The following is a 71103-nucleotide window of genomic DNA, read 5'->3' on the forward strand; positions in this document are numbered from 1 at the left end:
TACCTCACCCCAGCCTCTCCCTCCCCTACCTCTGTCCTTTAGAGACTACAAGGACTGAGTTATTCTTAGTAAGTTTCATTCATCAAAGTATGACAAATGGTGTCCTGGGAGGAATGCCTGGGTGCCACAGGGAGCTGGAGGGTGGGGTACAAAGGTCCTGTCTGCAGGAGGAGCCCCAGTCTGAGGGAGACACAGCCTGCTCACAGGGAGTCCTAAGCTGAGGAATGCTCAGCCTGCCCATAGGAAGCCCATCTGAGGAAGTCATGGTGCCAACACCAGGGAGCCCCAATCCAAACGGGGAGACTCAGTCCCTGTTCTTAAGGCGTCTCAGTCTGAAGGAGGCTAGTCCAGGCCCCCGTGTTGGAGGATACCCCTCCGTCACCCCCCTTTTCCTGGCCTCGGTGGGACCCCAGTCTCAGGGAGAGATCCAGTTTCCTGCCCCCAGAACCTCCAGTTTCCTGGCAGAAAGCAGTGTCATCCCTGCCAGAGAGGAGTGGCTCAGACCTGAGGCACAAATTGTGACTCAAGATGGGAGAAGGGGGTACCAGAGGGACAGAACCATGGACAGCACCCCTGACACCACATGTGGGGTGCCTAAAGATGGAGAGGAGGGGCTCCCAGGGACAGAGACAATGGTCAAACTGCTGGGGGTGACCATGTTGCTGCCTGAGGTCCCAGCCCAGAGGCAGAAGGAAAGGTGACAGTGTCAGGGCTGTGGAAGCTGGGGATAAAGGGTGTGTGTCCTGTGTGGCCATAGGGAGGCCACCAGGGCCCACATGGTCTGTGGGCTTCCATTCCATTTCTGTACTGGCACTCATCAAAGATTCCGCCGGGCTCAGGCCATGTTGTGTTATGGACATGGGGAAAGCATTCCAGACAGAGGAGATGGAGCCTGCTTTGGATGAAGAAGGGGAAGGCAAAGCTGCCCCCTTGTGCCCTGGCCTTCAGCCTGGCTTCTGTGTCCTCAAGGCCTTCTCCCACTCAGCCTGGGAGGGACACCTGAGCCACCAGCTCCCCAGCCCTCTTGAGACAACAGGCTACATACAGCTGGTCAGCGGAAGCGCTCCAGGTCTGGGATAGGAGTATCATCTTTCTTTGCAGGAAGGTAATTTCCTGGCTATGGAAGGAGCCTGTGGCACTTGTCATAAAGCCACTGTTAACTGAGCTGATCAGGAGGTTGTGGTTGAGTAGCCTTCCCTGAGAGAGTTCCTTGTGCCTGGCCAGCGAAATGGGGACACTGTGGCCCTGCGGCTCCTCCCCACCCTTCCCGGGGCAGTTAACTTTCACATAGTCCTCAGTGTTCCCATCAACGAACAGGTCCCTGCTCCTTGTTCAGTCTTTTCCAGCAGACAGCAGGTCCCTGGACTCCCCAAGTCCTGAGTCCCTTCCCGATGGGCCTCATGACTCTCTCTTGGTACTAGGGGGCGAGTCCTGGAGGGCAGCAGCAGGTGGCTCCTGGTGATTGGGATGCGGGACAGGTGAGGGGGCAGGAACCAGGGCTCTGGGGCCAGGGAGGGGCGGCCTAATTCGGGCGCGCTGGCCCGGTGCGGTGCCGCGAGGCGGCGGTAATTAGAGCGCATTAGCCGTGCCCCTGCCATCCTGTCATTTCTCCGCGCGCCCCGGGTGTGTTGCAGCAGGTGAAGCGATGCCGGCCCGGCCGTGAGTCACACTCTCGGCAGCCCGGGTGGGGACGCAGGGGGCGGCAGAGGCCGCGGAGAAGGGACTCCCTTCGCGGGAGACGCCGGCGCCTTCCCGTAGCGAGGAGTCACCTGCCGGCGGGCTCCTAGCCGAGCGCCGCAGCCGGGTGGCAGGGGAGCAGGTGGCGGGCCTGCCCTCTCCCGCCTCCAGGGGGCGCTGCCCCGCCCTGCTCCTGCGGGACGCGTCGCGGGTGGGAGCCCAGCCAAGGGATCTGACCTTTGTCGCAGGTACACAGAGAAAGAGTGGTGCAGATGCAATGGGTGGACAGAGACCTTTCAATCCCAAGCGTCCCTGAGGATCAGAGGGGGCAGCGATAGGAGACAGAAGTCACACAGCCGAAGGGAGTGGGGGTGCAGTGCGCCGCGGGTTCCCGCCGAGTCCTGAAATCAGTTTTGGGGGAGCAGGGGGCGGGGAGGCTGCGGCTGGGAGGGGAGTTTATTTATTAGCCAGATTAGCCGGTATTAATGGGGGAGCGGTGGTGGCCGGCGGCGGTGGGGACATAGCTGGCATAGCGGCGGGGCCTCCCGCGGCGCGAGCTCTGGCGGCTTCAAAGGGGCTTAAAAAGGCCGGTGGTGGCACTGCCACGGCCCCGCGGGGGAGGGCGTGGGCGCGGCCGGCGGGGGAGAAGGCAGCCATTGTGCACGGGAGGATTAGGGATCTGGCCTGGAAGGAATTTTAAACTGCTGCCAGCCGAGCCCCAGGACTCTCCTCCCGCCCCACCCCTGCCCTCGCAGGCATGCGAAGGTGTTTACCTGCATGGGATTGCGGGGGGGGGGGGGGGGGTCCTCCTTCCTCTCAAACTGGAGGCACCTAGGGTTGCCAGAGTTGGAAAATAAAAACACAGGAGGTCCAGTTAAATGGTTTAGTGTAAGTATATCCCAAATATTGTATGGGATATACTTATACTAAAATATTTGCTATTTATCTGCTATTCAACTTAATTGGATTTTTGTAATTTTTTTTTCCTGTAATGCCTAATCTGTGTCAGGAAGCAAATTGAATGTCCCTGAAAATCCGAGATGTTATCTCAATTTTAGAGTTCCCAGAAGGCAGGGTTTGTGTCTCTGTTCACACTGGGATGCTGAGTTTTGCCCTTCCGAATGGAGGGAGCAAATGGAGGGAGCTCACACTGGGAGCTTCCTGAGGACAGGGGCTGATTTCCACCCAGTCGACTGAAGCCCCTAGGTCAGTGCCTATGTCTCTACTACACTGGAGTCCCCTGAGGCAGGCTCTGTGGCTTCCTCCTGGTCACCTCTATCTCCTGCCCCAGGCCAGTGAAGGCCTCTGCCCCACTAGTGTAGCTTCCTGCCCACAGGGGGCGCCAGGGGTCCAGAGGCCTGACAGATGGATGCATGAATCCTGTCTGTCTCTGTGACTCAGTGCTGCGGTTCTGCCACACTAATGTACCTTGGAATTTTGGGGGTGGGATGTGAACTCCCTGGACTGGCTCTGGCCCCTGCTCTGGTGGCTGAAGGCCATGTCGGCTTGGACTGGAAGGCGATGCCCAGTGTGTAGGAGATGGTCTCGGTGCTGGATGCCCACAGGTTGTCAGGAAGGGACCGTGTGCCCCTTGGTGCTGGGGGGCCCTGCCCACCTCCTCTCTCCCCAGCCCTCCTTCAGCCTCTTCAGGCCCCATGTCTGGCCTCACCTGCTTCTGCTGCTGTTCTTTCTGCCTCAGGCATGCTCTCTTCCCATCCTCAAGTTTCACAACTTGTTCTGGATGCTCTGGCCTTTGGCAGGGGTGTGGCTTGTGTCTGGGAGTCTTCTGGTGAAAAGAAACCCCATCTATTCCTTCCTTCCTCACCGACCTTGGCCACTGGGAGCCCATGAGAGAGTGAGTGTGGGGGAGGGGGGAGCTGGGCAGTTGGGGGAACAAGGACAGGAACCTCTGCTACCCCTCTGGCCCTGAAGCCCCCTCCTGAGGCCCCTTGGGCCTCAGGGCCTCTGAACTCTTTCTCTTGAAGCTGAGGGAAGCCCCGGAAAAGCCCTTTCCCACGGTCACAGCCTCAACAACTCCCGCCCCCTTCTCCATTGGCTGTGGCCACCCCAGCTCGCCCTCCGCAGGGTGCACCCACCCCATTGCTGAAGGGCCCCTCCTTGGGCTGAGTGCCTGCTGCCACCCGCCCGTGGCATCATCACCCCACTCCTCAGGCTGCCCAGTCATCAGGTCGGCAATTAGCTACTTCCTCCCAGCCACATGAGGCCACCAAACGTCACGGCCCCTCCTCCAACCGCCGGCGGCAGGAGTACTGGGGGTGCCCCCTACCCTTTGTAGTCAGTGCCAAGTCCTGGCTCGACACCCCCTCCCACATCCTACTGAGTGCCCGGGTAATGAGTTCTCATCTAGGCAGCCGGTAGCTGGTGCAGCTGCCTCCTCCCCGTCACCCCATCCCATTGCCTGGGTGGGGCAAAGCTGTCTCAAGGGCACCGGCGTCCAGCCTGGGCAGGGCTGTCTCTGGCCCAGTGGTAGGCAGTTTTCACCAGGCCCTCACCTGAGGCCAAAGAGTCTGGGAACTGAGAATGGTGGCAGTTGTCTGGGAATGGGGAGAGATGACAGTCACTCTACTAACATCTGATGTGCAGCGGGCAGGCTCTTCATGAGGACCCTTGGGGCTCACACACCTATGCCTAGCCACACACAGGTACCAGCTATGCACGGTATGGCCCTTGCAGCTCCACCCACAAGTGGGCCTGGTGGGTGAGTACACCCTTCTGGGGGTGCGCTCTCAGGTCAGCCACCAGTGCTCAAACCCATTGGCAAATTTAAAGGCAATATGCTCACTGCTACCCCAACGCTAAAGCCAGGAGGGTGGGAGGGGAAGAGAGGCACCCGAACACATGCCTCCCACCTCATGGGCCAGCAGGGGCTCCTCCTGGGAAGGGTGGGAGGAAGGCTGTACTTTAGGGGGAAGGTGTGGGGTGAGTAGGTGGGCTGAAGTGAAAGCAGTTGAACTCTGAGTTTGGGTTAGGAGTGGAGGACATAATTAAAAGGAAGAATCCAGCAAACTTTTTTGCTTGTTTTGCTTTGGCGGTCTTGGAGTTTGAGAACTCAAGGCCTCGTACTTGCTAGGCAGGCACCCTACCACTTGAGCCACTCTGCAGCCCATATCCAGCAAATGTAAACAGATGTGTGCTTAGGCAGCCACTTTACCCTCCCAGGCCTCCATGACAGCATCTGTGCAATGGGATCACAAGAATGCCATTTACACTTGGCCTTGAAGTTTCAATGAGACAACCCGTCCCAGACCAGAACCCAAGTTGACATTACTACTGGGACCCCCCCAATATCTTGTTGCTTTGTGGTGGGTTTGTCCAAGATTGCTGCCCTGGGAGAGGTGCCACACCTCATCTTGGGCCTTCCCTGTCATGTGTTCACCCCCAGTCTTTCTTTGATTCATGGGTCCAGTCCCGGCCAAGATGCAGGACACAGGTGAGAGGTGTGACAGAGCTTGGGGGTGTGGTTGGAAGCTACTCCGATTGGCTTGGGGGCAGGGCGGAGTCTGGCTACTGGTCTACCCCTGCCCCCTGCATGGCTGGCGCAACAGGTAGGGGAGATGGCTTCTAGCCCTGGGACGGATGAGTCAGCCACTGCCTCCCTGACCATCAAATGAGGTGCAGAGGGTGGGAGCATGGGTGGAGGGGCCTTCTAGGAACGTTCCTAGAAAGAACCTGGGAACAGGTTTGCTGTGGGAAGCCTTCACCTGGGCTTACCTGCCTGCACCCAGCTCAACAAACACTCTTGTCTTTGTCTCTCAGAGCTGGCATCCACCAGCTAGCCTCCAGATTCATGAGGGAGGGCCCCTGTTGGCCCCCTGGCTGATTCCAGCCCCTCTTCAACCTGCTACTGTAATCTTGTATTGCTACCCTTCACAACCTGTCCAGCAGGCCTCCACACTGTGGACCCAGGAGTACACAAGTCCACCGCCATATAAGAACAACCAGAGACTCCACACAGACGCTCTCACAAGCATAGGGCACGCTCTCATCCACCCTTAGGCTTGTGCACATGGCACACACCCACACAGATACGCACACTCACAAACATGCAGTGTGACCACTGTTGTGGCCATGCTGGAGTCTTCATCAAAGAACCCAGGCTGTGGCCTTATTTGGAAATAGGCTCTTTATAGATAAGCTCGTTTTCCTTCCTTCCTTCCTTCCTTCCTTCCTTCCTTCCTTCCTTCCTTCCTTCCCTCCTTCCTTCCTTCCTCTCCCCCTCTCTCTCCCTCTTCCCTCTCTGTCTCTCTCTCTCTCTCCCCTCCCCTTTCCTCCCTTCCCTTCTTCCTTCCTTTTTTTCTTCTGTTTTTTTGAAAAAGTGTCTTGCTATGTAGCCAGGTTGGCTCCTCCTGCCCCAGTCTCCCAAGTGTGGGGATTACAAGCATGTACCACCATGCCCACCTGATAGATTCTTTCTTTAACTTTAACTTGTAATAGATTCAAGTTAAAATTAGATCTTACTGAATTAGAAGGGGCCCTAAATCCAGTGACTAATGTCCTTGTAAGGAGAGAGAGATTTGGAGGGTCAGAGACATGGAGTAACTCAGAGAAGACAGTCATGTGAAGGAGAGGCAGAGACTGGAGTGATGTAGCCACAAGCCAAAGAATGCCAAGGACTGCCAGTAGCCACCAGGAGCCAAGAAGCATGGGATAGACTGCCTCAGCGCCCGCCATAAAATTCAGTCCTGCCAACACGTAGATCTCAGCCTTCTGGCCTCCTTAACCAGAAAAGAATGCATTGCTGTTGTTTTAAGCCGCGAGGATGTGGTAATATGTATGGCAACGCTAGGAAAAACACTCACATACACACAGGCACACACTCACATACAGGCACACAGATGCTCACACACTCACATGTAGACACACAGGCACACACACATTCACACAGGCGCACACATATACATACACACAGACACATACACTCACACACACTTGCACACACAGACACACTCATCCATACACACTCACAGACACATACACATACTCACACACAAGCATGTACACAGGCACACACACATACACTCATGCACACACAGACACACACTCACACACATGCATGCACACAGGAACATACACACATTCACACAGTGGCATACACCCTCACTCATACGCATGCACACACATACACACACATAGGCAGTGCACACAGAGACACACTCACACACAGGCACGCACACTCATACACATATGCATGTACACAGATCCACTCACACACATATGCATGCACACAGATCCACTCACGCACACATGCACATATGCATGCACACAGATCCACTCACGCACACACACGCACATATGTGTGCACACAGATCCACTCACATACACGCACACACATATGCATGCACACAGATCCACTCACGCACACTTGTGCACATATGCATGCACACAGATCCACTCATGCACACGCACACACATATGCATGCACACAGGCACACTCACACACACTAGTGCACATATGCATGCACACAGATCCACTCACACACACACACGCACATATGCATGCACACAGATCCACTCACGCACACGCACACACGTATGCATGCACACAGGCACACTCACACACACTCGTGCACATATGCATGCACACAGATCCACTCACGCACACACACGCACATATGCATGCACACAGATCCACTCATGCACACTCGTGCACATATGCATGCACACAGATCCACTCATGCACACTCGTGCACATATGCATGCACACAGATCCACTCACACGCACATATGCATGCACACAGATCCACTCATGCACACACACGCACATATGCATGCACACAGATCCACTCATGCACACGCACACACATATGCATGCACACAGATCCACTCACGCACACACACGCACATATGCATGCACACAGATCCACTCACGCACACACACGCACATATGCATGCACACAGATCCACTCATGCACACTCGTGCACATATGCATGCACACAGATCCACTCATGCACACTCGTGCACATATGCATGCACACAGATCCACTCACACGCACATATGCATGCACACAGATCCACTCATGCACACACACGCACATATGCATGCACACAGATCCACTCATGCACACGCACACACATATGCATGCACACAGATCCACTCACGCACACACACGCACATATGCATGCACACAGATCCACTCACGCACACACACGCACATATGCATGCACACAGATCCACTCATGCACACGCACACACATATGCATGCACACAGATCCACTCATGCACACACACGCACATATGCATGCACACAGATCCACTCATGCACACGCACACACATATGCGTGCACACAGGCACATACTCACATACATTCGCACACACAGAACTATGCTCACACCTCTTGGCACCATCCCATCCTCACTCACAGGAGCAGGTTTGAGTGAGTATGTACCCAGGCCCCACAAGGCCAGGCTTGAGGCTGTTGAGGTCCCCCATATCAGCAGACAGGAGTGGCAGGCATCTGGTGAGGAGGGACCTTGCTTCCTCCCCTGGAGTGAACCAGCCTGGCAGGGGTGGCTGCAGTGCCTACCTTGTCTCCATTTTGCACAGGTGTCTTAGACTTGGGGCCTCTCCTGTGGATGATGTTCCATGATATTTGTGGACTTTAAATGTCCAGCCTGGGAAGACCAGCAGTGCCAAGGCAGCCAGCTCTCCAGAGGGGGGTTTCCCAGGGGGCATGGGAGGCAAGCAGGACCCACTGCAACTTGCTTTCCCATCTGAAGACCAGATGCAATGGTTTTGTCTCATCTTGAAACAAAACGAAAACCAAAATTGGAAAGGGTAGCTACCTTTATTCAGTTTTTGTGATCCAACAGGAATACATCAAGCATCTTTGAGGTGTGTTGCCATATCACAACAGGAAGACTGAGGCTCTGAGGTGTTGTCAAAACCCCAAGGTCACGCAGGAAGCCTTCTCCATGGGGAAGGGGCTTGATGGTTCCTTCCTTGTGGGGATCCCTGAGGGAGGCTGTGTCCTGAGGACAGGGCTGTGTCTCCCTCAGACTGGGGCTTCCTGAGGATGGGGTTGTCTCCCCTTCCATAGGTGAGGGATTTATTTCTCCATAGCAGGGGCTTAGAGTAGGATCTGAACTTGAACCACCCTCCATAACATCCCCACTGTTCTCCTGCAGTGGAGGGGAGAGATTGCTGACCTGGTCACCCCTGCTCCTTCCCATCTAGACTGTTACCCCTGGCTGAGCCCAGGGCTGTCCTCAGACACCATTGGGGCTGGTGGTTCTGGAGACAGGGGGAATGTCAACTGTAGGAAGCTGCTCCCACCCTCTCCCACCATTCCTGGAGGGGCCACTGATTGTCAGGGATCATCCCAGAATCACAATGAGCGTGTGCTGCCTGGGCCCTACCCCTTCCCAGGACAATCAACTGAGAGAGGGCTCCACTGAAGGGTGTGTGCAGGGGCAGAGAGCATGGCGGCTGCCGGCAAAGCCTGGGACCAGGTGCTCCTTGCTCTGCACAGGTATCCCCAGCAGGAGCTGGGTCATATGATAGGGCGAGGTAGCAGCTGTAATAGGAGACATCCTTCTGGCCTGCCCTGTGACTATGTTCAGTTCTGTGTCCCTGGCCTCCAAGACCTTCCCTCCTTCTCTGCAGGCTAAAGAGTGTCCGTCCTCCAGAACCCCCATCCTAGGAAGGGGGGCAGGGACCTAATGAGGTCAGGGCCAGTGGGTGGGGGCGGAGGCAGATGCTTGGGCTCTGGGTGCTAATGGGCTGCAGAGGAGGAGTGCAAGGGCTTCAGCACCCTCACACTCAGCCACCCACACAGTCACCCAGGAATTAATCAGCCAGGGGCTCACAAGGGCACGAAGAACACACTCACTTGCAGCTGAGACACTTCCAGCCAACCTGGGTATGCCTTTGTCACCCTTATCTTCTCACTCAGGAGCTCACGTCTGCATACCTGGTCACGCATGTAGCACCCATGCTCTCCAGCTGTGCATGTACCCAGCACCACCCACCTGTTTTCCATCTGTCCTAAGCCCCAAGTCTACGCTGAGGCAGAGGGAACTCTGGGGCTTCAGAGGGGAATGTAGTTTGGGGTGCAGGACATTTGCACCCCCTGCCTAGATCAAGGGCTCAGACCCTGTGTTCTCCAGGCACCCACCAATGAATTCACCACCCTGGGGAGGAGCACAGGAGCCACTGCGCCTTCTCCCCAGGGTGAGGGCAAGGTATTAATAAATTTGCTTCGGACTGGAAAGGCCTGTGCAGAAGCCCAGCCTTGAGCCAATCAGAGCAGAACTTTCCAGGAATGTCAGCCCAAAGAAGCCATTCTGCGACTCCAGGATTATTTCCACTCCTGACTTCATCCCTTTGGTGTGTGTGGTCCCGGCCAGGCTCCACTGCTCTGCCCAGCAGGCCTGCTGTCACCTGGCAGTTGACGTCTTCCTTGGCTGCTGCCCAGAATGGGGCTGTGGAGCCGGGATTAGAACCGCTTCCTCTATCATCTAACTCTGTGTCCCCCCACCCCCCAAGTGAGGGGGGTGCAGATGGCCCTGCCCACTCATAGGATCCTGACGCTGCCCTGGCACCTCACTCCCCATGGGGAGGAAACTGAGAACCCTGAGGGCAGAGAGCCTGAGCCTGTCAGGTTTCTGCTGCTTACTGGCCTTGTGACCTTGGATGAGCTGGATTTGACTTCTCTGAGGCTCCTCCTTGCCATTTAGCGAATGAGCAGACATGTTCCCACCTGAAGGTAGCTGCGAGTACCAGGAATGTGTGATGGAGGGGTAAGCTGTGAAGGGTTGTACTGAACAGTCAAGCGAACAGAGTTTATGTTCTGGTCTCTGTCACTAGCTCCTTTTTCATCTTCATCACCACTGCTGCTGTCACTAACACCTCCACTCTCACCTCCCCTTCCCTGCCATCTCCTCCACCACTGACATCACCTTCACTGCCATCAGCACCATCACATAGCTCCCTGCCCTGGTCATACATCCAACCATCATGCTGTCACCATTCAGTCATTTCAAGAACACCGTTCCATACCTACTAGGTCAAGGTCATGTGAATTACCCTTTGGAGATTAGCCCTGTCCCTGGGGCCTGCACCCCTGGGAGTGGTCTACATTCTCACTTCCTTTAAACCCTGACACATGACCCATCTCCACCAGGAGCCTGGCCTTCATTTGCTCAGCCCTAGTTCAGTACCTCTTGAACTCTGGGACTCAGCTGTGTGCGTCCCCCCACGGGCTGCTCTGTGTGTGTGTGTGTGTGTGTGTGTGTGTGTGTGCGCGCTCACACTCTCGTGCCCACACTGTTTAAGCTAGTCTGCACCATGCCAGATGTCTTGCACACATTTTGAGCCTCTCTCCCTTTCTCCTGCACACAGCACAGTGGCTCTGGGTCCCAGTCCTGGCTCTGATATTAGCATTGTGACCTTGGAAAAGTCACCTTACATCTTTGTACCTTAGTCCTCCCAACCATACGTTGAATTTCTCAGAGAGGTGTAGTGAGTCCCTGAGATAATGTACAGATAGCACTTGGCCTGGATCAGGCACGCCACAAGTGTGCATCAGCTGCGGTTATTGTCATTGTTACTGGTCCTCCTGCCAGTGAGAACAGAAACACTGACTTCTCGACATGAACATCCATGGGGAAAGAATGAATCCCCTGCCTGCTTCCAGAATGTGCCCACACTTTCCGGGGAAGAGGCAGGCGGCTGTGGGTGAAGTCAGAGACAGACAGAGTTCAGTTTGAATCCTGATGTCACCATCTGAGCACCTGTGGGCAAGTCACTTCACCGCCTCTTTGGAGTGACTCAGCCTCAGTTTCTCTACCTGCCAAGTGGACAATGTCCAGGACACTGTGAAGCCATCATTGTTGTTGGGCCTTGTTGGCTGATCTTGAACTCCAGTACCACTGACAGCTCCAGGTGGAGCTCAGGCCCAGGGCCAGCATACCTTCCCATACACACAACAGTCCCAGTGCTACTCAGAGTTGGTGGGAAGAACTGAGCGGTAGGAGGTGCTCAAAAAAGTCAAGTCCCCCTGGCAAGTTCCAGGGACAACATTAGTAGTGGTTACTGGGACCTGGCCTAACATCAGGGCACCCTGAAGCCTGGGCTGAGTGCTGAATGGAGGGTGCTTCTTCTCCTTCCTCAGATTCCCACGTGCAAATGGCACCATCCGTGGAGTGGACGTGGGACAGTTGGACGTGATGGGAGGGCGTGGCCCGTGAGGCCTCCTGGGTCCTTTGGACACTGACATCCATTCAGATGCAGCCGCACAAGGACTTCCTCAGCCCTCCTCCTGTGACAGTGCCCTGGCCATGAACTCCCAGGGAATAAACAGGGACAGCCGCTGGCTGACTGACGTGGACGCCTAGCCCCCACAGTGTAAACTCCCAGACATATTTATGCTGCCTGGACCTGACCTGGATCCCCTGCCCAGTGCAGAAGGGTCACACCATGCCAGATGTCACATGGGTAAGGAATCTAGGCTCTTCCATGTGGTGGAGGGGGAGGCAGGGAAAGGCGGGGGGATCATGGGAGACAGGGACCAGAGACAGCTGGAGCTGGCCCAAGGTGAGGGGTGAGAGCTGAAGGACATCAAAGGGGAAGAGGGTCAGACAGCGCCATTGAGTGTTCACCATGCCCTCTTCCTAGAGCTGCAGGCCAGAATCTGAGAAGCTTCCTGGCTGGGCCAGTGACCTGGGTCACTCTGCGGCCTTCCAGAGCTAGTCTTGGCCCCAGGCTCCAGGGTCATGGGGTCTGAGACTCTGCCCAGCCCACAAGTGGCTGGGGAACGGGCTCTCTTGGCCTTTCTTTTTATTATCCTCCACTGTGTACCACACTAAGTCTCTTGCACACATCGTTTCATTTAAGCCTTTGCATGGAAACCGCTGCTTCCTCATGACCCAGGGGCGAACCTGTGGTGCTAAATAAATGACTGGAGGTGATGAAGACTAGAAGTGTTTGGGCTGGGGCTCGAACCTGGATCCCTAGACAAAGCATCTCTAGTCTAGAAAGTTGTATCTATAGAGGTCAGGATACCATAGTCTGCACTAGAACCCTGGGATCCTGAATCTTGGTTCACTTTCTCCCACTGTGCCAAGAAACAGGGCTGTGAGAGGCCTGGCCCTTCCTTGAGAGAGTCCCAGACTGATGGAGGAGACAGGACCCTATCCTCAGGAAGCCCCCAGACCGAGGGAGACACAGCCCTGTCCTCAGCCCAGTCTGAGCAGGAGCCCCAGTTCACCAAAAACGACTTGACTGGCCACACCACTGGGGAGGCAGGTGGAGCCAGAGGGCTTTGTAGAGCAAGAGGGAGGGGCTGACAGCCCCTTGAGGAAGGAGGAGTTTGGCAAGTGGTGGGCAGCTTGTGGTGGCCCTGGAGACTGGCACTGTGCTCCTCCACGGTCCTGATTAGGAAATAAGACTCATCTGTGCTGCCCCCAGCGCCTCCCTCTCCCTGGGAGGACCTGACATCCTGGCTCTGCCCATCCTGCCTGGGAGGGGCAGGAGGAGCGGAGCCATGTGACAAGCATGCCTGGGAGTGAGCACGTCTCAGGAATGACACCCAGGGAAGGCTATTTTTGTCTGGGAAGTCTCCTGCTTCTCCTGCCCACCCCAAAATAACCTGGCTTCTGCAGGGAGCTGCCACATTGCGGGCTGCCACCAGCCTAATGGAGTGCTCCAATGCTCTGTGGACGCTCCCTCCTCAGCCTGGGCCTGGCTCAGATGTGGATCTCTTTAACGTGCCAGGCTGGGGACTCCCTTGGGGCAGAGACTATGTTGCCCACAGGATTAGGGTTCCCCGGGAGCAACAGGGCTGTGTGTCCCCACTGGGACTGGGGGCTCCTCAAACATTCATGTCCCTGTGGACTTCCGGGCAAGTGCCAGGTGGCCTTTTCCCTTCTAGGCTGTGCTTCAGAGAACGGCCTTGTGGTAGAGAAATAAGATCTTCCTGCCCTTGTGGCTGATGGGCTCACACAGGGCCCTGAGCTGTGCCTGGCAGTGCCAGGCTGCCCTGCTGCTGGCCACATGGCCCCCGATGGGAGGGTTCACATGTCCTGCATCAGCCAGCCACCTGCTACCTCCTGCCTCCCAAAATAGGGAAGGCTGGCCTTCTCCCCTTACTGCTTTTGTCCCTTGCACACATAGGGTGCATTCCTCCCGCCTGCTCCTCCGTGGGGGTGGGGGTGTTCAGGGGATTGACCTTCAGCTCTGACTGTCCTCAAAACTGGAGTCTGGATGTGACCAAAGGGAGTTGCTCTGGTCCTGGACTGGATGCAGAGGATGGGGTGCTCCTTGAAGGAGCCAGTGCCTTGGTCATTAGGAGGGGTCCTAGTCCCTGCTGCTGTCTCCTTCCCCAGCACCTAACCTAGCCTCAACACAGAGCAGGAGCCGGGCCCCTGCCTACTGAGGGCTGAGAAACTGAGTGCAGACTGAGACCACACCCATCTTCCCCTCCTTTCTTTTCACAATCAACAATCATTGGTTGGTTGGTTGGTTGATTTGTGCTGCAGTACTGGGAATTGAGCCCAGGCCTGGTGGATGCTAGACAAATGTTTTACCACTTGAGCTATATTCCTAGCCTTTCTTGTTTGCTTGTTTGTGACTGTGTCTCACTAACTTTGCCCAGGCAGGCCTCCTGCCTCCCTGTCCCGAGTAGCTGAGATTACAGGTATGCTCCACCATGCCTGGCTAACAACAACCATTTCTAACTGAGCATTTACTTATGTCTGTGACTCTGTGCTGGCACTTCTCATTCATTCCTATGTTTAAGCCTCAAAACACCCTGCTGACAGAGACATAGTTGCACCAGGAATGTGGAGAGAGGTTAAGTCACACAACAAGGATGTGGAAGAGCTGGTATTCAAACCCTGGGGCAGAACAATATTTTTCTCTTTTAAAGATTTTAATACGAGAAAATGCCAACATCCAAACGAGTACAATGAACTTTCAAGAACCTGTCACCCAGATATGACAATGAGCATTATGTCATATTTGCTCTGTCATTCTCACACTTAAGAGTTTTGAAGTAAACTTTAGTCAACTGTTTACTGACCTGATGGCCACTCACTCCAGAATTCATCTTTAAAACACAAGCTCACTTCCTACATAAGCCAGCAGTTTCCCACTGTCTTCTACTACCCATGTCAACTCCCCCAGATTGAGGAGGGGGCGGGTGGGGCTCGAGGTCAACCCCAATCTTTCCTTCCTTCCCCTCTTCCCTTATGGGGGGTCAAGGTTTCTAGACAAGGGGGTTACTGGCACCTGAGGGCCACTAGTCTCTTGGGGTGGGACCATGGCAAGGAAAAGGGTCTTCTGAGAGACCCAAGAGTGACTGTGGCCTGGCAGTGGGGGACTTCCGCAGGGGCCCCAGCACTGGCCTTCCTGCCAGGTATGGGCTATCCCCTGGGCCCGGGAGCCCCTGCCTCACAGGGTCCCCTCACCTCCCTGGACCCATAGACCAAACAAGCCAGGGCAAAACAGGAGCCAGGGCAAGGTCAGCTTATCGGATTCCCTACTCCCTTACCCTGTAGCCTGCTTTTCAGTTACTATCAGTGTCTGGGGCACAGGAAGGTCGCTCCCAGGGGTCACCCATGCATAGACAGAAGCTCTTTATTAGAATTCTGGGACCCACAGGTGAAAATGAAGAGACTTGCTTGCAGGTGGCCAGTTAAGCCAGGGGTCTCCAAGTCCCTTCCTGCCCTATGCCTGACCTGTTCTCTTCCCTTGGGGTGAGTGGGAAGGACCTTGACCTAAGCCAAGGGATGATCAGGGTGACCTCTTGGCCTTTGCCCCTGCATGGGGATTGAGGTGTTCAAAGCCAAGTCAGACCAACCCTGAAGGGGCAGGGGCTAGGTTTCCCTGCTCAGGTAGAGGAGGGGTGTACTCCCTCCTACCATGGAGTATTCCAGACAGCAGGGCTGTGCCTGTCCTTAGGGCTCCCCAGTCTGAGAGGGATGCAGCTTGTCCTCAGAGAGCTCTTAGAGGTCATCCATCCCTTCAGCCTCCGTTCACCATCAAAGCAGTGTACAGACTGGTGAGACGATGGCTCACATGGACCCTGTCTAAATTCTGACAGATCTCTGTCCTTTCAAGTTTAGGATAAAGTGAATTTCTACTCACACCCTTGGGAGCTCATTTCTACCACATACTGCTAATATCAAGAAGGCCAAAGCTGGGCCTGACGATACAGCCCTGAGAAGGATGAGGCAGAAGGGTGGTGAGTTCCAGGCAGCCTGCTACACAGTGAGACTGTCTCAAAAGAAGTAAGGAAGGGAAGAAAGAAAGGAGGGAAGATGGGAAGGAGGGAGGTGGCACGTGGAGCAGGCTTGGGGGCAGGGAAGATCCCCTAGGACGTGGAAGCCTGGCCAGCTGAGGGATGAGGTGGTTTGGACACAGGTAGCCACGGGCAGACGAGGTCCACCCGGCCTGGTTTAGGGGCCCCCTGAGCTGCAGAATGTCTGTGCACTTCACGCTCAGCCTCAGTTGCAGAGCAGGGGGGTGGGGGGCAGCTGCAAACTTTTCCAAATGGAAAATGACGAAATGTTTCTGGAAAGCTGGTTTTCCCAGGCCCGGGTAAGCTGACGAGGGGAAACCTGAGCCCTGTGGGCAGGCAGGGGGTTCCAGCGGCAGGGGAGCGGAGGCGCCTTTCCGTGACAGTCGTGGAAGGCCTGCTGCCCATGGGCAGCCGGGCGGGGCGGGGAGTGGGTGGCTCAGTTAGCTTGGGCTACGGCCCCCTACAGCCTAGATCCAGCCCAGCTGCCAGATTGATGCATGATAATCTTTAGCTCCTGTACCCCTCAGAGTCAAGTTCAAGGCCAAATTGTGACCTATAAGGTTCCACACAATCCCACCCTGCTACCATCCTTCAGTCACTCACCCTGCTCCAGCCTACTTATCCCTCAGGTGTACAATGTATACTCTTGCCTCAGGGCCTTTGCACTGCCTGTTCCCTCTGCCTGGAGGCTCTTCCCCCACATACCCACGGGGCTCATCTCCTCAGTCCCTTGAGGTCTTTGTTCAAATATCATTTTCCCAGACTGGGGTGTGGCTCAAGTGGTAGAGCACCTGTACAACAAGCTTAAGGCCTTGAGTTCAATCCCAGTACCTCAAAAAACAAGCAAACAAAAACCTTACAAGAATCACTGAGTCTCCTATTTAATGCTGCAACCTGGTCTCCCCACCCCTTCCTGGCACTCCTACTCTGTGTTGCCCTGCTTTGTCTTTCTCCACACCTCTTAGTCTTCTAATACGTTTGAAGAGGTTCAAATGGTGGTCCCCCCATAAATATGACTGTTGTGAATTGAATAGTGTCCCCCACCCCTGCCATTCATAGCCACCTGGAATCTCAGCACATGACCTTGTTTGGAAAGAAGGTCTTTGCAGGTATAGTTAAGAATCTGGAGATCAGATCACTCTGAATTTCAGATGGGCCCTAAATCCAGTGACTAATGTCTTTATAAGAAAAGAAGACATGTAGCTCGGTAGTGCAGCGCTTGCCTAGCATGCACAAGGCCCTAGGTTCCATCCCAGCACCAAAAAAGGAAAGACAAAAAAAAAAAAAAAAAGAAAGAAAAGAAAAGAAGACACAGGAAGATGCAGGGACAAAGGCCACCTGAGATTGCCACCATGCAATCTCAGAGGCACCAGCCATTGCAGCCAGCAGCAGGTGAGGTGGAAAAGATGCGCTCTAGAGCCTGGGAGGGAGCAGGGCCTGGTGGGAGAATAAGTCAGATGAAACCAGGGCACAGGAGCCCACTCCTCAGGGGACCAACTTCACTGCCTGCACCTGCTGAGTCAAGTTCCATGCAATGGGAACTCAGCCCCTGTTCAGGGAAATGTCTAGAAGAGGGAATCGTCTAGAAGAGGGTCCCTGGTACCAGCCCCTCAGAAGGGTGGCCTTTGCCTTCTACAGAAAACTGAGCAGAGCCTGCCCTGTGCCCATGGTGGCCTCTGCTCAGGCTCAGCCCCAGCTGGACCCTTCCTATGATGGGCCGCTGAAGGAGTGGGCACCTCCACACCACACCCTTAGCTCAATCTCAGAAGCCTTAACTGTTGGTACAAAGAGTGCTCGAGCCCTCCTCGCCTCCCCGAGCAGCTCTGACCCCAGTCCTTCCTACCACAGGCTGGGCCTCTGGGGTCATTGTAAGCAGAGGGCTAGGGAGGTCATGGTCTGGGGCTGATAGCAGACAGCCCTAGGGGCAGGAGTGGGCCTCATGCATCTCCAGGTCTATGACTCTAAGGCCTTCATCAGGCAAGGTGGCTCTGTCCTAATCTCTTTGACACTGATGACATCAGTCAGGCCCCTCTATGGTGCATTAGCTGTCCAGAGAGCCTTTGCTGCTCCTATCATCAAGAGATGGAGTCTCTTTGTCTAATTCAATGATAGTGATGCTGTACGGTTCCAGGTGCAGCCCTAAAAGAGTCCTGGCTACTTTCTGCACCCCTCCCCCAAGCCAGTCACCATCTCCTAAGAAAGTCTGGTTACTCTGCTGCCCAGAGAGGCCCTGCAGGACCAGGCACCAGGTGGAGGAGAACAGAGGCCTCAGAGCTGTGAGCAAGATCACCTTGGCCTCTCAGCTGAATGGAGTTCATGATGGGGTCAAATCCCAAATGAGACTTGCAAAACGGCCAGGACGATGGCCTGATTGTGAAGAGGTCAGACGTCATTGGTTTAAGGTGCCATGGGAGTTGGCAGTTTTGCAGCTATGGAAAGCTGAGGCCCTGTGCTTTTAGAGGCCTTGTGACTCCTGCCATGCTAGAGGCCTTGAGCTGGGAGCACCTCACTTGTTCTAGAATTTCATGATGTCCAGGCACCCAGCCCCTTTTCAGCTCCCATCAGAAGGTTTTCCTCTTCAGCCTAGGCCTCTGGAGTCTGGGCAGACAGACAGGGCAGAGCCAGCCAAGATGTCTAGGGCTGCCTGTAATTCCCTCTCCCTCCAAGTGCTCCTCACCAAGGTCAGCTGACTGGAGAGGCTGCTGGTAAAATGTCCTGTTCCAGACGCTGCCCAGAGATGTCAGGAGAGGCCATGACAACCGAGGGCAGACAGGCTGGCCAGCAGGAGCCGTAGCAGAAGCAGGGATGCTCATGTTTACTCTGGAATGCTCTGGTGGTGCTTGGCCTCCTCGGGGGTCAGAGAAGACCATATGTCATCTCTCCTGGAAAGGACAATGCCAAGCTAAACCCCACTGTAGAGGGCAGTGGCCGTCCCCAGGCTGCTGCCTCTGCTTTCCTGGGTTGCTGCCTGAAGGATGGGAGGTCCAGGCAGAGGAGCCTGGGCTCCCTTGATGCCAGGCCCACCCTGTGATTCTGGGAACAGGTCTGAGGGTAAGCATGGAGGGTTTCCTTACTTTTGACCCATGTCCTTGGGGTAACTGCAGTGTTTGACCAGAGCCTGGGCAATCAGAGGTCCTTGGCAGGGTTTCCCAGGAACCATAGTGCCTTGTCTATGATGGATGAGGGTCACACAGCCCCCTATAGGCTGGCTGAGGTGCCTTTGGCCCACAAGGACAAAGACCTTTGGCTCCTCCAGGGGGCTTCTGGGCTGTTGAGAATATGGGAAACAGCACAGGTCTACCACACAGGTGGTCCATCCATCCCTGGCTCCCTTCTCCGCCTGACAGCCCATTGGCTGGTCACGGCGGGGCTACTGGGTGTGGGCAGCTGTGCCCCTGAGAGGCTCTCATGCATTTCTGCCTGCCCGTGTCCCTCCTGCCTACTTCTGCAGACTCACCCCAAATCCCCAAGTGTCAACTCGGTGTGGGGGGTGGTTCTCCATGTGATCTTGAGTAAGTCACTGCCTCCTCCCCCCTGAAGATCTTCCTCAGGTCTGCTCTCCTTTTCCTCAGGGAAATCCCATCCTCGGGAATCCCATCCTCCTCTGTCCAAAAGGAGCCATGGTGCCCACCTTGGACAGTAGTTGTGAGGATCTGAGGGGTGATGACAGGGGATGGAGGGAGAATCTGAGGGCCTGGGCAGAGGGGCCCACAGCTAAGAAAGGATCAAACCTTCTGCCCTCCATATCCCCAGGCTCTCTCTCCGCAGATTCAGTCAAACACAGGTCAAAAATATCCTGAAAAAACTGTTGCATTTTTTTGTACCTTTTCCCTTGTCATTATTCCCAACACGATTCAGTATAACAATTGTTTACATAGCAATTACGTTGTCTTAGATATTACAAGCAACCTAGAAATCATGTAAGTACACAGGAGATCACGTGTAAGGTTATATGTGAGCACTACAGGCTTCTGTATAAGAGACTTAAGTGTCCACAGATTCTGGTGTCCACGGGAGTCCTGGAACCAATCTTACACAGACACCAAGGGACATCAGTACCTGGCTTGTCAAGAGGTGGACTGGGACTGCCTGCCTGTATGCCTGTCCTGAACCTATGCGCCTGTTTTCCGCACCTACCCGGGACCTGTGTGAGGCGTGGGCTTGGCCTGCCTGTGATGTGGTGTGGCGTCCCGCAGCGTGTGGCAAGGGATGCAGCCAGCCCTGGGTAAACAGCCTTCCTCTGCTACCGTGTGAGCATGCCAGTCCTCCCTTTACAGTGGACAATGGCCACCTTGTGTGAGCGAGAACGCAAAGTGGGTACTTGTAATTGCTGATCTGGGCTGAGCCCCAAGCAGGGTTGGAAAGGGCCAGACAACAGGGGGCCTGGAAAACCCGTGCCAATGTCTGGGGGTGGGTGGATGGGCAGGCGGGAGGGTGCCCGGGGTGCAGCCCAGGGAAAAAGTGGAGCTCCTGAGTGGCCAGAAAGTTGCTGCTTGAGAAATGAAGTGTGCCTGGCTGGGCAGGAAACAAACACAAGAGGAGAGAGGTCTCAGTGGGGCCCCTGTCTGGCTGCAGTTCTGGGCAGAAGGGGCTCTGCTTCCTTCCGGTCTCCTGCTAGGGAAGCACTTAAGGGAAACCAGACTTGTCTTGGAGCTGGACAAAGCAGAGCGGAACTCTGAATCCTGGCTGTGTCATTAGGATTTGCTCAGGACACCACTGAATCTGCTGACGGCATGGTGAGGGTGCAGATGTGGGGGCCTGTACTGGGCACTCTGCACCCATTTCCTGCCAGAGACTGTTCTGGTATCCTACCGGTGGACATCTGTGGAACTGTTTAGGCTCAGGTGTGTGCACCCCAACAGTGAGGCCCATGGAGCGCCTTTGCCAAACAGGGATTATAGAAGCCCTTTTTCCCTCGTGGGGTATAACTTTAAGACATTTCATAAGACTCTTAGATAAGACCTATGGGGCCAGCACCAGTCACCCACAGAGTGGCCAATTCTACAGCACATTTTTGTATAGTCGACCCCCTCCCCTGTCCTCTTCTTCCTGAGCCCTCCTCTCTCAATTCTACCTTCCCAGATCACTCCACAAGTAAGTGCACCTTCCTGGACTCTGTCTTTAGGGGGAACCAGGCTAAGACAGAGGCACAGGCTTTGGGAGCCCAATTCTTGGGGGCCAGGTGAATGAGAGGGAGCAGAGCCTGTGGGAGGAAGCTCTCCACCCTTCCCCAAGAGGGATGTTTTAAAGCACAGCTCTAGGCTCCCTCCTTGCTGGAAGGCCAAGTTTGCCTAATGGCCATGGACTTTGCCGAGTTGAGCATCTGTGCCTTGACACCTTAGTTGTGCTGAGGCTGGCATATGTTGCACCTACAGCTTGTGGGAGCAGACACATTCCCTCTCTTGGCTCTGCCTTGGGGTGATGAGGGCCCTGGCTGGGCCTCTGTGTGTGACTCCCGAGGGCAGGGCCTGGCCTCCTCCACTGAGTCCATCATGCCTGCAGGACAGGGGATGGTCTTACCCGGAGCCTTGGTTAACCTCCAAGGTCTCTTAATGAGACCCTCCATTAAGGTTACTGTGAAGGGTAACTGAGGTAGTGAGCATAAAAGACATCTGTGCCTGTCCCGCCCTTCATTCCCCATGTGGCAGGCACCAGGCTTCACACACTGCCTGTGTTCCAAGGGACCAGTCTTTTTGGGGAGTATGGTGTTCATTGCACACAGAGGGACTGGGACCTTGCTTGTCTCTTCCCATTCAGGTACCAGCTCATCCTCAGTTTGGTGACCAGGTGATCTCCTGCCCCAGAGAAGGGTGTGGGCTGCTGTAAGGTGGAAGAGGGACCACTTGGGGAAACATTGAGATGTGTCCTCAGATTCCCACCCGCCAGGCCACTTTGGGAGGCTCGGGAGAAGTGAGTCTCCCTGTGACATTCATCCATTGGGCAAAAGCCAGGCCTCGGTATCCCTTCTCTTCCCATGATTACCTGTCAGAGACCAGGCATGCAGGAACCCACCATGTGTAAGCCACCATCTGAGGGATGATGACTTGGTTTGGCTGCTTTGCCACTGTGGGAGCCACCCTCCCTGAGTTTGACCTCAATTTGTCTTCTTCAATCCATCAGCTGACCAAAAGAATTTTCTGTGTTTCCTTCTTTTGGTGGGGGGAAATAGGGGGAGACCCAGGTTTGCACATTGTGGGACCTGGGACCTGCTTGAGCTTAGATAGTTCTGGGTCAGGAACACCCACTTTCTAGGTCAGCAGCACCATGGTGGACTGGAATGGACCAGATTCACCTGGTGTCCCTCCCCATGGCCACCTCTTCTCTGCTGTCCGGTTTCTCTCTTTCTCAAGATTTCGTGGGCTTCTCTTTCTGCCTGTGTCTACAGGTACTGGGTCCTCATCACCACTGACAGTCTCAGCCCAGCTTCTGCTGCCCCATCCCCGCCTGGTGGGACAGCAGAGCCAGGGCTGAGGGGTAGAAGCTCCAAGGTGTTTGTGTGGCCATGACAAAATCTCCCATCCTACCTGCTTGTGACTTGCTTATGATCCTTAGAGTGTAGCACATGACTCTACAGCTGAGGTCAGAAAAGATGTCATATGTCCCTATCTAGCAGCACTCTTTCTGGAGCCCTCAGGCTGCCATGCTGTGAGGAAGCCCAGAGTAGAGAGACTTCCTGGGGAAATACTGAGATCCACCACGGACAGGGAAACCCAGACATCTGTGCTGCCCCATTCTTAGTCATTGTCTGGCCAAAGTCACAAGAGAACCACACAGCTGAGCCCTTCCCAGCTCCCTACTCACAGGCCCACGAGAGGCCATGGGATGGCTGTTGCTTAAGCCACTCCATTCTGGGGTGATCTGTTACACAGCAGTAGATGCCCAGGTGGGGAGCTAGAAGCTTCATTTGTGGTGGTGGGGGGGGGGAAGAGCATCTCTGCCACTACCTGACACCAGGCTCTCCCAGCCTCATTTCTTCTCTGAACGGTGACAGGCCATGCTGTGCCCTCAGGCCCTTCCTGCACACTGTCACAGTGATAAATCTGGATAATGTGCCCGCTGCCCACCATGCCCCTGTATAAGCCCCTCCTCCCCCTGAGAGCCCCACCCCCCAGACACTACCTCCTTCCAGAAGCTCCCCAGCACGCAGGCAGGCCTCTTATGCCCTTCCACGGTGCGTGGGTCCCACGTCCTGGTTATCAGGCATTTTCCTCCTGCCCAGTGGTGAGTTCTTGGACTTCTTCCCGGGGCTGCCTCCCTCCTCTGTGCTTTGCCCCAACTTTAGACACAGTGTCTGGAGCACAGCACACACCTCCATTACCATCTCCACATTAAAACTGATGGAACAAAATGAATGAAAGACATTGACTGTCACTCTGATTGTTGTGAGCACTATGTGCAAGACACTGCCGGGCTCTTTATAAACGTCACTCCATACCATCCTCATGGCAATCCTGTGAGGTGGGCCGCATTTCAACCCTATTTACAGTTGAGGAAACTGACGGACAGGCTGATGGACAGGTAGGTTAAATAACTTGTCCAAGATCACACAGCCAGTAAGAGGCAGAGCCAAGACTGGAGCTCCACAATGGGGTGCATTTGGTCACCCTCATTTGACGGATGGGGCAGCAGAGTTGAAGAATCTAGTGAGCTACCTCCTAGTCATCTAGCTAGTAAGGAGAAGAACTGGAATCTTGAATTAGTTTCTTAGTTTATTTGGTGGTGGTAGTGGGTTTGAACTCAGGGCTTTTGAGCTTGCTGGGCAGGTACTCCTTTTTTTGCTCTGGTTATTTTGGAGAGAGAGGCTCGCTTTTTGCACAGGCCCGCCTGGACCACTATCATCCTATTTTACACTTCTTGCCATCACTGGGACAGGCGCATGCCACTGTGCCCAGCTATTGGTTGAGATGGGGTCTTTGGAACTTTTTTTTAGCTTGAGCTGGCCTGGAGCCTCGATTCTTTGGCTCTCAGCCTCACAAGCAGCTAGGATTACAGGTGTGAGCCACTGGCACCCGGCTTGACTTAGTTTTTGCAAGAACTGTGCCCATTTAGTGCAGGGCTCTAATGCCCTCCCTGCTCCAGTGAGGAACCTTACTGAGAGGGCAAGGGGGGGGCACTGAGATAAGATCATAGCTTGGAGAGGGGCTGTCATCCCTCTGAGTTGACGGTGACAGTGCAATTTGTAGCCCTGCAAGTGTGACCTTCTGCTCAGCCCCAGGCAGCGTTCTTCCTGGCTGTTGTCTCGATTTCTCACACTTTCCCTCCAGCCTGATGGATGTCAGACCTCTTATCTCACTGGGCGTGCACCTCCCCAGGGCTCTGGAGGAGTTTTAGCCCAAAAGGAATCTGTGACTCAACCAGGATCCTCAGGGAGGCCTGGCAGGGCAAGGGCTGGCCTGTCACTTCCCACTTCCAATCTGTTTCCCCACTTGCTTGCCACTACATCCCTGCTGTGGCCTGGCCAGGGGGGCTTTCCAGGATGGCACATTCCAAGAGGGACATTTTTGGGACCACAGCCCTGGCCTCAACCCTGAGTGGGCTGCCCCTGTGGCCCAGAGGCAGCTCTGGACATGGAAGCTCGGGTGAAGGCAAGGCTGCTGTGTGCTCTTGACACTCCAGGTGTGGGCGATGGGCCTGTGGCCCTGGATTTGGGTACCTGGGGCTGAGGCCATTTGCATTGGATCTGTGGAGTGGGCACAGTCAAGGGCGGGCCCTGGCAAGAAGTTTCTTTTGGCTTCTGTTTCTCCTCTGACACAGAAACACAATCCTTTCCCTTTGGTTTATTTAGGCAGAATTTGACTCTGAGATGTAAACTACTGAAGCAGGAGACTTGTATGAGAACGTTGAGAGCAGCGGTGTTCACAATAGAAAAATCTGGAAGCCGCCCAAGTGCCCATCCACACCAGAGAGGATGAATGAGCTGCAGGGTGAGGCAGCGCTCCATGAGACAGTGTTCGAAACCAATGACCTCCTCCAACACGCAATGTGGGTGAAAGCTGGCAACCCAAAATTAAGATGAAAGAGTCCCGAGAGATTACAGGCTGCCTGGTGCCCTTTTTATAAAGCTACAAACCATTAAAATTAAAAAGTTAATTTTATGGAATCCATGTGGATGCAATTAAATCACATGAAGCAAGGGCTGATGGACGGGCGAGGGCGGGCCGGGGCAGGGGTTAGGTGCAGGCCGTTGGCAAGGGCTTGCATTGTTCTGGGTGGTGGGTTTATGGATGCTTTTGCATTAGTGAAACCCACGAACTCAACAATGTAAATAAAAGCAGGGTGGCAGGAACAGTTCATAGACGGCAGTGGTCCAAGGATTCGGTAAGCCTGAGATCCAAACAGAAAAATAAAACAAAAGCAAAGGCACGAACTGGGAAGACGCTTGCACGACCAAAGAAGGCAGCAGGAAAGGTGGGAGTGATGGAGAGAGCTTGGCAGCCCAGGAGTCTGTGAGTCCCAACTCCGGGACCCTGGGAAAGGCCTCTCCTTAGTTTTCTCTTGCTACATAACAGATTGCAGTTATGTAATTTGCATCTGCAGAGGACTGGTTCCAGGACCCTTTAAAATCCACGGACTCTCCAGTCCCGTCTCTAAAGTGGTGCATTTGCATCTGTCCTGCGCACATCTCCTGATCACTGTCCACCGTCTCTAGATTGTTTATAACGCTCAGCGGAGGCAAACGTTACCCAAACAGTCGCTGCACCGTATTGTTTAGGAAATGATGATGCTCAGAAGTAAAAATCTGTGTGCACTCAGTACAAATGCGTTTCTTTTCCCAAATTCTTTTGAGCCACAGTTGGTTAACTCCGTGGATGTGGTTCTGGGGAACTGACTGCCACAAGGTGTACAGCTGAAAGCCACACCTCTTTTGTTAGCTCATGGTTTCGGTAGGTCAGCAGTCTGGGCTCAGCACAGATGTGTTTTCTGCTCAGGGTCTCACCCGGCTTGCGTTAAGCTGTTGGTGGGCTATGAGCTCACTTGAGGCAAATAACTCACTTATGGGGCTGAGGGCCACTGCTCTTCCCTGCCATGTGTCTCCACAAATGGCACTCATCACTTTCAAGGCCAATAGAAAAGCGTGTCTGCTGCTTTGAATCTCTGGCTTCCACCTGTAATGGCTAAAGTCTCATTTTTAAGAAGTTGCATCTGATTAGGTCAGGCCCACCCAGGAAAATTTTCTTGTGATTAACTCAGAGTCAACGATTAGGGACCATAATTATGAGTGAAAAATCCCCTTGCCTCTGCAATATGATGTGATCTCAGCACAGAAATGATATCTCACTGTATTCATGAGTTCCATGCCCACAGGGAGAGGATTTATGGGGTATGCGTATCTTAGAATTTTGCTTATCACCTCTCCCTCAACTTTCTCCTCTCTGAAGTAAGGAGAGCTCTACTCAGCAAGGATTGCAGCAGATTAAATGAGATGATGAAGGCAGAAGCGAGGACATTCTGAGACATTTCTGAGGGCCAACAGCACAGGTGGCCCCCTGGGCACTCCGTGAACCCAGTGGTGTGAGACATGGACTTGAACCCTCGTTGTGGGGCTGACAGTGGAGGAGGCCAGGGTGAGGCACAGGAGCTGTACGCTGAGAACTGCAAAATGCTGTCAGGAATCCACGGAAACCTAAATAAATGGAAAGCTATCCCAGTTAATGGCTTGAGACTCAACAAGTGAACTCGCCAGATTTACACAATACCAACTGAAATCCCTGCAGGATTTTTCCCCTAGTAGATTTAAAAAGAAAATTCCAAAATTTTATGGAAGAACAAGGGAACTAGAAAAACAATGACGTTTATTAATGATACCAAAAACATGATCCCTAAAAGGGAAAATTCATAAAATCGAACTTTGTTAAAATAAAAAACAATTCTGGTCTGCCAAAGAAAGATAGTAGCAAGAGAATGAAGGGACAAGCTACAGACTGTGAAAGAATATCTGCAAGCCACATATCTGACAAAGGATTCGTATCCAGTATACATAAACATCTCTTAAAATTCAACATGAAGAAAACAAGCTTCCCAATTAAAAAATGAGCAAAGGACTTGTCTTGATACTTCACCAAAGGGGACAGAAAGGATGACAAATGAACACATGAAAAGACAGTCACTGTCACTGGCCACCAAGGAAATGCAAACTGAGTCCACGGTGGCCATCACTACCTGCCCATCAGAATAGCTGTGTTGAAAAACGCTGGTGTCAGGTGTGGTGGCTCACACCTGTAATCCCAGCTACTTGGGAGGCAGAGACTGTGAGGATGAGGTTCCAGGCCAGCCCAAGCAAAACGTTAGTGAGACCTCATCTCAATCAGTAAGCCAGGCATGATGGTGTGCGGCTGTCATCCAGCAGGAGTAAATAGAAAGATTTCTGTCCAGGTTGGCCCAGGTGAAAACACGAGACCATATTTGAAAACTAACTAAAGGAAAGGAGCTGAGGGAGTGGCTCAAGTGGTAGAGCTCTTGCCTAGCAAGCAGGAGGCCCCGAGTTCTAAGCCCAATACTGCCAAAAAATTAAAAAAGCCCTAAAACCAAAAAACTGCCAGGCATGATGACATACACCTGTAGTCTCATCTACTCAGGAAGGAGGCAGGATTGCCCGAGCTCAGAGGTTTAAAGTCAGCCTAGGGGACACGGTGAGACCCCGCCTCTTAAAAAACGTTAAATTTTAGAAATGCCAACACACATGGTACAGACACTTTAAAAATGGGTTAACCAGTTTCTTGTAAAGGTCATCCCCTTACCCTCTGACCCACTTGGAGGTGTCGTCACAAACCCAATGATGCTTAGGTCTGTGACAGACCACAGGAACTTCCACATGTGACAGATCCGGGGACTTCCTATCACCCAGGGACTGTTGTAATCCAGTGTTGTGACACAAGGCATTTACCCACGTGTTTGTGGTGACATTGGTGTAAAGAGATCTGCGATGCTGCCAGGTCTTCCTGTGGAAGAATGTCATCTAGGGTTCTGCACAGTACCTGAAGGGAGAATAAACAGTATGTTACTGGTTAATGGACCGACTAATTTTTCTCACAGTTTTAGAGTGTAATCCTCCCATTTACTATTTGTTTCATGTTGTATTCGTTTATTAAAAAGTTACTCAGTTATGTATGTTTTCTTTCTGTCTGTTTTGGTTGTTTTTCTTCTCACTGGCTTTTCACACGACAGAAAAGCAAGCCTCGTGACACTGGGCAGAAATTGTTCCCTTCCAGACTTCACATAAAGCTGGCCTCTGAGCAGACAGGGTGACAGGGCTTGTCATTCATGACACCCAGGAAGCTGGGAAGACTGTCAGGTTTTAAGCAAGTGATTTTTCCATTAAAGCTCTCAGGTGTTTGGGGATTTTCTCACGCACATCCTGGTGTCCTCCTTCCCATAAACCTCAACTCTGAGGACCCCCACGTGAAAAAAGAAATTAATGTAAAACAGCTCCAGGCAGGTCCTTCAGGAGGATCCCAGAAGCAGGCCCAGGTGACAGCTCCATGCGTTCCTGCCACTAAACACCTCCAGTGATGGGACATGGAGGTGGAGGCCAGCGATGCTGGTGGTCCTGACCCCGCGTGGGTCTGGGCCAACGTATGTGTCTGCGTCTTCATTTCTAACAAAAGTTTAAAAAATAAAGACAAGCAAGCAGAAAGACGCTTATAGAGTATGAAGAAAATATTTTTGTGTAGATGTATTTGTGTCAAATGAAATGTTACAGAACAGCACAAACATTTATTGATTTATTTTTACAGTGCTGAGGGATTGACATTTAGAAGGTCAAAAGGCTACAGTAAACAAAGTGAATTTGTTGTCGAAGACACTGATTTTATGTAGCAATGTGGCCTAAGTGTACAGAACTTAGTCTACAGTGGACGTGGTAATGACCTTCGCGCTCACTCACCCCTCACTCATTGACACCCAAGGCAACTCCCGGTCCTGCCAGTGCTGCTCGTTTTACAGGTGCGCCTCGTTTTACACTGCACCCTTCTGAACCTTTTCTAAGTCTAGGTTTGTTTAGATACACAAATATCACTGTGTTACAACTGCTTACAGTATACACAATGCTAAGCAGTTTGTAACCTCCAGCCATAGGCTGTCCTATGTCCCTAGCCCTTTTTGCTTTAGGTATTTTTAAAATAGGGCATTGCATTTTGTGCTTGGGCAGGCCTGGACCCGATCCCCCTTTTTACACTGCCAGCATTGCTGGGACGACAGGCATGCACCACCACACCCAGCTTTTCTGGATTGAGATGGGGTCTCTTGCACTTTTTGCCCGGGCTAGCCTGGAACACGATCCTCCCTGTCTCTACTGCCTGAGGAGTTAGCATTACAGGCAACGCTGCACGGGTGCATTTCTTAGAACCTATCCCTGTCATTACGCAAGGCACGGTTGTATTTACCCTAGAGAAATGAAAACTTTCCTTCGTGTGAAAACCTGTACGAGAATGTGGATAAGCTGCAAATGCGCTTTGACGCGTGAATGGTTAACGACGTGTGGTGCATCCACTCGGCAGAAAGTAAGAAGGACCGATGGCCACGCTGCAGCATCCTGGATGCGCCTCACACACCTAGCTGAGAGAAGCCAGCCACCGAATCATTTCATGGACTTGACAGTCTTGAAAAGACAAAACCACAGTGATGGAAAACATATTAGCGGTTGCCAGGGTGACGGGCGGGGTGAGGGTGGAACCACAAGGGAACAGCAGGCGGGACGTTGTTGGGATGTGGCTTGTATGCTGACGGTGGTGGTTCCACGAATCTACACGTGTGTTAAAATCCTAGAATTGTACACCATAAATATGACTATATGAAAAATTAACGCAGCAAGCAGTGCAGACCAAGGCTCTGAGAGACAGGTGCGTGGCTCTTGGAGAACGGAACTCATATTTCAGAAAAGTTATTCTTACGCTGTGGAGAAGTTGCCATAGTGCCTCAAACTTAAACGTTCAACAAAAGAGCCTTAGAAACGAATTATGAGTCTAGGGAGTGATGTCTCCAAGAGATCAGTCCTGGATTCTTCTGGGAAGTGAATTCCTGCTGGGAGAGGGGAGGAACGGTGGCCTGCAGGCCAGGAGGGCTGGCTCCAGGCCCTCCTCCTGCCACAGCCTGCCCAGAGGTGCAGGGAGGCACAGCAGGCTGTGATTGGAATCCTAGCTCCCTCTGCTCACCTCCATGGTGGCCCATGGCCATGACCTACTTTCCCTACCAGTGGGGCAGGTGAGTCCTCCGCCCACAGCTATTTTTATCACAGCGGGATTCCCAGCTTTTTTTTTTTTTTAAACCAGGTTGGAGAGCTGCTGACAGGACTGGGGTTCTGGACCCTGATGCACATTCCCTTCTCTCCCTGCTCATGGAGGACCAATCTGTCTTCCCATCATCATCCCCGCCAGAGGCAACTCTTCTGACCTTCAAGGGCTCCCAAGGCCTACAGGATCAAGTTCAAGCTCTTATGTGGGTGTTCAAAGCTGTTCCTGACCAGGAACCCAGCTTCCTTTCCGCCTCATGGCCCTCCTGGAGAGCCAGCCAGATGCTAACAAGGCCTCTTGCTCTCCTGCTGTGAGCTGGCTGTCAGGAAGGTCCAGGCTCTCTCCACTAGGTAAATGTCACCTGTCCCCAGGTCTCTCCTTGATCTCCCAGCTGGAGAGATGGAGCCTCCCGAAGAGAGGGAAATGCTGCCTGGATCCCCCTGCCCAGGGTACATCCTCTGGGCTGTCTCTCTCCCTAGTTCTTGGGGCTGCCCCTGGCCCACCTGTAGCTCTGCCTGGAGTGTGTGTGCTAGGACTGCAGACACTGCCATCGTCCCTGGGGTGGGGGGGTTCCACCATGCAGAGACTGCTGGGCTTTCCTCCTCGTGAATCAGCAAAACTCCTGAGCTAGCAGCGGGCTCAGGACTTCCCCAGTGCTTTGGGGACAGTGTAGGGAGACTCTCATGGCAAAGAGGGGGGCCTGTCAGTCAGACCTGGAGCTCTAGGGCTGTGTGTGTGTGTGTGTGTGTGTGTGTGTGTGTGTGTGTAGGGGGGGCACCTAGGTCTCCCCAGAAGTGTTCTTCCACTGGGCTCCTCTTCCAAAAGAACTGCTCCCTCCTATGGCCTGGCTCTAGTCCCCGTCCTCTGTAGGCCACATTAGTCACCAAATCTGGTGGTGTGATTGCGTTCTCTTCCCCAGCTGCTCTGGCCTCCTCATGGTGACGTCCCCTGTTCTCAGGGCATCCCAGTCCCCAGTGTCCCCCTCCACTCCTTGATGGGCCCCTTACCCTCTGCTGTTCCCTGACAGTTGGGGTTCCTCAGGGTAAGATCAGGGCTTCTCTTTTCCCTGAACTCACTCAATGCCCAACAGTTCTCACAGCCTCCCTCCAGTCCAGCCAGGCCGCTGCCTCCATAGTCTGTCCTGTCCCCGGGGTTCTTGTGGCCCTCAAGCCTCGTGTGATTTGAACTCAGCTCCTCCTCTCTCTTTCTCTCTCCAGCTCCTTCCTCCTCAGTTGCCCCCCAGCCAGCAGCACCATCAGTCTGCAGGATCTACAGTCTTCTCTCTGACCCACTGGCTCAGCACCCTCCACATGCAGGCCAGGTCTCTCTCAGTCTCTGCTGCCACCTGCCCAGCTCCTGCCCCCGTTCGTCCTCCACCCAGCACCCTCCACCCCCAGCTCTCCAGAGCACACTTAACTGGCCCTCTTGCACATCTGTTGTCTGCAGGATGAAGTCCAGGATGCTGTGGAGAGGAAGCCAGGCTGCCAGGCGCAGGTCCTGTGGCCATGTGGCATGGGGGACAACTCTGCTCTCCTGAGCTGTTTCCTCATCTGAAAGGTATAGGTGCCTCCTAGTCCTAGGGCAGCCCTGAGAGCTCAGTGAGACACACAGGCTGATGGCCCCGGAACAGCGCTGCAGGGTATCAGCCACCTCTCCCCACGAGCTTTCAGCAGCTGTGACTGTCACCTCTTTCCCACAGGGCTAGGCAGCCATGCTTTGGTGCCTCTGTGCCTTTGACCTTACTTTGCTTTCTGCAGGACACGCCTTTCTCCTTCTTGTCCCCCGACTCCAACCCCTTTCTTACGTCCATGTCCAACACAGACCCCACCCAAGTGCTTCCTGGGGCTCACCTGCGGGGACAGACTCAGCCATCCACTGAGGCTCCCAGCCTGCACTGTCTCCTTGAGACCCACCTCTCCCCAGGCTATATCAGGGCCAAGGCCTTAGGGGCAGAGCACAGTTCATCAGAATCTCAGAGACCTCGGGCCCAGAGAGGGTGTGACCGAGAGTTCCTGAGGCTGGGTGCGTGATGGGCATCCACACGTCTGTCCAGTGTCCATCATGCAGGGCTGGACCCAATTTGTGGGAGAAGTGTTCTGTCCTTGGTGTCAAGGGAGGTTGCTGGAACTGGTCATGGTAGCATATCCTGACGTCCCAGCCACTAAGGCAGAGGTAAGAGAACCATGGTCAGAGGCTGATCCTAGGCAAAAGTGCCTATCCTAAAATAACTAAAGCAAAAACAGCTGGAGGTGTAGCTCAAGCAGCAGAGAGCCTGTCTAGCAAGCATGAGGCCCCGAGTTCAAATCCCATTACCACCACCAAAGAAAAAGAAAGGGCAGTCTTTGGCGCTAACAGGACCAGGCGCCAGGGAGACCTCCCAGACACCAAGGACCAGCCCAGCCAGGGACTGTCCCAGTCTTCCAAGACACCTCGGGGTAGATAGGAATGTGGAGACCATGAGTGTGAGACACATACAGGCTGAGGGACAGGAAGCCCCCAGGGAGGTGAGGGAGAAAGAACTTTCCCTGAAACCTAGGCTGCGGAGGCCAGGAGGAGGGTAGTGGGGATGAGAAGGCAAAGCTGGTTGACCTTGGCAGGGACCTGGTCCTGCCTGGTGGTCTTGCAGAGTCACGAGAGTTAACACGTAACTGAGGGCCCTGCAAAGCTGTTTACATTAAGATGAAGCAAAAGTGAAACCCAGCTGCTGGCTCCCATGAGCCCTGTGGCCAATGATCAAGAGCCAGCCAGGCCTCAGGGCTGCCATACTGCAAGGTGTGGCACAGAGTGTCCCGTCACCACCCGTGCCAGCTCTAGCTCAGAGTCAGTGTGGCTCTTGCGCTTGGCTGCTCCATTCAGATCCTAGGAAGAATTACAGCATCACTCTGGGCCTCAGTGTCCCCATCTCTAAATGGGGATCACAGCAGGTATTGAGAAGATAGAGTTCAATACACAGAAAGTACTTTTTATTTATTTACTTATTTTTGCAATACTAGGGATTAGATTCGGTGCTGTGCCCTTGGCTGCCCCTTGAGCCAGCCCTTCTTGCTTTCAGTTCTTTTTCACGTAGAGTCTCTTGATTCTGGCTGGGCTGGCCTCAGACCTCCATCCCTCTACCTCCTCTTCCTGTGTTGTTGGGATTACAGAGATGTACACCTACGCCCAGCTTGTTCTTTGGGTCTTGCTAACTTTTTGCTTGGGCTGGCCTTGAACTGTGATCCTCCTGTCTTTGCCTCCAAATAGCTGGGATTACAGACGACAGACACATGCTCAGCCACACAGAGAATACTTATGATAGCACCTGGTACTTGGAAAAGGACCGAGATCCGCTGGTAGAGAAAGGCATAGCCTCCACCAAGGCATAAAAATCAGATATTATTTACTTTTTTTAAGGGTTTACACAATTCAGATGGTGTCTATGGGGACGTGGTTCCAGGACCCCTTGAACACCAGGGTTCGTAGATGCCTAAGCCCCTTATGTGAACTGGCATAGAATTGCTTTTTTTTTTTTTAACGGTTCTGGGGATTAAACCCAGGCCCTTGAGTATGCTAAGCAAGTGCTCTACCACTTGAGCCTCGTCCCCAGTCCTTTTGTCTTGTATTTTGTTTATGAGATAGGCTCTCACTATTTTTGCTAGGCCTGACTAGCAAATTCTCAATCCTCCTGCCTCTGCCCCTGAGTAGCTGGCGTTACAGACCTGTGCCCTGACGCTCAGCTAGCCTCCTGTGTACTTTAAATCCTGTCTACACTACTTACAATACCATGTAAAAAATTCTCTATGTGTTAGTACAGATGCAATTTTTTCTTTTCTTTTTTTTTTTTTTTTGAGACAGAGTCTTGCCATATAGTCCAGGCTGGCCTCAAACTCCTGATCCTCCTGCCTCAGCCTCCCCAGAGCTGGGATTGCAGGTGTGCATTGCTGTCCCTGGCACAGATGCAATTTTTAAAAACTACTTTTGATCCACACCTGGCTGGATCTACAGAGGCAGAGCCCATGGCTACAAGTTGCTGACTAAATAAGGGAAAGCCACCTCTCAGCCACATGTTCCCTGCCTTCGGAAACTGGTGCCTGCCTCGTCTGCTGGGATAGCATCCTCAGATCCTTACTGCAGAAGAGGGAAAGACCCGCTCAAGACCACAGGCACAGGAAGAACCCAGCTCTCCCTCTGGGTCCACAGCTCCTCTCCACTGCCCTGGGTGGAGCCCACAGCTCCCCATTTCTGGCCATGCCAGCACCCTCCCTTGATGACCTGTGCTACTTCTTTATCTCTCCCATCATGAGGAAGTCCTGGTCCAAGCTCAGACTCGCCCGCCTGTGGCAGAGCAAGCCTTGGGTCTCAGGCAGCCCCCTGGAGACCCTGAGGGGCTGAGGAGTGGGGGTGGGGAGAGGGCTTTTTGTATGAGCCACTTCCAGAAATACTTCCCTCTAGAAGTCAGTTTGTCCTGATGTCTAACCTCCACCCTTTTCACCACAGGCAAACCTGTTCCTTTTCTTTTTTCTTTCTTGCGATGCTGGGGATGGAACCCAGGACCTTGTGAATGCCACTAAGCTGCCTTCCCAACCCAGACCTGTTTCTTCTTCCTATTCACTCCTAGCCTTCCACACCTCCCTGCAGAGACAGGGTTCAAGTCCCTGCTGTGCCTAACTTGCCTGTTAGCAGTAACTCCAAGGTAATAGCAGAGGGCTCAGTGTCAGCCCAGGCAGGAAATCAGCCCAATCCTGGCTAGCCAGGGAAAGCCAAGACTGGCAAACACTGAAAGAGCTACTTTGCCCATTCTACAGATGTGGAAATGGAGACCCGGGATAAAAGAGGGCTTCTCCCAAGCCCATAGCCAGTAGGATTGGGGTCTCCTGAAATCCACTGTAATCCTCTCTCCTGTCTACTCAGGTCCCCAGGAAACACTGGGGTGGGGTGGGGGCGGGATTTGCCGAATCTCAGCCTGAGCCACAGTGGGAGGAAAAGCAGACTGTCCTTTATAACTCCAGAGCAAGTAGCTTCCTCTTTTTTGACTCCTGAAGGTCCAACATGGAGTTTGAGAGAAGTCATAAAGAATTTGCCGCTGGTAGAAAGTGAGCAGCATTGGGGAATTCACTTTCCTAAGGGTTTTGTATCCTACAGATCAGCAAGCAACGCTGCACAGTCAGTCCAGTGGTGCAAGTTGCTGACTGTACAAAGGGCAAGATGGAGGATGAAATTTCTCTAATTCAAACATTCCACTAGCTATCCTCACATCATGCTTTGACCAAGCCGATCCTGAGTGAGACGCAATGACGCCCTGGTCCCCTGCTCTCTGCTTTGCCTCCCTGTCCACCCTGGCTGCCTCTGGTCTCCTGTGATTGAAACCTCCCTGCTGCTCTCACAGCTGACCCTCCCGCCTTTAATTCAATCAGGAATTGCAAGCTCTTTTAATTTAGGAAATGAAAGGGCTGGTTGCTGAGCCGGCTGGCCCTGATTGACGGCACTGCCGGCGTGGCCCAGCTAGCCTGGAGAAGGGCACAGACCTATGACCTCAGCTGGCCTTTCTGGGGTAAGGACGCTCCCCAAGACCTGAGGAACAAAGGAGGACCAGCCCCCTGCAGACCCCAACAGAGCAGGGGCCAAGGCCACATGGTGGCCGTGGTGGGGACTGTTGGCTGTCTAGAAACCCTGGAATGTCAAACTCTCACTGTGACCTGGGGAAGTAGGGTAGACACCAGGGAGGACTTCCCAACCCGCTGCCTGCTCGCTTCTTGTTATGTGATTCTGGGCTGATGTCCCAAAGTACGCCAACAACACATCTTTCTTTCCCAAGGAAGGAGATGAGGTCCCAGAGGAATCAACCAATGCTAACTTTCTGCCGTTGTGGTGTGCGATTTGAACTCAGGACTCGAGCTTGCTAGGCAGGCGCTCTACCACTTGAACCATGCCCTCCAGATCAAGCAATGCTAACTTTTCTGGACTCTGGTTTCTTATCCATGCTAATCATGGGCCCCAGCCACAGGCTGTTGCAAGCATGAAACAAGATAACGAAAGCTCACCGGCACATGTTAACCTCTTATTAAATTACAGCTAATAGTGTTTGCGAAAATATTATTCTGCTACAGATACACAGAGCTCTGATCTCTGCTTGAAGTGGCAGAGATTTGGGGGTGAGGATCCAGGGCCCTGGGCCCTGTTGCTTCCTTTCCCTCCCTGGGGATAGCTCAGAGCAGGTCCCCTCAGGGCCCGGGCAACTTCAAGAGAGGCAAGATGGAACAGTGGAAAGCTGTTGCTGGGGTTTGAATTCTAGTTTGGCTCTGTGATCTTGCACAAGTTGCCTCACATCTCTGAGCCTTCCTTTCCTCCTTTGAAAAGAATTGTTTTGGTGTCGTGTTAAGTGTCCAGGCTAGAGCCTGATGTAGAAGGTGTTCAGACATGGTACCCCCTCCTCTAATCCCCCAGTTAAGAGCTGAGCACAGCCTATCCAAGTGGCTTTGACCTTTACCTGGAATCTGTGTTGGCCTGAGCTGCGCTCTGAGAACTCAGAAAGCTCCCAGTGAGTGTCTGTAGTCTGAGCACCAGGGGGAGCAGGATCTCCCCAGATTTCCCACTGTGGCTGGACTCACCTCCTTCCAGAGCTGCTCCTGTGGTTGGGGTCACCTTGGCACAGACTCAGGTGGCCAGCTGCTCCCTGCGTACGGTACCTAGCCCAGAAAAGATGCTCAGAGGCTCCCCCACCCCATGCCTTGCTATCAAACACCTCTGGACCTCCTTGGCTTCTCTGTAAGCAATTCTTACAGCAATTCTTAAGAAATGAGTAAAACTCATTTCTTCCCTCCTCCTCCTCCTCCTTCTCCTCCTTCTCCTTCTTTCTTTCTTCTTTCCTTTGGTGAGACTGGGGTTTAACTCAGGGCTTTGCACTTGCAAAGCAGGAGCTCTATTTCTCGAGCCACACCTCCAGTCCATTTTGTTCTGGTTATTTTGGAGACGGAGTCTTGCAAAGTATTTGCCCAGGCTGGCCTCCAACCTCAATCCTCCTGATCTCAGCCTCCCAGGTAGGTAGGATTACAGGTGCAAGCTACCGGCGCCTAGCTAGAACTCATTTGTAAAATGTTTGGAACTGATGGTCATGGTCACATCCTTCCTCTCCATGCCCCTCCAGCTTCAGGCTTGCTCTGCTGAGACAGACGCCTGGCAGCTGCTCTGAGGTAGGGACTGCCCTGCACAGCTGAGATGCCAGAAGCTCTGAGGCCAAGTGACTTCCTAAGTTGCAGGGTTGGGAGCTCATCCATGCCCATCACCAGCTCTGCTGATTCATAGGCACTTCTTGTGTTCCCTGTTGCAGATCACATAACAACCTTGGGGAAATGCCAGGCACGCGACTGTCATTACTGTCACCCCATCCTACAGAAGAGCAAATGGAGGCTCCTAGGTTGCACAGTAAGTAAAGATGGGACAGGGACATGGACTCTTGCCCTGTGGCCAAGCCTTGACTCCAAGCATAGCCCTTTCTGCTAGATTTAAAAGAAGTCTAGTCAGGTGTGGTGGGCACGTCTATAGTCCCAGTACTTGGGAGACTGAGACAGGAGAAGGGTGAGTTCAAGATCAACCTGGGCTACATGGTAAGAACCTCTCCCAAAGACAAAACGAAAAAAGGCAAAGCAAAACCAAACAAAAAGTCATCATTTACTCCTTAACATCAACTTCTAACTGGATCACTTGTCAGTCACTCATTTGGAAAATATCAGGCACCTACGATGTCCTAGGCCCTGTGTAGGAAATTAGAGCTGAACAAGCCAGAGCCGGGTCCCTTCCCAAAGCTCACCATCTTTGTGGGTGAGAAAAACTTAAAACGATTACTCACACAAAAAATGATAAAAAAACCTTTAATGAGCATCGTAGAACTGAGAATTAGGCATGAGGCTGGGAGAGCTGCCTGGGAAGAAGGAACGATGTGTGCAAAGGCCCTGTGGCAGGAAGAAGGAGTATAAGTGAGGCTGGAAGCACTCGGATGCAGAGCAGGAGGAAAGGGGCCTGGTGACCCTGCCCCTGAGCCAAGACAAGGGCCCAGGATTGGTTTGCAGTCCAGTACAGTGGAGAGGAGCCTGGTGGTGGGGGGGGGGCGGTGTAGGGACCCTTGAAGTCAGTGAATGAGAAGTGGGGAAGAAGCATTTAAATTGCTGAAACCAGAGCTGAAGCAAGTTGGCTCCAACACACTAGGGCCCTTGGGCCAGATAGGCAGTGATTCTGACACTTAAGAGTGGCACTATTAATTATCCCAGGGCTTACAGGAAGAAACAGAGGCACAGAGAGGTCAAACGAGTTGTCCAAGATTTCACAGCAATAGGGACAGACCTGGAAAGTCAGCCAGGCCAGCCCAAGAGTGAAGCCCTTGTTCTCCTGAATTCCTCAAGGCTGGTCAACAGGGAGGGCAATGAGAGAGGGGGGTGTAGGAGAGGACTGCGGATGGAAGATGGGCTGGCTGGAGGAAGTGGGCAGTTGTCAGAGATGGGGGTTCACCCCAGGGGTCTCTGGGTGTGGGGGAGGGGTTGGTGTGGCCTCTAGAAGTCAGTCATAAGGCAACGGCACCTTAAGCCTGGATGTTCCCTAGAAAGGACACTGCTAGTGGGGGTGACAGAGTCCCGGTGTCTAGGACCCCCAGAAGCACTACAGGAGAAAGTGTCAGGCCACAGTACACATCTTGACTGTCTCTGGGTTTGAGGCAGGTGACCAGGCTCAGCAGGGACAGGGCGCAGGGGGTGGGGGGGTAAGCCCAGGACAGCTCCTGGCAAAGGAGGGATTGTGGCCCGTCCCCTCCCCTCCCCGCCACCCTCCATCAGGTCAGTGACCCCTGGCTTGGCCATCCTCATAGCCCAGTGCAACTGGACGAGGGCAGTGGGCACAGGTGGGCGCTGCTGGATGTGGGTGGGCACAGGTGCAGCTCTGCCCTGGCCAGGACAGTCATGGGTGCTCTACTTGCCCACCGCCAGCGTTATCTGCCCACTGGTCCTGTGGTGCTGTGAGATTTTCAAACTGTGGCTGCCCGGCACTGTCTCTCATTTCTTTTGGAAAAAATATCTAGGAGTAGAAGCGCTACAATGTGTAGTCGATTTATGTTTAACTTTTTTTTTTGTGGACTGGAGTTTGAACTCAGGGCTTTGTGCTTGCAAAGCACACACTATTGCATGAACCACTCTGCCAGCCTTTTTTGTGTTGGATTTTTTTTTTTTTTTGAGATAGGCTATCGTGAGACCAGGTTGGCCTCAAACTGCAATCCTCCTGAGTAGCTAGATTACAGGGTGAGCCACCAGTGCCCGGCTATGTTTGACTTTTTAAGAAACTGCCAAAGTATTTCCTTCCTTTCTTCCTTCCCTCCTTAATCCCTTCCTTCACTCCTTCCCTCCTCCCTTCCTTCCTTCCTGGCAGCACTGGGATTTGAACTCAGGGCTTCACATTTGCTACGCAGGTACTTTCTACTTGAGCCACTCCTCCAGCCCTTCAAAGTATCTTCCAAAATGGCTACAGCATTTTCCATCATTCCCTCCAGCAGAGCACAAAGGTCCCGTGCCTCTTCAGCCCCGGTGGTTGTTTTGGCTGGTCCTTTGGGTGGTGGCCATCCTCGAGAGTGTGAACCGGTACCTCACTGCGGTCTCCCTCTGCATCACTGACTACCGCTGCTAGTGTCTAGGTCGTCTCATTTATTGGCCTAACGTTGTTTGTAATATTTCCTTATCATCCTTTGTAGTGTCTGTCAGGTTGGTGTGATGTTCCCTCCTTCACTTTTGGTTTTGGTACTTTGTGTCTTGTTCTTTTTTTGTTGTTTTCTTGGTTAGTCTTTAGTCATCTATTTATTGGTGGTACTGGGGTTTGAAGTCAGGGCCTCGGGCTTGCTTGGTGAGAGCTCTACCACTTGAGCCTCATTCCCAGCCCTTTTTGCTTTAGTTCTTTTTCAGATAGGGTCTCAAATTTTTTCACCCGGCTAGCTTTAGACAGCAATCTTATCTATGCCTCTTGAGTAGCTGGGATTACAAACATGACCCACCACACTCAGCCTCTTGGTTAACCAGCTAAAGGTTTGTCAGTTTTATTGACTTTTATATTTAAATTTTACTGATTTTTCTCCATTTCTTCTCTGCTTTTTTATCTCATTGAGTTCTGCTCCAACCTTTATTATTTCCTTACTTTGACTGCTGTGGGTTTAGTTTACTCTTCTTTTTCTAATTTCTTGCAGTGGAAGTTTAGATTGCACATCCCTTTCTAACATGTGAGTTTTCTCATTTGCTTGTTTGTTCATGGTATTGGGGTTTGCACACAGGGCCTCCAACTTGCTGGTACTATACCACTTGAGTCAGGACCCAGCCATTGGCTTTTCGTTTCTTTTTTGGATAGGGTCTCGCGCTGACTTTGCCCAGGCAATCCCCCACCTCTACTTCCCAGGAATCTGAGATTACAGGTCTGCACCACACCCAGCTCCTGATGTATATTTTTAAAGCTGTAAATTTTCTGCTAGGCACTGCTTTAACTGAATTCTATACATTTTGATATGTGATCTTTTCAGTTCAAGGTCTTGTGTGTGTGTGTGTGTGTGTGTGTGTGTGTGTGGTACAGGGGCTACACCTTGAGCCACTCCACCAGTCCTTTTTTTGTGTGTGTGTGTGTGTTAGGGTTTTTTGAAATAGGGTCTCGCAGAAATATTTGCCTGGGCTGGCTTCGAACCACAATCCTCCTGATCTCTGCCTCCTGAGTAGCCAGGATTACAGGCATAAGCCACTGGCACCCAGCCAAAATATTTTTAAATTTGTTCTGTGATTTATTTTTTGACCTGTAAGTTATTTACAAATGTGTTGGTTGGTTTCCAAATATGTGTGGATTTTTCAAATTTTCTTCTGTGTTGATTTCTGGTTTAATTCTGTCGTGGCTGAAGAGCATATCTTATATGATTTTAATCCTTTTCAATGTATTGGGGCTTATCTTATGGCCTAGCATATGTTTTATTCTGGTGAACATTCCTTGAGTACTTGAAAAGAATGCATGTTCCTGCTATTTGTGGGATGGCAGATTAAGTTGATTGGTAGTAGTGTTCAAGTCTTGTATATTGCTGTTGATGTTTTCTGGTTGTTCTGGTTTGTTCTACTTGTTCAAAATACCCTACACTATGGAGAGAAAGGGATCAAAATCACCAACTAGTAGTGTTGAATTCTCTATTTCTTCCTTTGATTTTTGTCAGCCTTTGTTTCATGTGTTTGTAAGTGCATATGTGTTCAATTATTATGTGCTGCTGATAAATTGATTCTTATCACTATAAAATCTCTCTGGTATCTTTATTTTTGACTTAAAGTCCATTTTGTCTGATAACAGTATAGCCACTGTAGATTTCTTATGGTGACTGTCTACATGGTATCTTTCTTTTTCCTTCCTTCCTTCCTTCCTTCCTTCCTTCCTTCCTTCCTTCCTTCCTTCCTTCCTTCCTTCCTTCCTTCCTTCCTTCCTTCCTTCTTTCCTTCCTTCCTTCCTTCCTTCCCTTCTTTCTCTCATGGGTTCAAATTCAGGCCTTCACAGTTGCAAAGAGGGTACTCTGCTGCCTAAACCACACTTCCAGTCCATTCTGCTCTGGTTATTTTGGAGATGGAGCCTTGTGAACTCTTTGTCTGGGCTGGTCTTGAACTGTGGTCCTCCCAGTCTCAACCTCCCAAGTAGTGAGGATTTATAGGTGTGAGCCACCGGTGCTCAGTTCTTTCCCTTCTTTTACTTTCAACCTACTTGTGCATTGGATCTAAAGATGTCATATAATTAGATTTTTTTAAATTCTAATCTGATAATTGTTGACTTTTGATTGAAGTGTTTACATTTAATGTAATTATTAATCCACTTGGATTCATCTCTGCACTTTGCTATTTTTAAATATGGTTTATAGCTTTTTTCTCCTCAGTTCTTTCCTTACTGTCTTTTCATGTTTTTTTTCTAGTGTATTTTTTAATTACTTCATTGGTGTTTATTATATATTTGAGTTATTAATGTATTATAAATTATAATACACATTGTAATTTACTGCTCTCTACTTCTGATTAATACTCACTCAATTTCAGTAAATTACGGAAACTCTTTCTCCACCCTTTGTGACATTATTGTCATGTATATTACATCTGTTTATATTAAACCAAACAGTACAGTCTTGGGGTTGCTAGTTTGTACTGTCATATATCTTCTGAAGAATTTTAAAGACAGCAGAGGAAATGTATTCTTAGAGTCTTCTCTACTAACTCAACATACTTGCCGTCGTCAGTGGCTTTCATTTTCCTTTCTGAACCTGCGCTGCCATTTGGTGGCCTTTCCTTATTCTAATGTAGTTCTGCTCCCTTACACATTCTGTGCAATTATTGTCATCTTTGCTATACCTTTATATGTTGTAAGACCAACAATATTGTTTTATAATTATTTTATGTGATTGTCTTTTAAATCAGATAAGGGAAGAAAAGAGAAAATATATTTATCTTTTTTGGGGGGGCTCTTTATTTCTTTTTTTTTTTTTTTTGCAGAGGTCGGAAAGATTTTATTTGTAGAGAATTTAGTTGGAGAAAAAAGACTCTTTATTTCTTTAAGTGGATTCAAATTCTTGTCTAGTGTTTTTTCTCTCAGCCTGAAGCATTTCCTTTTGCATTTCTGGTGAGGCAGGTCTGCTTAGCAACCAATTCCCATTCTTTGTATATCTGGAAATGTCTTTTTTTCAGCTTCATTTTTTATTGGCTATGTTGGTTGATGCTTTCTTGTTCTTGCTTTGCTTTCAGCATCTTGGAATTGCCAGCCTACCTCCCCTTGGCCTCCATTGCTTATGATGTGAAATCCACTGTTAATTATCCTATAGTTCCCTGTTTTGTAATGCAGCAATTTTCTCTTACTGCTTTCAAGATTTTCTCTGTCTCTGTATTTAAAGTTTTATTATGATGTCTATGAATCTTTTGGTGTTTGCCCTTCTTGCGCTTTGTTTGGATGTCAAATTAATGCTGTCAATCCAATTTGGTGACCTTTTGGCCATTATTTCTTCAATATTTATTCTGCCCCTTTCTCTCTTTTCTCTTCTTCTGGAACTTCCATTAAGCATATGTTAGTATGTTTGAGGATGTCCCACTGGTCTCTGTTCATTTTTCTTTCTGTTTTTGGTTTTTTGTTTTTTGTAGTACTGGGGTTTGAACTCAGGGCCTTGCATTTGCTAAGCAGTTGCTCTACCACTCCAGTCATGCCTCCAGCTTTCTTTCTATTCTCAAGATTGGATGAGCTCAGTTGATGGATCTTTAAGTTTGACGATCGTTTATTCTCCCAGATTGGAGATGCTGTTGAATCCCTCTAGGGAATTTTTCATTGCAGTTACTATACTTTTCAACTCTAGAATTTTCAGCTTTCTAAAAAAATATAATTTCTGTCTCTTCATTGATACTCTCTATTTGATAAATCATTTGCTGAGTATTTCTTTAATTCCTTGTACATGCTTCTGTTAGTTCTCTGAACGTATTTAGAGCAGCTGCCTTGAAGTCTTTGTCTGCCAAGTGCAGCATCAGAACACCTCAGAGACAGTTTCTATTGATTCTTTTCTCTCTGAAAGGATCACACTTCCCTGTTCACTTGCAAGTCTTGTGGACTTTGTTGAAAACTGGATATTTTAGATGCTACATTATAGCAACTCTCAATTCTAATTTATCAATGCAAAGATATCATTGCTGAGTTTTTTGAGTGTTTCTTGGTTGACTCTGGTTGTCTAGTAAGTCATGAGGTTTATTCTATAGAATTTGTCTCCTCACAGTCTGAAGTGCTTGGTATCTTTGCCTAGATTATTTTTTTTTCATCCTTACTTATATTTTTCAACCTGATTTCCTAGGAGTTGCCCCTGGATCTTCAGAGCTTAGTGATCAAACTGACTGGTTAGAGATTTACTTTAATATCTTGATTCAAAAAGACTGTAGCCCTCTGCCAGTGGATCTGTGGGAGGGGAGGGGAGGGGGTTGGGGGTACATTTAGACATTCAGGTGGTGTGCAGTCTGTCATGACCCGTACTCTCTGTGTGCTTAGCAGGGATGAGTACACAGCTAAGGCCCTTTCCCATCTCCCTGAGGGACATGTGTGAGTTGGTGGAGGCTCACCGTGGTTCTCTCGTTCCTGGATATCCCTGGTCTACTTGCTGTTCTGATGATTTTTCTCTTGCCCCAACAAGCATTTTACTTAAGGCCAGCTGCAATGTTGCATAATTTTAACTAAACAAGTATGCACCTTGTATCATGTTGTTGATGAGTGCACAATGGGACACATTTGTAACTGCTGCTTTAGTTCTCAGCATCAACCAAGGTTTGCCCTGGATGCTGAGCTCCGGTCTGGCACCCTTTAGATTGGGTTAAGGGGAGCACTTGAGAAGAGCTGGGCAGCAGCAGAATTCTCCAGAACACCTTCAGAGGAAAATGCTGGTCATCCAAGGTGGTTGAACTTGCCTGCCTGGGACATCAAGCCCTGGCCATCCTGGCTGGGCCTCTGTCCCCCAGGGATGCAGGCCTGGCACCTCTGTCAGCTGCCTCGGGTGGGAGCCAGGTGCCCTCTACACAGGCTTCCAGTCACCGGAAGCTTGCCAGGCACTCAGGAGGAAGGTCTAGTAGAGCCAAGAGAACAATCAATTCCCTCCAGGCAGGGCTGTCAGCAGGGGGGTCACCCAGTAAGCAGCTGGCTCCTGACCCAGAAGCCCAGACTCCAGGGGGCTGAGGCCAGAAGATTTCTTGGACCTCCAGGTACCCACTTAGGGGACGAAGAGTCAGAGGAGTCCCTGCCCCAGGTATTGCCCTGTCCTAGGAGTGAGCCCACTGACAGAGGCTTTTGCCTGCCAGTGAAGGTCACTGTGCTCACAGGCAGGGGTAGGGAGGGCAGACGGAGAACTGGGCTGACAGTCACGTACACTGATGTCACCGGGCATTCTGCCTCCCTGAGGTATCACTTTCCTCATGGCTAGGCCTGCAGCTGAGTTCAGGAGGGCAGTCACGTCCCATCCCTGGCCTGGTCTTCAGGCTGCCCACTGCACCATTTAGGGGTGCTGAGGTCAGGGTGGCACCTACCACCACTGCCCAGTATCAGCTCTGCTCCTATGGTGAGGACGAGGAGCCTGGGGTGGAGAGAGTGGCAGGGACAGGTGTCTGGGGGCTGGGAGAGCCAGGTTTTAGTGAAGGTATTTCAGGGTGCTTGAGAGGCTGCCATCTGGGGGGTTCAGCTGGGTTGATATCACAGCTAAGAGGGGCACAACCATCGGGCCCCCAGTCTGAGGAGGACAGAGCCCTTGGTCTCAGGGAGTTTCCAGTATGATGGGAGAAATGGCGCTCCCACCAGTGCAGGGAGCCAGCCCTGTCTGCAGATGCAGGAGCTGTCAGGGCTGAGTGGAGGCAGCACTGATCAATGCCCCTCCCTGTTCTCTCACCCACTTAAGCTCCCAGGTCACCCAGAACAGGTCCTCTGTAGGTCCCCGCCCCTGACACTTCAAGGACCTAGCAAGTGCCCTACATGTGACTCTCCACATAAATGTGGAGGGGCTGGCAGAGCCCAAGTGCAGACAGACAGCGGCGTCCCTGAGTCTGAGCTCATCCTCAGGGCTGGATCCAGCAGAGGGAGCTGCCAGCCAGCAGGAGCCCAGGCAAGCTGACCCCTGAGATGGCCTTGAGGACTTCCAAGCTGGCGAGGGTGGGGGATTTACCCCACAGCTGGAGCTGTAGGCCTAGCAGCATACACTGGGGCCCAAGCCACCTCAGCCCACCCCGTTACCCAGGGCTATCCCCAGAGAGACCCATCTGAAGAATCACGAGCTCTATATTCTTCCAGTTAAGCTTGAGTCCTCCCCACGATCCCCAGGACTGGTAGTAATGCAAAGGGTCAGAGTCCTGGGTGCTAATTCTGCTCCCTTGTTTCCTTGCTCCAAAAATCACGCAAGTAATGGAATCTCCCTGGGCCTTGGTTTTGCCATCTGTAAAATGGGCTGCCGTGAAGGGAAAAGCATAAAATGTGCCTGGCGTGTGGTAGGTGCCTGGTTAGGGAAAATTCCCTTCTCTCCACTCCATTTCTCTATGCGTCAGTCTGGGGCACGTGAGCTGAGGCTGGGAGGTGGGGGTGGGGAAGCAGGCTGGCGTGAGAGCCTCCGGGGCCAGCAGTGTTGGCCAGGGTGGCTGCCTGGCCCATTGAACTGGCTCTGGAAGGTGCTTCCTCAACCCTAATATGCACATTGAGCTGCAGCCACAGTGAGGTGGTACCGAGGGGACAAGGGACACGACCCTCCTAGCTCTTCCCTTGGCACCCAAGCCTTCCACTCACATGTGCCCCTGGCTGCAAGTTAGCGCCTCACAGGACTTAATGGCTTCTTGCTACCCCCAGCAGTGCTGAGATCTCCTCGGGGTTTGGAACTTTCTGGGTATCCGTCTCCCCGACCTGAGTACCGGGATTTGAACTCAGGGTTTCTCGCTTGCTAGGCAGGTGCTCTACTGTTTGGGCCATGCCTCCAGTCCCCCCTCCTATTCAGCATATTTATTGAGAACTTATTATGTCCCAGGCCCTGTTCCAGACACACAGCAGTGAGAAAGCTTACAAAGGTCCCTGGCATCGTGGAGCTGGCGTGCTAGTAGAGGGTGACAAATGTCAGACAACATAAGCACCCTAGAGGGTAGTAGATGCTCTGGAGGAAAATTGGAAAAGGAGAGGGGATGGGACTGAGGGATCTAAGGGGATGACATGGTTTTCAACAGAGAGGTCAGGGAAGTCCACACGGAAAGGTAACATTTGAGTAAAGATGTGAAAGGAGCAGTCATGCATGCAGTGGAGGGGACATACCATCCAGAGGGACGGCATGTGCAAAGGCCCTGTGGTGGCAGCACAGCTGATTTGTTTGAAGGACATCAAGGAGACCAGTGTGAAATAAGTGAGAGGAAGAATAGTGGGAGATGAGGGGGAGAGAGAGAGAGAGAGAGAGAGAGAGAGAGAGAGAGAGAGTCTGGCAGGCCATTATTGTCAGGACTTTGGCCACAGAACAAACATGGATGCAGAGAAAGAACAGGAAACTGCTATTTCCTCGACAGGCAGAGGGACAGTAAGGAAATGTTACCTGCTTTAAAAAGATGAGCCCAGAACTTCTGAGACTGGCAATGACAAAACCCTCTTGACTGAGACAGACAGCTTGGTCTACGAGGCTCTGCCCCATGGGGCCTCTCACCAGCCTGTGCTGCCATCACACAGTGTCCTTCGGGAAGAGGTGGGGACTGCTCAGGGAGCATCGAGAGTAGCTGAAGGCAGGGGGTGTCTTGTTCACCCTGCTTCCTTGATGCCTTGACTGAGAAAAGAAAGGAAGGAAAGAAGAGAGGGAGGGAAGGAGAAAGGGAAGGAGGGAAGGAGGAAAGAAGGAAAGAAGAAAAGAAGGAAGGAATGATGGGCACAGGCCCTGATCATCAGTGTCGCATAGCACTAGAGACCAAGCTGGGTGTTTGAAAGGCCAAGGTCAGCAAAGGCCAAGGTCAGCAAAGTCAGGAGCACCTGGCCCTTGAGGCTTCTCCCTTTCCAAGGGAGACAGGGCTCCTGGCCGCCACCTCTGTGATTGGAGTCGTGAGACCCTCCTCTCTCCAACACGCACACACAGACCTTCCAAGACTGTGAGGCTGCAGCTGTGTGTCAGGATCCCACATCCTGCAGTCAGCATCCGCCTGAGGCCTTTCTTCCCTCTCCTCCCTAAGCCACACCAGGAGGGACCACCTCCTCATGGAAGCTACCCCACCTTCTCCCCACTCTCCCCTCTCCCCATACGCAGGGCAGTGGCCTTATGGACCTCAGTCAGTGCAGCAGGCAGGGGCTGCCCCAGCAGTGGTCTAGAGTGGAGTACTCATGACCTTAGTCACAGTGCTGGCAAAGTCACGGTCATCAAATGCTGACCACACGCCAGCCTCCGTTCTAACTGCGCTGTCCGTATGATTTCATTTAGTCCCAAGAGGCTTCTACAAGCCAGTTGCAGGAACTAGGGCTCTGAGAGGTCAAGGGACTTCCAGGTGCCTTCCCTGGGTGGGACGACCCTGCCTGCTCTTGGGCCACCCGGGCTAGGCCTAGGGGATCTCAGCCCTTGTAAGACTCAAGCTGTGTGTCAAACTCCGGTTCTGCCCTGCACAGGCAGACTGTGTCCTGGGGTTGAGGGAACATGAGGTGGGAGAGGCTTGGGCAGCCCCCTTCTGTCCCTGGCTGCACTGTGAGGACAGTGGAGTTGGCTGCCAGGGCTCAGGCTGCCCCCAAGGTGTGCTGCTCCTCCTCTGGTCAGCTTGCTCACCCTTTACCTCCGGCCAGCTGGGCCAGCTGGGAGAGGTGCTGCAAGCAGGGCGGGCCTGGCCCCGTGCCCTGGAACCCCAGGTCCCTTCAGAAAATTGATTGGGGGATATGTGAGCCCCCCCTTCCAACCATGCCTCCTGCCTGGAAGGGGTGTGGGAAAGCCTGGCCCCACTCACAGCGAACCCTGCTTACTCCAGACCTCAGCTCCCCTCTTTGGCCTGGCAGAGCTCCTAAGAAGCAAGGACAAGTGGTGGGAAGGGCAGAAGTACCCTGCAGATACTGTACCAGCTTGAACCCCTTGCAGCCTCTTCTCCCCTCACCTCTGCACACTTGTGGCACCCACTGCTCCCCATGGCTGGATGGCACCCTCTGTCCTCTGACAGTGGAATGCCTGGGAACCATATCTGTCACATGGGCACAGCTCCCTCCCCTTGACTTACAGTTAACCCTGAGTCCCCAGTACAGAGACAAGCCTGGGAAGGCAGGACTTGAATTCGAGTCCACTCAGCACAGGGCTTGACCTAGAGCTAGTTCCACCTACTACCTCTCCCTTCTAGAAAACAGAGACAGACCAGTAGAGGAGTGGGGACAAGCCTGGGGAGGGGAGTCTTGTAGGACAGTAGAAGGAACCTGGGCTGGGAGCCTCATAGTCCTGGGTCACCTCCTGGCTGTTCCCTTTTACACAATGACAATGGGCCCACAGTACATGACTGGTACTTGAACAAGGTTAAGTTGAATGGGGACCTTGCGCATGCAAGCAGTTGGGACGACAGTGGCCTTATCACGTGGGTACTTGGCAATGAGCTCAAGGAAGTGGGCCCACAGATGTTGGGCATCCCGGATTCCAGGAAGAATTTTTGTGGAGAAGGAAGGATCTCGTGGCTTTTTACTTTGAGCTGGGAGGGATGGCAGGCTGGGCAGTAGAGCTCTTCCCCAACCACGGTGGCCAGGCCAGGTGGATGGCACAGGAGAGATGAAATAGTCCCTATTTTGAAAGTCAGTGTTGAAAGTCTGGCAAAATCTTGGCTAGATACCAGTGCCTGGCTCAGTCAGTAGAATGAGGACGGTGCCACAGCAGCTGGGGGTCTCAGGGAAAAAGAGCTTGAATGGCATTCTTTCTTCAGTTCTGCTGGAGCAAAGTATGGGTTCAACCTTTCCCCCTTAGGGGGACAAACCTAAAGCAGAGAAAGAGAGGTCCAAGGGACCGGTCCCAGAAAAGAAAAGAGGAGATGTCAAGATGTAACCTGCCCCCTTCCTGGGTCTTAAGTGTGACCAGAGGGAGTTTTGTTTCTGGTACTGAAAGTCTTTCTGCTTGTGAGCACGGAGATCTCAGCTCTAGAGATAAAGTGATTTGGCCCAAGCCACATAGCTAGAAATTGGCAATTCTGCTGACCACAGGGCCAGAGGTTTCCTCTCTAACCCTCCAGCTGGTCCGCTGGGAGCCAGTTATGCCAGGCTACCCGGCCTCAGTTCTTCCTCACTGGAGGCTGGACTGCTGTAGATGGACTAGGAGGTGTCAAGGGCCTGTTGGGAAATTCTAGTGAGCCTGGCTCCCATGACAGCAGCAGGGACAGTCCCTGGTGACAGCTGATGAGTGAACACCTGGAAGTCTCTAGGTTTGACCCTAGGGATTTGTCCTTGGCCCCATGCCCTTTGAGATTCTTATCACTGGCTGGAATGGAAGGCTGAGGGGCTCCTCCCCTGTTTTCAGGTGACCCACAGCTGAGAGGAAGAGGCTCAGCACCCAGAACAACTGGGACAAAACCAACAGGAGAGATCCACAGTGGCACAAATGACAACTCCAGTGCTCCTGTAAATAAGAGTGCAAGTAAAAGGCACATGGGTATCGATCCTACAGAATTGCTCATGCGCAAAAGGCCTCCTGGCAGCATTGTCTCGAATCCTGCAAACGCCTGGAAATAGCCTAAATGCCCACCCACTACTAGGGGATCAGTTAAATACTTTGGGAAAATCCACACGATGGATGACTATGGGACTGATATAAAAAATGAGGCCGGTAGGAAAGTTCTCCAAGACACCTGGTCAAGTAAAAAATCAGGGTGTGTGACAGCATAGACCAGGCTTCTCTTTGTGTGATCAGGAATATATGTATATATTCATGTGTGTACGTATCTCCAGACGGATGCACAAGAAACCAAGTGGCTGGCTCGGGTCTTGCTCTATACTATATATCTGTACACCATACATCTTTTGTGTCATGTACATTTATGAGTGTGTGTGAGTGGATGGAGCAGGCTGCGTGGCACACCTAGTGAAAAAGACCTAGAGTTTGGCTGACCACTGAGAGTGGACTTTGAAAAAATGACCATCCTGTGAAGTTATAGTAACAGAAGCACAGGATGCTGTCTGAAGGAGGTGTTTGTCCTGCCATAGCCTAAGCTAGTCCTGCTATAGCTAGACAGCGGGGTCTCCCAGAGGAAGCCATATTTGAGGAGAAACACTGGTAGTGAGAGCCGACCTAGGGGACATGAGGGAGAGAATGTTGACAGCATGAAGATGCCAGAGGAAGGGAAGGTCATGGGGTCTAGCAAAACAAGATGGCTGCACCTCTCCTAGTCGTTGAAGGGCTGGTATGTGGGAGCATGAGGGGCCTTGCTCTGAAGGACAGAACTTGGATCAGTGGTTTGGAAGGTATTAGGGGTGAATTGTGGCCTAGGATGACCTTCCTAACTACGATGACCCATCAGTACAGGAGTGAGCTTCCCATCACCAGATATACTCAGGTAGCCAGTGATGGTCCTCTAGCTAGGAGGATAGAGGAGTATTCATGGAATCACAGGGCCTGTATTTTGGGGTGCACTCTGGCCTTAGTGAAGCTGAATTTCCATAGCTGAAGTCTGGAAAGCTACTGTATGTATTTTTTATCTCAGATAAAATTAATTAATTATGATAATTGAATTAATTATGCTCCTTGGTTTACAGTAGAGTGTCATCTTTGGTCTACTCAATGCCCTCTGTAACATTACTTTTCATTCTCATTTCCCTCCCAGAACCGAGCTCAGACCCTTTTTCTAGGTGTTTGATGTAGCTCTTGGAATACACATCTCCTTTACATATTGGTGGTGGTGTTTTCTGCTTGCTTTATAATTTATACAAATGGTGTTACACTACAACTCTCCTGTGGCTTGCTTTTTTCATTTAACATTGTTATTAAGATCTATGTTTGAGCCAGGCACTGGTACCAGGTATATGGGGACTGAGATTGGGAGGATCAAGATTCCAGGCCAGCTAAAAAGTTCACAAGACCCCATCTTAACTGGAAAAAGCTGGGCGTGGTGGTGCATACCTGTCATCCCAGCTATGGCAGGAAGCCTAAAATAGGAAAGTCATGATCCAGGCTGGCCTGGGCAAAAAGAAAGAAATTGTCTCAAAAATTATCAGAGAAAAAAGGGCTGGAGGCATTGTTCACATGGTAGAACACTTGCCTAGCAAGCAAAAGCCCTGAGTTCAAACCCCAATACCACCAAAAATAAAATCTGCTTATACATTTGGCTTGTTTCTAACTGCTTCTTTGATGGGAGGCACCCATCTTACTTATCCACTCCTGCAGGGTTGGACATCAAGGTTCCCTCAACTCCCTATTACCCCAAATTTTGCACCCTGTACAAATCCTTTTCCATTCCTGTATGGTCATTTTTTTCAGGCCAAATATCCATTTTTACAGGATTCTGGCATGCCCTTAGTTTCAGTAAATCCAGGCAGACTGTTCTCCGAGTGACCATACTACTTTATCCACAGGACACGAGTCCCCTTTCCCTGCATTGAGTATGCTCCAGCTTTCTCATTCATGCCATGCAGCTGGTTGTGGCACAAGGTAGCTGCGTGAAGTCTGCGTGTCTCTCTGGGGGAACTCAACTGCCATGTAAGACATCCAGCTTTCCCGAGATCACCATACCAAAGATGCTGTGTGCGGATGCTGTGGTCAGCCACCTTAGCTGAGCAGCCAGTCAACAAACACCAAGTACTCGGCATGAGGTGCTCTCTTGGATACCCAGTCCCAGCTGCTATCAGACAGCATCTGCATGGGAGACCTTGAGTGACAATTCCCAATCAAGCCCTTCCTGGACTTTTGAGCCACGAAGTCATGAGACAACAATGTTGTGTTGCTGTGTCACTAAGTTTTGGGTTAATTTGTTATATGCTAGTGGTAACCACAACAATCTCCTTCAACATAGGAAACATAGTTCCTTTAAATCTTTGCTGGGCACTCTAATACACGTGGAGGTATTAGGTCTGTTTCTATCACTTTTTAATATAATGATATCTGACTCCTTATGTGTATGATTATTTTTGATTTTGTGTTGGACATTGCAATTTGAAGCCTAGACTGATATTACTTTCCTTCAGGGAGGATTCAATTCATCAGTCAGGCCCCAGGGCACCAAAGACATGGCACAGGGTCTCCTGCTTCCATTTGAAGGATTGAGTGGAAACAACTCCCTCTTTCTGGTTCACCCTTAACTCCCAGGGTCCTTCCCTTTTTAGAGTCCCTGTTCTAAGAGAGGGAGTTCATTAAGTTCCATACCTTGGTGAGTCTGGAACTCCAATCCATGTCCTCTTGGTCTCACAAAACTTCCAAAAGAGTTGTTCAGCTTCTATGGCTCTCAGCTGACCCCTTCTAAATATACAGACACCCTGGGGGAGGATGGGGAGGTCCCGAGTGCCACTTTTACTTCTGTAGGCCTTAGTTACAGCCTGCACATTGTTCACTACCTTCTTAGCTTTCTGATGCTTTTCAGCAGGTTTTTAAAATATTGTGTTCAACCATTCTAGTTGTCCCTAGTATGGGTATTGGTCTAAATCATTGAGTCTGCCATTGTTAACTCTTGTATATTTCCTTAAATATCAAAAACAAAAGGAAATGAAATCATGTACTTTAAAAGGCCTAATTTTAAAATGTGTAATATAGTCACCAATTTTCTTAAACAGAAATTGATCTAGTCCAATTTTTGCTAAAGACTCAGGGTCCCCACTAAGAATATCCCCAACTGGGTCAAGGATAGTGGTGCATGCTTGTAATCTTAGCTACTTGGAGGCAGAGGTAGGAGATTAAAGTCTGAGGATAACCTGGGCAAAAAGTGTGACATCCTAGCTAAAAAATAACTAAAGCAAAAAGGGCTGGGGTATGGCTCAAGTGGTTGAGCACCTGTCTAGTAAGCACCCCTGTACTGCCCAAAACACAAAGCCCCTATCGTAATTAAAACATAGTGAGTGATGCCCCTAAGAGCTGTAGTATGTCATTTACTTTGCCTCATCTCTGAGTAACTCAAGATTACTTTAGTTTTTTAGTTTATCCGTTTACTTGGTATTGCTTATGTTTTTCCCAACTGATGCCTTTCACTCTCAATGATAATATCTTCAGTAGCCTTTACCCTCTTCCGACTTAATTCTTTTATTACACATATAAATTATATAACTAAGATTGCTAGAACAGTGTGTAAGATAAGAGTAGACAGGCTGTGATTCAGATGAGGGAAAAAAATCAATGAGTGAAACTCTGAGATCGTCAGACTCTTCTCAGACAACTCTCAGATGTTTGTAATTTTCTCAGAAGTCTTGCAAGCTCAGTCCTGGTCCAGATGGTGGAGGTCAAGGACGTGAACCTGGATAAGTAAAGTGTTGCTGTACTTAGGCTCCCCCGGAAGTGGGGAGTTTGAGGGCATGGCATTGCCCTACAGTAGCCCAGGGGCTCTGGCCAGGCCTAGGCTGCACTCTCTTTGTTTGCAAGTCCCCACCCTGTCTCCTGGCCAAGAAGACTCAAGAAATTCTGGCAGAGAATGATGCTCCCTGCTGCCCAGCGGAGATGACCACTTCACGGAGAGCAGAGAGGAAGGAGGAGAAAAGCAAAAAGAAAGGTCCTCTTTCAAACTTAAGACCATGTGGAGTGGCTGCCCCACATCCTGCCAAGAGCTGACTCACCGGGCTGGGACAAGGCACTACAGGTGCACTCAGGCCAGTAGACAATAGGCGCCTGTTGCAAACAGCCCCACACCCCAGACCAAGCCTAGGACTCAGGCAGAGACAGCACCCGGGGGAGCACAGGCTGGAAGGTGGGCAGAAGAGGGCCTGGCCTGGAAGCTGTCATTCCCCAGCCTTCCCTGGGCTGGCTCTGAGTACTCACAGTTATGGGGATTTGTGATTTCATGGCTGAGGCACAGGAGCAGGGGACCAGAGACCTGGGACAGCCTCTAATGGGGGGGGGTCTCATTCTTCATCTCTCAGCTCTAACTGCTGCGAACATGCTCTGTGACATTGGGGGAGGCACACACCTTTCCTGAGCCTCATTTTACCCTTCATCTTCTGGGTGAACACTTCACCTGCAGTATCTCATTTAAGCTTCACTGGCTGGAGTAGGCGCCATTATTAGTCCCATTTTATAGGCAAGGAAACTGAGGTACAGGTGGTCTCACAATGCAGAGATGAGGGATAGTTTTCAAAGACAACCCTTTCTCAAGCAGACTGGCACACGTCAGCCTGCTGGGGGCTTGACAGAGGCACTGGGGTGGGATGGTCAGGAAGTGTCCTGGAGCAGGGAGATGTACAGCTCCTGGCATGCGGATAGGCAGAGTAGGAGGTGAGGCCAGAGAGCTAGGGCTGAGACTTGGGGTTCTTATCTGGGTCCTGATTCAGCAGACTGGGGTGGGATGGAAGGGATGAGACAGGGGCAGGCTGATCCCAGCTCTGTCCATTGCTAGCAGGTAGCAGAGCCGTTCTGGCTTCAGTTTTCTCATCTGTAAAATGAGCATAACCCAAGCCTTATGGGGTTGTACATGTACTAACAGATGGCTGTGAAGCAGCTCGTGTAGAGCGCTTGGCACAGCACCACTGCCCCTCGCTCTACCTCCTGTTCGCTGGGCCCTCTCTTTTCTTACCTTCTCAGGGACCTCCTCAGCCCTGTGCTAGGGGCCCAACCATCTCTCCTCCTTGGAGCTTTCTCCCTGAGTGGGCCCAGCTTCTTCTCTTGCCTCTCTCTGGGAAACTGAATGCAGCCTTTGCTCCCCAATTGCTCTCTGCCAGAGGCACTCCAGCCCAGGCCCCCTTGGAGCTTTTTCTCTGCCTCTGTCTCACTGAGAGGAGATGAGGGACAATTGTCCCAAAGTTCAGAGTCTGGAGTCATGAGTTTGAGGTCATGCTCCAGTTGAGTCAGCCACCAGCCCTCATTGAAGTTTCTGGTCTGTAAAGCAAGGCTATTGAGAGATACAGGAGAGAGCTCTGTGGTGTACCTGCAGCAGGCGGGGACAGGGGCAGCAGCCCTCCCTCTCTCTTCCTGCTGACATCTGTGCCCCTCCTTCCTTCCTCCTGTCCAGAGTCTGCTGAGGTTGTTGGCCTGCAGAAAGCAAAGGTTTGCCCTCCATGCTGAAGGACTGGGCCTTGATAAGGAATTAGGTGAGCCAAAGCAGCCTGCATGTTAATCCTTCCTGCTCAGAGCTGCCAGGGTGAACTAGGGTGAAGGCTGGCAGACCAGTCACGTCTAGACCTCCAGCTACCAAGGCAGCAGACGATTCACCAATTAGTTGGGAGGAAATCAGGTCTGGTTCCTGGAGCTCTGGGCTGTATCTCCCCAGAGAGAAGGACCTTCTGGGGCCGTGGGTTTAGTTGAAGAGGGGCAGCTGGCCACAGGTGCCAGATGAAGGGATCTTCCTGCCTGCCATTTCAGGGGGAGACGGCAGGGCTCTCTGTCCCAGCCTGCGCTGCCCCAACCTGGCCTCTTGCATAGGAGCCTCGTCATGGCAAGAAGGCCTTGATCCAAAGCCACTATTTGGCAATGGTCATCTAGGGCCTTTAATATTGTTTTTATTGTCTCTACCATGATATGGCATTCTCTTATTTGACACTGTTAACCCTAGTTTAAGGATGAGAAAAAACTGGCGACTCAAACCCAATATCCAAAACCTAATCTCTTTCAACTGCTGCCTTGGACCTCTCGGGCAGGTTTCCTAACTTACCCAGGATTTAAGGTGGGGGCGAGCTTAGCAATCTGTGTTCTTAATAACCTCTGGCTACCACCCTTGCTGACTCGATACTGGAGGTTCATGGGACTGAGCCCTAAGTGGATGGAAGCTAGGAGGAAAGCACCTTGTCCCCCAGCCCTCCTCCTCCCCTCTGCTCAGTTGCATCCTCTGAACTCAACCCCAACTCCTTTGTAGAGGGGAGCAGCTGGGGGGCAGTTCCCTTCAGCCTCTTTCATCCACTGAGGAACACTGGGGAACCATGGCCTGAGGGGCAACCTGATCCTGGGGTCACCTGGCAACCCTGGCCCTTGGGTGCCTCCATGACCAGGTCCCAGAGAGGACCCTCAGCTGCTTCAGGATCACCTGGATCCCAGGAAAGGAGCGGGCTCTCAGAACAACTGGTTAGTGCACTTGGCCACCCACACCCACCTGCAGCTGGGAGGGTCTGTTTCCTATTAGCCTCTCTGGGCCTTGAGGAAACCAAGGCTCAGGGCCGGCCAGAGCCTTGTGGTTTTGGAAGCAAGAGGAGGCCAAGTCTTTGAGTTCCTGGGGTCTCAGCATTCACAGCCTGTACAGGCATGTGCACATATGACACACACACACATGTGCACAGACATGCACACAGTCATGTGGACAAATGCACTCATGTGCATGTGTGGTGGGATCAAGGCTGCAGGCTGAGACGGGTGACCTGTTAGACCTGGGTAGCCAGAGAGGCAGGAAGGTCCTGGCCTCAGATGGGTTCTAGCTTATCCCAGCTCTGTCTCTCCCTCTTAGGCTGTTTGGAACTGGGACAGGGAAGGTCATCAGCTCTGACATGGCTCTGAAAGTTTCTTCCTTTCCTTCCTGCACCAGAGGAGCTCCTACCAAACAATGGGAGTGTGAGGAGCTGCCATGGTGAGGTCTCCTCAGTCCTCTGTCCCCCAAGATCCTGAGTCACAGTCCCCACCCAGTAAAGACCAGAACTGGTAACCAAGTTGCACATCTTGCCAAGGCTGGTGCTTACTAGGTCAGGCCTGTCCTCCTCAGCCCTGAATGTCACACCTGACCTGAGATGTGCCCTCTCCCTGGCTAACCTCTGCTGGCTCTCACAGCAGTTGTAGAAACTCAGACTAGGTAGGCACAAGGGGCTGGTGCCCTGGGCCAGGAGGTGAGGGCATCAGAGGCCTATGGCCCCAAACACAAACCTGTTTATCTGCCTCAGTTGGGGTGTATTGTGTTGCCTGGGAGACAGGTCATCCCATCCCTGCTTCCCTTTCTTCACTTGGATTTTGGAACACACAAGCTACCGCTAGCTACCACCAGCTTTGAGCACTCCTAGAAGGCTGGGCCCACGCTACACTGTACACACAGAGCTAACACCGTGCCAGGCACACAGTAAGTGCTCAGTACACACCGAGTGTGCAGATCTACCTCTTTTGGTCCTAAATCCTTTCCTTCCATGTATTCAGTTGATTCTCCCCTTCCTATGTTTTAGACCTGGGACATCCACTGGGCACTGTTGAGCCCAGTGCAGGACCCCCAGCAAGGGGGCATAACTTGAACTTTCAGAGTTCATTGGGGCCAATCCCCAAGCAGCCCCTGAGATGAGAGCTGTTCCTCGCCATCCTAACCAGCCTCACCAGCCTCAAGGAAACAGGCCTGAGCCAGCCAGTGGGATGCTTGCCTAACTGGAGGCAAGTTTCCTTCCACAGGGCTGGGGAGGCTGTTGGGAATGGGCCGTTCTCCCTGGTGTGTGGTCATCACAGGCAGAGCCCCCATCCTGGCTACCCCTGACCTGGCCCTCTGCTAACTCTCATCACCCAGCCTTGCTCCTGGCCTGAGGGCTGACAGCTCATGGAGTCCTGCTCTGGGCCTGTTCTGTGCTGGTGCTCAGGAGATTTTAGACGTATCTGTTGGAGGCTGACAGTCTGACCTGAGAGATGCCCAGTCTTCACAGAGACTGGCTGAGGCTCACGAGAGCTGTGGTAGGCAGGACCGGAACACATATCACCTGCCTCAAAGATGGATGACTCTGAGCTGAGCTGAGCTGAGCTGGTGGACAGTGTGACTGGCCAAGGGTCCTCCTGGAGGGGTGAGGTCCTTAGGGTGCATAGAGGAACATCCCTGTCTCTAGGCTGTGAAGGAAACAGCTTTGAGTTTAAGAGTTCAGTCTCTGGCCCAGAACCTTCCATCAGCTGTGAAACAGAAGGACAAACAGCCCTACCTTGGGTAGTGTGGAGAGTTAAGTGAGATGCTCCATGGAAAACACTCAGAACAGTGCTTGGCACACAGGGAGCCCTCAGTGGTTGTTAGACATTACTGTTGTGGACTGGGGATGAGGTTGGGGTGTGGGTGGGGGTGTGGGTGGGGGTGGGCTGTAAGCCAAAACTCAACCCTGAAGAGCTTTAATTGACTGTTGACATTTGGTTTCCTTCACTGGACTCTGAGTTCCCCAGTCCTTTTATCTCTTATGCCTGGCACATCTCAGGGACTTGAAAACATGTGTTGAAAGGGTAGACACACGAACGAGTGAACTAGGGAGAGTAGGCATCAAGAGAAGCTTCTGGAAAGAGACAGCACTTAGGGAAGGGCTCCACAGCTCTCCCCTGAGGAGAGCTGAAGAAAAGATTGGGAGGCCTCCATGGGCTGGAGGAGTCTGCCAGGGCTGTGTGAGGCTCTTAGGAGAGGAGTGGAGCCAGGCCCGAGGTGGGTCAGGGTGGGAGAGCAAGGCTGGAGGGAGTCTAAGAAGGCAGAGCCCATCACAGAAGCTATACAGCCATTTCCCCTGTTCTGGGTAGTAAGGGTCTGGGGTCAGAGGAGGGACACCTACCAAGGTGAGGATCGGCAGGGAAGGGTGGGAGGGGCAGCTGGGCCCTTTGACTTGAACCCCCTTCCCCTCCACATGGCACCCGTGGGCCATTTATGGAGCCTGGTGTTCAGTTGTCACTGAGAGAAAAGCCAGTCTCACACTAACAGGCCCCTCAGCCAGCAGAGAAACAAGTGTTGGAGATAAGAGGATTTTAAACAAATAAATTCTGCAGGAGACTTGAAAGAGCAAAGATTGGATGCTTTCTCGCTGATCTTTCTTTCTTTCTTTCTTTCTTTCTTTCTTTCTTTCTTTCTTTCTTTCCTTTCTTTCTTCTTTCCCTTCCTTTCTCCTCCCTCCCTTCCTTCCTTTTTCTTGCTTCCTCTTTTTTCTTTTCTTCCTCACTCAGTCTCCTTCTTTCCTCCTGTCCCCCTATCCCTTCTTCTTTTTTTAAAGCTCTCTTTATGAACAACCCATCCTCCAGATTAAAAAAGAAATTCTCCCACTAAGATTTTATCTTGGGCTCGCCACCTATGAAAATTTCAGTGACCTAATGATTCTCAGTTTCATCCTGTCAATACCCTTCCTCAAAGTACAGCTGCCTATCCTCCGGGAGCCCCAGTCTGAGGGAGACATGGCCTGTCCCAGGGAGCCTCAGTCTGAGGGGAGATAGATAAGTACATTACAGATGTTATCCTATTGCTTCACCTTTGGGGCTGGTATGGAAGGGTATAGGTTAGAGTGGCTCCCAGAATCTGCACCGCCCCCAGGGGTGTGAGCACATGTGAGCTATCAGGTACAGGACAGTGGGCAAAGCTGACATGCTAAAGCCTCCTTCCACAGCTCCCAGGAGCCTACTGCCCCTTCTCTGTCCCCAGCCTGTCTCTGAGGAGCAGGGAGGATCATGGGAGTGCAGTCCTCTGGACTGGAGAAGCAAGAAGTTGGGAGAGGCCTGCTGAGTGACTCTCTGGAGTCTAGCAGGAGAGTGGGGCCGCAGGAGATAAGCCTTCTTCCTCGATAAGGAGCACTCCTGCCACCTCATTTAGCAGAGAGCCTGTCATGACAAGCTGAGCCTCTCACGGCCAGGGCCTGCATGTGGAGGGGAGCTGGCAAATGGGAAAGATTCAGGAGCTCTCAGCCAGGGGCAGTCCAGCCCCCTGTGTCATCCCTACCCAGGTGGGATCATCCCCAATCCCTGACACGGGGGCTTCCCCACTGGCAGTGCTGGCTGTGGTGTTTCCACGATAAACCAGACAATGAGCTTAGGTTGTCTGCAGGCATTTGCAAACACTGGGAAGATTCTTGTGGTACAGAGGGGGAATCTGGGACAGAAAGAGGGCCAGGAGCTTGCCTAAGGTTGCACAGCATCGAGAGCTCCCAACTCTCTTCTCTCCAAGCTGCACACGATCTGCAGCTTCCTCTCTATGTGCACCTGTGGGACATGGGGTCTGCTGCAGCCAGGCCCTGGAAGGGGTCCCAAGCCCAGCCTCATCCAGGCCTCCAAAGCACTGGCCAGCAGACACAACCCACACGGGATGGTCCCCAGACTTGCGGGCGACGCTCACTCATCACTCCATTAACTGCTCTCCCACCGGCAGTCTACAGGCGGTTCTCATTCTGGCCTGGCGCTCCCCTAGGCCAGTGAGAGTATCCAGGACATGACTTGGCTGATGAGTCTTTAGGGACATTTTGCTCACAGTCACTTAGCCAGAGCACCATCTGGTCAGCCGATCAGCTCTCAGGATAACGGCACTCAGCCTTCACCAGGCAATGCCACAGGGGTGCCCTGCAGAGGGGCATGGTCCCCGCTCTGTCTTCCCTTCTGGAAGGCAGAGGAAAAAGCATGGGATAGCCAGCTTGGGGGTGGGGGGAGCAATGACATAAATCAAATGCCTGAAATGAATATGGATCAGAACACACTTTATGCAAACATATGTAAATAGACATGCAAATACACCCCAGGGTGGGGCACACATGTGAAAATCAGGGCTCTGGAAAGTCCTGACAATGAAGCCCTCTGTTGTAATGAATGGGATCCAAAGACCCCCAATATGTCCTTGGACAGAGGTTGGGTCCCCCCACTCCATCTCTTCTCTTGCCTCTTAGGGTCTGGCTGGGGCCAGAACACAGCATGACCCAAACATGGGACCCCTTCTGCCTGCCTTAGGTTGCACCCCTAAATGCCTTCCGCCTCCTAACTGCTGGCTCCCTTCAAACTGACTGCTACTCATCCATGACAGTATTCTCTACCCCCAGCTTGACCTGTCCCTAAAAAGGGGGCCAGAGATTGGTCTGCCCATCTGAAAGCCTGCCGCCTGCTTTGGCCCTCCTGCTGTTCCCAGAAGACGCTCAGCAACACATGAATGAATAAATAAACACAAATTCAAAGTAATGGTTGTTTTCCTCAGGGAATCACCAGCACTCACCTTCTGCTCCTTGCTCGCTTGCTCCTTGCCGTCTGAGGTTGGAGCTGGAGCAACTGTGTTCTTCCTTCATGACCTCAACCTGCCCCAGCTTGCTGTAGGCAGAAGTGTGTCCTGGTCATCTCTGTGGCTCTGGCACGTTCCACACAGGGCTCTGGGGTGTTGGCTGACTCCATGAACACACCACCACGTGGTTCCCAGGTGTCAGCCGACTAATGGTTCCTCCGTGGACCCTGAGAACCTAGACGAAGAGGACAGGCTCATTCCCTTCCAGGCTCAGGGCCTGGCACCCAGTAGGCACTTGATCCTACTGGGATCGTACTTGGGATGGATGGAGGGATGGATGGATGGATGAACGGATGGATAGATGTTGGGTGGATGGGTGGATGGATGGGGAGGATAACAGTATCTGCCACTGGATTGTGCAGAGGGGGCTTGATTCCTGGGCCAATAAAGGAAGAAATGAAGGGGTGCACAAGGAAACACACGAATGAGGGAATAAATGGCTGCTGTAAGACATCACTGGCCCCAGTCCTAGTAGTGTGGCACATGCACGGCCTGTGCTCAAACCTGAGCTCCTCTCCCAACTTTGTCCCCTCACCCTGGCCTCTACAACTCCTCTCTCCTCACTTGGTCCCACCCCTACAGCTTGGCTTCCCTTGCTTCTTCCAGGGGCCTCCACCCTCTCTGTCCAGCTGCTTGACTGAGAGCCCCACAGCTCTGGGTGGACTTTTTCCAGCTTTTCTCTACAGATGGGGGTCAAGTACAACTCTGGAGCTGGCCAAACCTGTTGGCTTGAATCTTTTTTCCACCACCTACCAGAGGGCAAGAGACTGAATCACCTCCAGCCTCAGTTTCTACATCTGTACAATGGGATAACACCTCTCCTGTTGAGAGGGTTGAATGAGGGTCCACAGTGACTCCTGGAATGGAGGCAGTTGCTCAGTCAGTCCTTGGTACATGGGACTTCCTTTCTTTCTCTGTCCCTGTCACTTTTTCTGTAGCTCCATGGGGCTGCTGTGTAATGGGGCCCAAGATCAGACTTCTAGAGCTAGTTTGTCAGAAAGCCCTAGCCTGGGAGCTGGAAGGAATTGGGACCACAAAGCCAGAAAGGAGGAGGTGCTCCGAGGAGAACTGAAACTGGAACACAAGATGTAGTGTCCCTAAGGAGCATCTCGAGGACTTCCCAATACCAGAGGATGAAGAACAAGCCCAGTGGCTGTGGCAGAAGCTTAGGGGGTTTTGAGACAAAAATTAAAAAGATCATTCAAGTTCATTGTTTGCTTTTTAAAGTGTTTTCCCGACTGCCTGGCCACAGTGTACAGCTCATAAACCAGGTGGCAAGCATTGAGAGTCCCCCTCCCACGGAGCAAAACAAAGTTCTGAGAAGTCACGAGACTGGCCAAAGGTTGCCCAGCAGAGGTGTCAGGGACCTGGGGTGAAAGCTGTCTTATGAGTGTGCCTGGGTTAATGGCTTCCCTCGCCCTGTCCAAGGTTTAACAAGTCAGCATGTTTCATTTATTTATTTCGTTTTTCTTTTCTTTGGCGTGCTGAGGGTGGAACCTGCCGCTCAGGCATGCCAGGCTAGCACTGTACCACTGAGCCACACCTCCACAGTTGGCATTAGTGTTTGAGGCAGAGGTTTAAAACTAATTTCTTTGCTTGGTTAAAATGGGAACGCGTGTGTTCCTTTAGCATGGGGGTCATGGAGTAGATTTTCTCCCAGGCAAAAGAGGGAACGTGGATAGCTAGAAGGGGGCTGGGTCTGGATTGCGGCCTGGGCTCCCATCAAAGGCAGATGCCTCTTTGACCCCATCAGGGCGGCAGCCCTTTCCCTGTGGCCAGACCCCCCATTCGCCCCACAGCCCGGCCCATCTCCTCCTTGCCCCAAACCTGCAAACAATGTGTTGTTGACAATCCAAGGGGGCTAAACAGTCGATAACACGGTCCTCACCACGCCAGACATCCGACCAGCAGGCAGAGCTCTGCGCTGTGATGGAGGTGCTTTGAATACATCAATCTGTCGGCCGAGTTTATTATCTTTCGCTCAAGATAAACTGCAGCCGCCAAAAAGGGGCTGTATAAATTCCAGGCTCAGAAGTCAAGCAGGCTCGCTCCTTGTTAAACACACACGCACACACACACACACACACACACACACACCACATTCAAATATACATAAATCCTGCTGAGAAAATGCAACCCCCCCCCTCAGCCCCATGAGTCTCAGGGACCTCAGAAGCTCTGTCTCATGGGGTGGTCCTGGGAGCAGCTGCAGACCTCAGAGGACCCAGACTTGGGCCTACCCTTGGGCTTCTTGCCTGCCCAGGCTTTCCTCTGGGGCCAGGGAAGGCCTCTCCACAGGAGCCAGCTGTCCCCTGGGTCAAGCCCAGCCTCTTGACTCTTGGACTTCTGTCTGTCCAAGGCTGCAGCCCCATGTGGGTGGTCAAAGCATCCACAGGCCTGTGTTGTTGGGGAAGAGGCAGGCTTTCAGACTCAAGTGAGAATGGAGACTGATGAAGTCCTCAAAAGCACTCAGCATCCAACCCGGGACTTGGGGGGCACCATGAGCCCCCCGACCACATGCTCAGAGGAAATGCTGAGGAGGCCATGCTGTCTCCCATGCTAGCCAAAGGGGGATCCCTCTGCCCAGAACATGAGCTGGGTCCTTTCTCCTGGCCTCCTGTGGGCTTCATTGCAGTTTTGCCCTGTCTCACTTGGAAGTTTAAAATATAAAAAAAACAAAACAAGAACCTGGGGGCTGCTGATGACAATGACTGGAAGTCAGTGGAAGGAATGGGAGCTTCACTGATAAACTGGGGATTGGCTTCCCTTATCCAGAGATGGGAGGACAGCTTTTCCTGCACTGTTGTCACAGGGCCTGGAGGCAAAGCACAGAAACTTGGCCTTGCACCTTCATCCCCGGTAGTCCTGGGCTCCTTCTGCTCCGTCCCTCTGCTTCCTCAGGGGTCTGTACAAACCTCATGACATCAAAAGCCTTCTCTGTCACCCTTGCCCACTTTGCTTCTCATGACCCAGTCTGTTCACCCTTTACTCACTTCTTGGTGGCTTGTCTTTGGTCTTTCCTACTAGAATGTGAACTTCCTGATGGAGGGACCATGTCTTGCTCACAGCCTCATCCCTAGCTCCAAGAGCAGTGCCTGGTAGTCAGCAAGTTTTACTGTTGTTTTGGTTTGGTTTTTAGAGACAGGGTCTCCTTATAGCTCAGACTGGCCTGGAACTCACAATGTAGTCCAGGCTGACCTTGAACTTGAGACTCTTCTGCTACCACTTCCTATGTGGTGAAATTATAGACAGGCACTACCATGCTTAGCCTAATTATTATTGATTGAGTGAAAGTAAAGTACTAAAAACTGTGCCCAGCATGTAGCAGGCATCCAATCCATGTAGCTTATATGCCCACCTACACTGCATGTGGTAAAGACAGACCAAATACAGGACATTACCCAATCTCCAGGGGAGGAGGAGGAAGGAAAGCTATATCTTACTGAAGTGGACCTGAGCTGAGTGACTTCAAGTAGGTGTGTCCCTGTCTCTGAATTCCAGTTCCCTGCCCCACACCTGTTCTGGGCCTGCTTTGTTGAGAAGGGGATCCAGGCAGCCATGTTTCTGCTGTTATTTTGGTTCTCAGCTCAAAAACAGATGGACCCAAGGCCAGGCACCCGGTGTAGGGATTTAATGTCATCCTGACGCAGGAGAAGAGTGGTCACCTGCTTGGTGATGTGGGCACAAGGACAGCAGCCTTGCCAAAATGGGGACATGCTGAGAGCTCCTGGCAAGTGAGCAGCCACCTCCAGATGCCCCTTCTGCATCTCCACCCCTCACCCCAGCTTCTGTCAACCGGAAGCTGGAACTCAGTGCAGGCTCCAATGGTCTAGCAAAAAGGGCAGCCACTGGCCACTGTGGACTCTGGGGCTCTGCCTGTCCTGAGGTTAGCCAGAACTGGGGAGAGGTTTCTGGGACATCCTCCCAACCCCACCCCAGGGCAGGGGCTTATGGGAGCCCATAGTGCCTTGGCAGAAGTGTCCAGAATTGATGGGTTGGCACCTGTTCCCCAACTCCACCCCTCCCCTCATGTGGGTACTCAGATTACATAAATGAGTAAGTGGATGAATGAGCTCCCTCCCCCAGCCACTGGCCTCAGGCTACATCTGCCTCTTCCCCAGCGTGGGAAAAAATAGCAGTTCAACAAGGAAGACACTTGTGAACGCTGACTGTATACAGGTGCAGCCCTGAGTGTCAGCTCCCCCTAGGAGCTATGAACTCAAGGGCACAGAATGGAAAGAATTGCTAAGATAGAGCTTATTGGAGGGTGGGGAGGGGAGGCACAGACAGAGATCCCACAGGAGGGTTTCCAGGAGGAGGTAACACTGGATTGAGGTCTTAAAGGCTCAATCTAAATTGGCCAGTTGAACAAGGGGAAGGACAATCCAGGTTTGCACAAAGTCACAGGCACAGAGGTGTGAAATAGCCTAGGGTGTGCTGGGAAAGAACCAAGGATTCAGGGTAACTGGAGCTACGCAGGAAGAAGTGGCTGGAGAGGAAGGTAGGCCCAGGCTCTGGCAGCCTGTGAAACCTGCTAGGCCCTAGGGCTCTGGGGAGGAAGTTCCTTTGATGGGCTTTTAGCAGGGGCAGAGTGTGATCAGCAAAGTTTTAGCAAGGCCTGTGCCTGCAGAGTAGCAAAGGGTCTGGAGGGCAGAGACCAGAGGCTTCAGCTATAGCTCAGAGGTGGTGCTGAGCTCTGAGCGAGGACAGTACCAGCCAGGATTGCCTCCCACTCTCCCACCCTTGCTTGATGACAATACTTGCTTGATGACAATCAGTCTACTTTCCTTAGTTTGTTAGAGGAGATTGAGGCCCAACGAGAAGACGTGGAGACTCTGGAGTGGCTAAGGGCTGTGGGCCAAGGGCAGCTGTGTCTCTCTACCACACTCAGAAGGACACTATGTTAGGCCAGGCCTTGTCCAAAGAAAGTTTGCTACAGGGCGGTTGCCTCAGCTCTGTGGTTTTCCTTTCAAGAGGGAGCCGAGTTCATTGCACTTACAGGCAAATCTGTCTCCTTGTCCTTCCTCAGCAGCAATAATACAGTTAATGCGATTATTTCCTGCACACAAGAATGGGGCTGCTAAGAAAACACTGTGGAGTAAGGGCTGTTTGCAAAGGCCAGGCTAAAAGGCCAAGTCTTGCACCAGGAGGAAGTAACGGGTGTGTCTCCACGAGCTCAGGCGAAGTGGTGCCATCCCAGCCTTGATCTGCCTAGACCTGCTGCAGGCCTCAGTCTGACTTTGCCTCCACCTCATGGGTTCTGATTCACAACGATGGGCCGATTGCAGAGTAGCCTACCTGTCTCCCTGGTCCCCACAGTGCCTGGTTAACTGGCTGTTGGTTAGTTTCTGGGAAAACAGAGTTTGCTCTAGGCTCAGAGAAGGTCCAAGCTGAATTGAAAGATTGTATGGATCACCTCACTCTTTGTGAATGGGGAAACTGAGGTCAGAAAGGAGGTAGGTAGCTTGTCTTGGGCCACACAGCCAGTTGTGACAAGGCTTGGTGGGTCATTGAAGCGCAGACATGGGAAATGACTTATCCTGGTCATGTAGCTAGCTAGTGGGTTGTCTCTGAGGCCCAGAGACGAGAAATGGCTTGCCAAGGCTCCCACAGCCCGGAGGTGGCAAAGCCTGGCAAGGATGCCAGCCCTCAGCCCCCAAGACAGAGCTCAGTGGCGGTCATCAGCCCCGAGCCCTGGCCTCTCCACCCCCCACTCCTCCTCAGAGAGAAGCCACAGTGGGTCCTTCCCTCCCTGTTTGCTGAGTGTCAATCACCCCTCACTGGTGTCTCCACGCCCCTCCGCTCAGTCCCTTTAGATCTTATCAGTCCAGCCCCCCCCATGAGGGCTCCTCACCTGGACCATCCCAGATAGCATCCGTGTGCACAGGTGCACCAGTGGGTGGAGCCAGGGGACATTCCAGCAGAAAAGAGACAATGGCTGTGTTAAGAGACCCTCTTCTTTCACACCTTTTGATTCACCTTTGGTAAATCATTATCCCAGGGTACACAAAGCCATCATTGAGCAGGTCTTGTCAGTGCCCTGTGACATGGTAGGCAAAGGCTCTTAGGGTCGCTGAGTAGCCGGATGACAGCGCCCTCTGTCCTTCCTCCTCTTGGGCACTGGGATTAGGTTACCATCTAATCCCTGCTCCTCCATCCACCCTCTTTGTGGCCATTGTAATTTATAATGGGGAGCATGATGCAACCTGCTAATTACACTGCCAGATTTTGAACACATCCCGGCTCCTCTGACTCAGGCAGGAGGAGGGAGCAGCCGGCACTGCTTTGTGGCTTATCAGGCCCGGGTTATTCAGCTCACGCTCCCTCCGCCTCCCCCAGCCCTCCGTCTTTGTTAACCCAGGCTTGCATCACCTCCTGCCTTCCATTTCTCTGGAATTTTTTAACAGCGCTTTTTTTATGAGCCGCCCCATCTTGTTAGCTAATGAATGATCGTGGGGCAGCGATGGGGATAGCTTTGTGCCTCTATTAAATGTTACATGATCGCAATTATGAGTTAACAAGGGACAACTAATAAAAAACCATAACCTATTTTGCGGCCTGGGGCAGACATGAGGCTTACTGCCTAGTTCCCAGGCTGAATAATTCAGAGCCCTGGGAACCATGTGCTGGACAAGAAGGGAAGGATGGACATGGGGGGCACGGCAGGCAGGAGAGCAACAGCTCCACCTCCAAGCCCCATCCACGGCTCCCCACCTTGCCCAAGTGTTCAGGTACTACAGGGAGGTGTCTGGACTATTGCAGCTGCTTCTTAGCAGTCTGTGCTCCCCATTGCCTCACAGCCTGTCTGCACCACACAGCAAAGTAAGCTTTTGCAGATACAGGCTGTCTCACCACTACCCTGCTCCCACTGCCCTGGGTGGCTGCCCATAACCTCCCTTTACCACTGGGCCCTCATTCAACTTTCTGCCTTTCAATTCCCCTGCCACATCTGTCCTCATCAAACCTTGTTCAGAGTAGGCTGGATCTCTGAGGGACAGGTGACGCTGAGAGTTGGGCAGAAAGAGGATCTGAGGAGCGGAAGGGGACTGATCTAGCAGTGCCAGACCATCAGGCAAGGATGGCCTCTTCATCCCTGATCCAAGGAGGCAAAGGGTAGGAGGGTGGCAGGGGGCTACTGTGATGTGTCCCATGGATGGTCACTTTATAGGTGCCAGGTACACAGGAGGTGCTTAATAAGTACCCATGATCTAAAGGGAAGGGAAGAGGCATGGATAGTGTCCAAACAGTGGGTACCACAACCCATCAACAGGACCCCAGCTCAGCATTGAAGACTGAACCTGCTAGCAAGGCACCCAGGTGAGAAGTCACAAGACCAGTGTTTCTCCTACCCAGCAGGACATGGCAGACCCTGTGTGCCAGAGGAACAAGCTCCTGAGCTCTGGATGGGCAAGTCACGTCCCTCCCAGGCCTAACTGTACTCCAACATTCTGCCCGCTCTCTAGTTAAATATTTTACATTTTGCCTGCAGCCACCCCAGCATCACCTAGGCTTGGGCTCCCCATAGAAGAGGCTGGCTTTCAGTAAGCACTCAGTAAATTCTGATTAACAAGCGGCTGAAACAAATGCTATCCAGTTTTGGCCTTGTTACTTGGTGCCTCTTGCATGTTATCTGGTGTATTAGTCCATTTTCTATTGCTATAACAAAATATCCAAGGTCAGTTATCTTATAAAGAAATAAGATCTGTTTAGCTCATAGTTCTGGAGGCTCAAGATATCTGCGTGGTTCTGGCCAAGGTCTCATGGTGGGTGGCCTCACAGTGGCAGGCATGAGTGTGTGTAAAGCTCACATGGTAAGACAGGAAGCCAGAAAGATTCAGGGATCTGGCTTGCTCTTTATAACAACCCCATTCCTGTGGGAACTAACTCGCTCCGTATGACCAGCATTAATTCTTTGACCTAATCATCTTCTGTTAGGCCGTATTTTAAAGGTTCCACCACCTCTCACATGGCCATACTGGGGACAAACCTCTAACATGTGAACCTGCCCAGGACAAACCCCATCCAAACTATAGCACCAGAATCTTGCCAGAAATGCTGCTAGGAGGACTTATTAACCCCATGTTAAAGCTGAGGCAACTGAGGTTCAGAGAGCTTAGAGTTGGTGCCATTAGGATGGGGTTGCTCTGAGCAATCTGGCTCTGACCCCGCAGCTGGGACAGGCTGCGGGCCCCTTCCCAGGCTTCTCGTGTTCTGATGGCGGCAGGCGACCGTGGGGTGGGAGCTGGCAAGGGTGACCACAGGCTGGGCGACAGAAGGAACACAGTCTGAGGGCACCACTGAAGTGCATCTTCAAACACTGTGGCCACGCTGTGGGCGCCGGGAAACCACAGCCGCCCACGTCTCAGTGGTCTGGGCCAGCCCTGAACAGGAGGACGAGCTGGCAGTGACAGGGCGGCTGAGTGGCTGTCAGATCAGCAGGAAGTCGGGGCTGTGGGGAGGGCTGTGCCAATCTCACCCACAGAAAGCCTCTGCCAGTGGTAGAACCAGCTACATCATTTGCAGGGCCCTTGTTCAAAAGCTATTAAGAATTTCAAGAGAGCGACAGCTGTGCATTAAACCAAAGCAGGAGGTCCTTTGAAGTGTGGCCTTCAGCTGGTCCTGGCCAGTGGTCATTTTTGCCCAGCTCCTGGCTCAGGGGTTCTCGGCATGGCAGTTGGATAGCTGATGCGACTGTGCAAAAGATCTGGACCCTCATTGCCTGGGTGGGGCCCGTGTAACCTCACGGGAGGCATGCCAGGGCCAGCGGAGGATCTGGGCATCAGGAGGACCTGTGCTGTGGTCCGTTTTGTGGCTGTGTGGACAGCCCAGCCTTCTGCTGGGATGGCAGGCAGGTGCCTGGGTTGGGCCCACCTGGCTGCTTAGAGACACTGAGCTGCTAATTCCACAGGACTCTGTCAAAGGCATCCTGAGTCTGTGGCTGGGCCAACCCCAGACCTCAAACCCACAGGTACCCAGAACGGGGCAAGTAGCTTAACCTCCAGAGACAGGTACATTGCCACCAGAAGGGGGCTTGGAGCCTGCATCCCTCATGCTGGCTCTTAGGAACAAAGATGACTGACTGCATTTACTCCTCTACCCTGCTTGGGGTACCCTCAATAAAGGGCTGGGTCATCCCCCCAGTTTGAGTGTCCCACTGCAATAGTCTGTACTCAGGAAATGCTGGTCAAGTGAACACCTAGAACAATGAGAGAACACCCACTTCTGCCTCGATTGTCCTAGGGCCGATGCCTAGCTTCGAGGCCAAAGAAAGGAAGTATGTCCCTGGTCAGCAAAGTGACAAGATGTCTCCACCCACCCATAGGTTTTGGTGTGCACATTTGCAGGTCTATGTCACTGAGGGAACATGTAAGGGACTATGACACATGTGTGGGAATGTGTATATGGGGTGGGCTTA

At 52.1% G+C, this 71103-nt stretch overlaps 2 long non-coding RNA genes across 2 annotated transcripts; both read left to right on the forward strand.

Annotated features, from left to right (window-relative positions):
• The first annotated feature begins 1759 nt into the window (after positions 1-1759).
• Positions 1760-28117, forward strand: LOC141425627 (uncharacterized). The gene is made up of 3 exons (XR_012450632.1): positions 1760-1925; positions 11813-12135; positions 24726-28117. It is a non-coding gene; the product is annotated as an uncharacterized lncRNA (long non-coding RNA).
• A 16677-nt stretch (positions 28118-44794) lies between these two features.
• On the forward strand, positions 44795-52734 carry LOC141425441 (uncharacterized). The gene is made up of 2 exons (XR_012450462.1): positions 44795-44935; positions 52198-52734. It is a non-coding gene; the product is annotated as an uncharacterized lncRNA (long non-coding RNA).
• Positions 52735-71103: the final 18369 nt, after the last annotated feature.

This window comes from Castor canadensis, chromosome 8, assembly GCF_047511655.1.
Source record: "Castor canadensis chromosome 8, mCasCan1.hap1v2, whole genome shotgun sequence".
NCBI lineage: Eukaryota > Metazoa > Chordata > Mammalia > Rodentia > Castoridae > Castor > Castor canadensis.